A 72,089-nucleotide genomic window follows, 5' to 3' on the forward strand; every position below is an offset into this window, starting at 1 on the left:
TTTTAAAAATGCCTTGTAGTGTCATGCGTTGTAATGTCATGCGTTGTAATGGATTATGCGTTGTAAAAAATACGTTGTAAATGTAGTGCGTTGTAAAAGTTGCGTTGTAAAGGTTGTTCCCCATACGATGTTGATACCATGTTGTCAGACTATGGCTGCGAGGAGGGCCATGTAGATGTTGAAGAGGGTTGGGCTCAGAGATGACCCCTGTGGGACTCTGTAGGTGATTTTCGTTGGGTCAGAGAGGAAGGGTGGCAGTGTGATCCTGTGTCTTCTTCCAGTGAGGAATGATCGGATCCAGTCCAGGGCTGTTCCTTCTATGCCTGCGTCGTGTAGTCTGGTGGCTGGTGTGCAGTGGGAGACGGTTTCAAAGGCCGCTGATAGGTCGAGTAGGATGAAGGCTGCAGAGTGGCCTTAGCCCAGGAGGGTGCGGATGTCATCTGTGGCGGCGAGTAGGGTGGTCTCGGTGCTGTGGTTGCTTTGGAATCCTGATTGGGACGGGTCGAGTAAGGCGTTCTCTTCGATGAATTGGGTTAATTCCCTGTTGACTGTTTTCTCAGCGACTTTGGCAACGAAGTGGAGGAGCGAGATGGGCCGATAGTTCTTGAGGTCGGTGGGGTCAGCCGTGGGCTTCTTGAGCAGGGGTCTGACTTCTGCGCGCTTCCAGTCGTCTGGGAAGGTGCCTGTATTGAAGGAGGTGTTGATGGTGCGTTGCAGTTCGGGTGCGATGACGGCACCCAATAACACAATTACCATATTTACCTATTAGTTATTAATAATTAACAACCAATTAATAACTAATTAATGATAAATTATGTATCACAATTAAAAATATTAAATATTAAATACATAGATAATAATTAATTAAAAATATTAATTAATTAAATTACTTCCCACCCTATTCCCCTATAAACCCACAACCCGCTTCTAAAAAAATAACACAATTAAGATATTTACAAAATAATTTTTAGTAAATAACAACCAATTATTATTAAATTAATTACCACAATTAACACTATACAATATTTAATACATACATATTAATTACTAAAACATATTAATTAATTAATTATAATTAAATTACTTCCCACCCCATTCCCCTATAAACCAACCCACAACCCGCTACAGAACCAAAGCGCAAAATGTATTTTTTTTTTTTATAACTTCTAAAAATTAATATTACATTTATTATAATTAAATTACTTCCTACCCTATTCCCCTATAAACCCACAACCCACTACGGAACTAAAATGCAAAATGTACTTAAAAAAAAGAACACATACATGTAAAATACACACTAAAATGCATAACACTAAATCAAACAACGATATTTTTGACAATATTTTGACTAACAATATTAATTACTTCGAGATTTTGAAAAACTATATAAATTACCTTCAACTAGATATTCTTGACAATGATATTCTGACTGTCGATATTTTTGGAGTCCGAGATTTAGGCTCGATATAAGTGCTACTCGATATTTCCTACTCAATATTATGTCTGTTCACCATTATCAATATTATCTTTACCAGTGCAGCGCTCTTGTGATGTCTCTAGATGTCAGTTCACCATCAAAAGAGTAATCTTACCATTGACCAGTGAAGAGACACACCTTGTGGATTGTAGCATGGCACTCTTGCTTGGATAAAACATTATGGGGCATATTCACAAGGATCTATCGCCGAGTTAATGGCACTTTATCGCAGCCAAAGTTGTGATAAACTTATCGCCCCAATCACAAGCTGGTGTAAACAGCCCACAGCAGCAGTATACCCGCGATAGCAGCCTCAAAAAACATCGCCACAGATGATCCCTGCAACTATCGCTAATGAGATGTAGAGTAGGTGTTCCCGTGCGAAAAGCCGCGACAGCACCACACCTCAACATTCTCAACGACCAGCCAGATCGTCGATAAGAACACAAAACAGGTGATAAGGTGCATTAGCACCAGGAAACTAACACCTGCTCAGACCTGGTGCAAAGTCGGACGACAGCCTGCACCACAAATGGGAGCCCAGCCCACAGCCACATTGGAAGGGCAACAGATGCCATGGAGCCACTGGTCATGCGACCCGGACACACAAAAGGGCCACAACACCCACCGCCACAGCCCCAGGACCCCATCCCCCACCCAGAAACCCCCATAGACCACCACAGAGGCAGCACAGACAAAGACAGTGGACCCCCAGGAAACGCACCAGCCTCACAGACCCAACACCTGACAATGTCATTGCCCACTACAGGCTCAAAAGGACAACCATCATAAGCATCCTGACCAACAACGCCCAACAGACCGACGGCACCAACACAGCGGACAACCAACATCCCACCCCACACAAAGCTGCTGGCTGTGCTGCACCTGTTGGCCCCTGGTACCCCCCAACCAACACCCGCCAGAGTCGGAGGAATCTCAGCCAGCCACATCCAAATCCCTCACACCTATCCTGCACATCACCATCAGCCTGGTACCACAGTCTCTATACGTCCAAAACAATGCGCAGGATCCGCTGGAGACCAAGCAAGGACCATACGCCATAGCTGGATGCACGCACGTGTTGGGGGCAATCCACAGCACACATGTCCTACCTGTGCCACCCTGGTGACACAGCACACAATCACCGCAACAGAAAGCACACGTCTCACATCAATGTGCAGGCAACAACCGAACACCGTGGAACCTCCACCAATGTCGCCTCCAAATACCCAGCCAGTGTGCGTGATACCTCCATCCTCCAACAGTCCATCAGCAACCAGCATTCCCAGGATGGCACCAAGGGAAATGTAAAGCCCCTTGGTAAGTTCCAAATGCACACCCCACTCACCTCAACTCCATAACCATGCAACTCACAACTCCTGTGTTAGACCTGGCACCATTGGCGTGGGTGTCCCTTCCATTTTTCGCTGTTGTCTCCTCTGTTTTTGCTGGTATTAGATGCTCTGGGCACTGTGCCACTGCCATTCAATGCCACAGCGTGAATGCTCCCTGTCTAAATATGACATGTGAATTGGTATATCCATGATTGGCTTATTTGGTTTACCTGTTAGTCCCTAGTAGCGTGGCCTGTGTGCCCAGGGCTGGTAAACCAAATGCTGCTGGTGGGCCTGCAGCGCTGGTTTGCGCCACCCACAGAAGCAGCTTGTAAAGAGTGTCTCAGACCTGCCACTGCAGAGTCTGTTTGCAGTCCAGAACTGCCATCTTGGCTGTGAAGTGCACCCACTTCCCAGCCCCTGAACCTTCCCTTGGCATCATGTAAGCCACCCCTATGGTAGGGTGCATTGTATGTGGAAGGTAGGACATGCCTTGGTGTGTATAGCATGTCCTTGTAGTGAATTACACCCAATTTCGTTTTTCACTACTGTAAGGCTACCTGTTCTCCATAGGCCAGAATGGGCAGTTTGACTATTACATTCTATAGTCCTACCTGACCCAAGGAACATGATAGAAAAACGAATTTAGTATGCCTGAGCTCAGAATATTAAAATACATCTTTTAGTGAAGTTTATTTTTATATTCTGTGTTTGAAAATACCACTTTTAGAAAGTAGGTATTTTCTTGCCTAAGCCTTCCAGTGTGCTCTGCTGTTATGTGTATTGGCTGTCTGGTTTTGGAGGGACAGGGCAGGCTGAGTCAGACCTGGGTTGAATAGAGAGATCTGCATTGGAGTATGGGGAGGGGTAGCTCCTTGACCTGAATAGGGCTGCGCCTGGCAAGGTGAATGCTGGCTCCACCTCCTACTGTGCGTCTGATGGCAGACCCCCTCTTTCTGAAAGGAAGGATGCAGCCTGGTAAACAAAGTGCTCCAGGACTGGGCAGAACTGGTTGTGGCTGGGTTCAGTGACTTGTAGCTTCTGAGAACAAAGACTTTTGGGGTATATATATCTGTGCTGAAACCCCTACAATTGGTAATGCTCCTGGACAACAAGAGGAACCTCCGTCCGTGTAACTGAAGGAATCTGCATCAGGTGACTGTCCTTGTGCTTGTGTGCTGTTTTTTGGATTTGCCTGCAGTGGTTACCATTGGACTTGGAAGAAGAGGGAGAAGGACGTTGAGAGAACTTCTATTTCAACTTGCTAAAGCAATCACCCAAGGGCTAGAAGAGAGCTAGCCTCCTGCTGGAGTCTCAGGCACATCAGACTCCACCACCAGCCTCCTGATTCCTCCCAGCGAGGATTTCTATCTGCAGGCGAGGCTCCTGTGAGTTCCAGGGCCTCTAGTTCTACTACAGAGAAGAGAGTGCTGAAATCGTTGCTAATGCCTGTTTGCGAGCTGCCGCAACTGAATAGCGTACGGAAAATCATCGCGCTGCTGCCGCCGAGCGTTCGCAAACCAAACATCATCGCATCGCATGCTTACGGGCCACAAAGTGCTCTCTAACACACAAAGATCATCGCATCGCACGTTTGCAGGCTGTCGAGAGCTCGCTAACCAAAGGTCATTACATCGAGATCATCGCATCACGACATCGCAGCGCGGACGCCGTGCGTCCACCATTTTCATCCCATCGCACCATGATCGTCGCTTCCTCGATTTTTTCTCATCGCAACAGGGTCGCACACGCAACAGGTTCAGCGCATCATCCTCCCCTGCGGCAACGATTCAACGCATCGCCGGCCTAGCGTGAGGAAGTTTGTCGCTTTGTTCCGCACACATCTGCAGATCGGCGCATCATTCTCCCTTGCGGCAAGGATTCAACGCATCGCCCGCCTCACGTGAGGAAAATCATCGCTACAGCTCGTTTGTGACATTTTGGTTGTTTTGCTATGAAATCCAAGTCATTTGTAAGTAAAAGGGTAGCAGAGACCACTGCTTTGAACTGAACTCCTCTTTGCACATTTTGAACTATTTTTGCAGCATTTAAAGAGTAACCCTATTTTATAGTATTGTGGCTTTTTACCGTTATTGGTCTTGTGTTAAGTTTATATATAAAGATACTTATTCTTTTATAACTACTTGTGTGGTGTCCCTTTGTAGTGTTCTTCACTGTGTTACTGTGTATGGTCATAAATGCTTCACACACTGCCTCCAAGATAAGCCTAGCTGCTCGTGCTACGTTACCACAGGGTTGAGCAGGGGTTATCAAAGGGTGTAGCCCTCTTACTCTGACTTAGGAGGAAGGGTCCCTACTTGGACAGTGGCCAGCCATTGCCAACTAGAGACCCCCATTTCTAACACCCGGCAATGCACACATCACAAAATCACAATCAACATGCAAAACAACATGCCCACACACCAGACACGACACAACAACTCACAATGGTAACGTGGGCAAGCCGTGAACATGAGCCATCAATGGCATGGCACCCCAGCCACACAATAGCTGAATGTAGGGAGAGGTGGCAACCAGGCATGTGTGAAGAATGCAGAAGAACCATGATTGGGAAAGTACCAATGCCAAGAGTGGCAGAGATGTGCTGGACAGACCGCAGTATGCAGAACACACCCATATCCATAGCGACATACACCTCTGGTGTATGGAGTGTAGTGGACAGTGGACGCAACCAAGTCACCCCAGCCAGTGGGGGAGTTTGCGGAAATGTTGCCAGTTACGTCCCCCCTGTAAGCGTGAGCGGAGTGGGATGGCCCGGTGTATGCCAGGCCAGCGTAGAGGTGTGAATAAAAAGCATGTAGCCCTGGGCGTGGTCCTCTTCCGGAAAGCCCAACGTCTCTGCCAGGGCGGCGCCTCTCACCACGCCATGAGGCCGATGCCGCCTTGTGAGCGGAGTTTCCTGTGATCCTGTGCGCCTGCCGTACCCCAGCCTGCTGGACTCCGAACCCGTCAGGCCCACCCCTGCGCAGCCTGGCCACACTGATCACCTTCCGACACCGGCGTGTGTCAAGGAGGGCCCACCACCAGCCTGCGCAAGCTCCAAGCCTGAGGTCCGGGACCTTGGCAGCCTCCTCAGGCCATCACGGCCTCCACGACACAGGCCCGCTTTAGTCCTTTCTCGTTGACGTTCTCTACTGACGCCTCCGGCCTACACCACGGTCAAGAAGGTCACACATTTGGAACTGAGTCTTGATTACACAATGGCAGAGTACATATGTTCATTGCAGATTTTATATCAGTGTACTCCCTTCGATGTGGTGCCACCAGCTCTGTGCATGGCATTCTTATGACACATGTCTGTTGTCCCCTGCTGGCTACTGCCTTCGGCCAACACTACAGACAAGTAGGTCACACATTTGAAACTGAGTCTTGATCATACATTGTCCATGTATGCACAAGAAGGAAGATTCTACTTCACTGTACTCCCTTCGGTCAGGTGGCAGCAACCATGTGCATAGCATCCCAATGACACATGACTGTGGGACCTTGCTGACCGCTGCCACAGGCCTACACTGCGGTAGAATAAGTCACACACACTTTCAAATTCAGCCTTGAATTATTTTTGGCAGACTTGATGTCATTGTACAGGCCTCATCGCAGACTGCATCCCCTTTCAGCCCCAGTGCCACTATGTCTATTCCCCGAGACTTATCGACACTTTCTGGTTGGACTTTGGTGGCGACTGAGTCCATGGACTTGGGGTTGTTGCCGCTATCATGGCGGTGATACTGACTTTGTGGCGAAAACGAGGTTGTGGCATTCCACCCTCCATTTGCTGCTTCTGGACAGCTTCTGTGCTGGTCATGTCTTGGACCCCTTCTTCTGAGATATTGGATGACCTCTAAAGCGATGGCCTTGGGGTCATCAACGCCATGTGTCTGTGGCCCTGCGCTGTCCACAGCCTCCGGCCTCAAATGCAGCCCACCAGTGCTCACACATCAAATCGAGTCCTGACCGGCCTGGACGTCGCATCACTGCAGGAGGCACACACCACCACCGCCAGGACCGACTCCAACCGCAAAATGCCTGTGTCGGAATGGTCGTACTGGCAGACTGACGGAGTTGCCTCCACATGTCGTGGATGCCATCTTCTGCCTGATCCCCTGCTCAGTACTCCAGGTGCCACTGATTCACTGCACCACGAATCATCGTCCATTACTGTCTTGGTTGTGTACTGTGGTGGGTTCACGCAGCAATGTCACCTCAGGCGGTCTGGGAGACCTGGGACGTCGATGAGGAAGATGATGTAGGTGCGACACCCCACCACTACAGCTGCATCATGTAGGTCCCAATGGGACAGAATCCTAGACATTCTCTTCACATGACGGTGCTCAGCGCACTGTAACTCACGGACACTTCTGGTTGCTCATTGTGTGCTCTCTTGACTTGCTCAGGCTACCTCCATGATGCTCCGCAGTTGTCCCTGTAATGCTGGTGTTGTCTGATTCCGTATTCATTGTGTTAACTGTGGTATTTGTTGCCAGCACCAGCAACTCCCGGAGGGCTGGCTTGCACCCACCCCACACACATCCAGCACAGGCGTCACTGTACTTGTGGCCCTGCCAATAAAGGGGCCGGGCGCACGTGCACGTAGCTAGTTCGACATAATATCTGCATGTGTCCCTGTGGTCTTGTTGTATGCATGATGGCCCTACGACATTACATTGTGCTGTGTTCAGCAGACGCAGACATGTCACCGCAGGCAGCGGGTTAGAGCTTAGACATGTAGCTTTGTCGTCACCCACTCAATCGTCACCCACTCAATTTGTAAGGGAAGTTGACTGTGCCGTCAAACGCAGAACCAACGTGGGTGTGTGACTGATATGTAGGTGCCCCTGGGCGTGGTTCTGTACTGGGAATGTGCATCTGCGTGTGTCTCTATGGCAGTGTGGGTCTCCTTTGTGGGGTGTAGGTGGTCCCTGAAGGGTAATGGACACCCAAGTATGTGTTCTGTTACGCCTTCCATGGGTTCGGACCACACCCGCACCTGTTGGGCCACCCCCTTTTGGCATTCTGACACCTGGCATTGGTGTGCCATGTGTGAGTCGGTGAAGTGTTGTGTGCCAGCCGTGCTTGGGGATGCTTCATGCTGTGTGGTCTGTTGCAGGGGCTGGGTTCTCCTCTAAGTGGCTTATCGGACCTGGTCCAGGTGGTGGGTTGTGTGGAATGTCCATGGGCTGTTGTAGGGAGTCGGTGTCGAAGGTGTGGTGATCGTCTATGGCATCACTGATGGGTTGTCTGGTGTGACCTGCTGGAGGTGATGTTTGTCCCTCTGCAATGTGAAGGGTAGATGAATGGTGACAGTGTGTTAACATTTATGTTGGTGCATTGTTCTTGTGGACATGCAGACTGTGTGACAATGTACATCATGACTGTTTGGGCGGTGCTGGCAATTTGAGTTGAGACAGTGGACATTTGGACTGCATTAGGCCTGGGCGAAGCACTACGCTACGCTCGCGTAGTTTGCGAAGTTCGCGCTACTTCGCACTACGCGAACTGCATGTAGCACAGTGTGAACACGCGTAGCGTAGTGTTGCATAGTGCTGCGGTCATTTTTTGCTTGCTCGCGGTCCTCAACGTCAAGTTAACGACCGCGAGCAAGCAAAATGACATCCTGGCGAGACTTTTTCCTTGTTCGCGATCGCGAGCATGGAAAATAAACCTCCCGGCGAGATTCCCAACGCGAGGAGGTCAGGTTTCTCATTGCGAGGGGTCGCGTATGCCGCGACCGCTCGCGATGAGAAACTACCAGTTCGCGTTGAGAAAGCTGCCGCTCGAGTAAAAATCTACTCGAGCAGCAGAAAACTACAGCTCGCACTGTGCAAGATGCCATTTTCAATGATTGCACAGTGCCGGTTGCTTGTCCGCACTGTGCAATCATTGAAAACAACATCTTGCACAGTGCGAACATGTTACTACGCAGTTCGCGAAGTGCTACGCGTAGCTCACGTAGTGCGAACTTCACTTTGCGTAGCTTCGCGAAGTGCTACTTCGCGAACTACGCCCACCCTTAGACTGCATGACTGATGTGAGGTTGTACCCGTACATATGCATCTCACAGTTCCCTGCTCTGTCCAATGTGATTGGCCTGTTTCTGTGCACGGGCCGTCCCAGTTATGTCCCCTGTTCTACAGTGTCGGTGTTGCACTTTGTGCCACATTGTCATGGGATGTGCTGGGATTGCTATGTGTGTGTGTTGCAGTGTGCCACGGGGATGGGGGACAGGTCCCTGGGTATTTGTGGTTGTGCAGTGTGCTACGCATCATTGCGCATGTGTGCCATTGTGCCCATCTCCCCCGTCCCCCCAGTCCCTTTTAGATCCTCACCCTGTTGTTGTTATGTCAGGTCCTATCGAGCTGTGTCCGGACTCCCAACTCCTTGCACTGTCTCCACACTGATGACTGGCCTCCATTTCCTCCAGCTCCTCCTGTGGCTCAGGACTCCCACCTCCTGTCGCCGTTGCTGCCTTCCTGTTGGCAGCGGGTTTGTGCCTGGTTTAGGTTTCCACGTCATGCCAGCGCCTCTTGACCTCCTTCATTGGCCTCCTCAACACTCCGTCTGCATTCAAGATCGTCTGCTTGTGGGTCAGTTGCTGGTAGTGTTCTGTCACCTCTGTGATGCTGGTCTTGTTTTCCTGCGGTCTGCACCCCATCTTCCTCTCCTTCTTCTCCTTGGCCTTCTCCGACCCCGTTGTTCCTTGCTGGTGTTCTATGGGGGTTGTGGGGTTCACGTTGGCCTCTGCGCTGGATCAGGGTGCATCCATGTTGCTATGTGCTTTGGCTTGTTTCTGGTGTGTTGTTTCTGTGGTTTTTATGGTGCATTTTCCTGCTAGACACGTGGGATTTGCAGGCCTGTGGCTGGTTTTCGCTACTTTTTGTACCACGATTGACCGCATCGCATGATTTTTTGCGTTCGTGTTTAGCATTTTTGCGGCATGGCGTTGATTTTTGCGCGGCCATTTGACACGCTATCTAGTGACTATTGCATGCTACTGCCGCGTTGTGAATACTTGGTTGGCACGGCGTAATTTTCCTGCGATAGGCTGCGATGTTGAGAGTTGCGTTAAGCTACTCTTGCGGTAGTTATCACACATTCTTGTGAATATACCCCTATGTCTGCTGTATGGGTGCCTTGTGCTGCTCTTCAGAGCTGGAAAGGAAAACCTGTGGCTCTGTCTGACCATTAAATCCGGGTATGGGCTCTGTGTGCATGATAGACAGCAAGGTTAAATAGGTTGCTGTGCCAGCAGACCTGTTGTACAGAGGTAGGTAGGAGGAATGGCTTGTCATCATAACCTGGTGGCATCACCAGCACCCCTCCAAACGACCCCAACCAGGCAGTCTCTCCCATAGGCAGAAGCACAAATGGAGTCTGACTTCAAGGTTCTGGGATCTCAGAAAGCTGTGAGCACCAGCGACCTGGTGGCTGATCCCAGAGCCAATGCAGGTTGACTCCACAGCACGGGGGCTGCACTATATCTTCCCAAACAGCGATTCAATAAAATCAGTTGCTACTGTTTATGTTTACGTTTATGTTTCTTGCGTTTTTTATAGCGCGCAAATACCCGGAGGTGTCTCGGCGCTCACACTACAGAATAATGCTGTGGCAGAGAATTAACGTGAGAAAAGCCAGGTTTTTAATTTCTTCCTAAAACTAAGAAGTGTGGGAGCCGTTTTGATGTGGAGGGGGAGAGTGTTCCAGAGTTTAGCAGTGGAAATCGTAAAACATCTGTCACCCCAGTTAGCTCTTCTGGTTCGCGGAACCTTGAGCAGATGGGCAGAGGAGGAACGAAGCGTTCTTGAGTTATCAAGTGGGCAAAGGGCGTCTTTAAGGAACTGTGGGCCTAGGTTATTAATAGATTTATAGGCGATGCACAGTGCCTTAAACTTTGTGCGGCTCTTAACAGGGAGCCAATGCAGTTGTTGAATGTAATAAGAGACTGAAGATAATTTAGGGATGCCCAGTAAAATTCTGGCTGATGCGTTCTGGACTAACTGCAGCCTGTTGAGGACTTTTTCCTGGGCGTTCAAAAACAGGGCATTGCAGTAGTCTGTTTTTGAGAAGACCAACATGCTAATTAAGGTTTTACCATCTGAGGTGGGAAGGTAGGGTAGTAGCTTTTTGATCCTTTTCAAGATGAAAAATGATGTGGAGACCACAGAATTAACATGATGCTGGAAGGTCATTTTGTTATCAAACGTGACTCCAAGATTGCGGACCTTGGTGACAGGTACTGGTGGAGCTCCCATTTTCGTTGGCCACCATATAGGGGACCAATTAGGTTCCAGTTTCCCGAATGTCATCACCTCTGTTTTGTCAGAGTTAAGTTTGAGACAGTTTGATGACATCCAGGAACTTATTGCCAGCATTCCTTCTTGAAAGTTGGCAGCTACTGCTGCCCCATCGTTGTGGACAGATAACACCAGTTGAGTGTCGTCGGCATAGGTCGTAAGGGCAATGCCATAGGTTTTTATCACCCACGCCAAGTCCGCCACATAAATGTTAAACAGTGTCGGACTTAGCGAGGATCCCTGCGGTACTCCGCAAGGAAGGGTGAAGGTAAGGGAGGAAAAATGGCCCATTCTTACTGTCTGTGGGCGGTCAGTTAAGAAGGAGGCAAGAAGCTCTCTAGCCTTATCGTGAATACCCAAAGCTGAGACACGGTCGATCAAGGTGACATGATTGACCGTGTCAAAGGCTGCGGAGAGATCCAGCAGTATTAGTACTGCCGCTCCACTCCTATCTAATGTCCTCCTTATTTCGTCTGCCGCTTTTAGTAAGGCAGTTTCGGTTCCATGCCCCTGTCTAAACCCAAATTGGGTTTCGTCCAGTAGGTTGTTGTTTTCTATAAATTTAGAGAGTTGAATGTTCATGGTTTTCTCAAATATCTTTGCAGGGAAAGGGAGACATGCTATGGGCCGATAGCTGGCTGGGAGGAGGGGATCAAGCGTGTTTTTTTTTAGTAGAGGCTTAATAATAGCCTCCTTCCATACTGAGGGGTAGGTACCCGTGCTAAACATGGCATTGCAGATGTTGGTCAGTGCAGGGGAGATGGCATCTGGGATGAGATTAAGAGTGGCCGGGGGGCACGGGTCTAGGGGTGAACCTGATTTTGTGCTGAAGATTAGGCGTCTAATTTGTTCCTCAGTCGTTGCTTCAAAATTAGAAAAAATAGGAGTATTAATAGGGTGACGTTGATTCGTGGTAGTACTGGAAGCCGAGTGGGTAAATGCTGAAAAAATAGAAATAACCTTGTCTTCAAAAAACTCTGCAACAGAGTTACAGAGGGTTTGAGAAACAACAGGGCGCGGAGTGGGGGGATTAGACAGTTGAGTGACTACCTGAAACAGTTGTTTAGCAGAGTTTTTTGCCTGATTGATTTGGGAAGTATAGTAGTCGCTCTTTGCAGAGACAATGGAATGCTTGTACTTGAGAAGGGCGTTTTTATAAAGGACTTTGTCCGTAAGATTATAGTGACGGCGCCAAAGTCTTTCCAAATTTCTGCAATATTGTCTGTGAAGGCGAAGGGGTTCTGTGAACCAAGGAGCTGATGGGAGCTGTCTGCTACGATGGGAGGTTTTTACTGGTGCTAACGCTTGGCATGCCGCGTTTAAACTGTTTAGATAGTTAGTGGAGGCTAAAAGTGGATCCTGTTCAGTAATGCTGAGGCTGTCATTCAGCATGGAAGTAAGGTGAGCTGTGTTGATATTTTTCCAGTCTCTGAAGGTAATGAGAGAAGGTGAACCGGTCAAATGAGAAGTGGATTTAAGTTTGATGGAAAAGCAGACTGCTGAATGGTCTGTCCAGATAAGGGGGATCACGTCTGCAGCCCTAATAAGTGGGTTGGTGGTGAATATACCATCCAAGGTATGTCCAGCTTTATGGGTAGCCTGGTTGACAATTTGCTGGAAGTCGGTTGCTGCTAGATCAATGATTAGCATCGAAGTATCATGGTCAGAGCAGGACTCAAGATGGAAGTTGAAATCTCCCAGTATGGTAAAGTGAGGAGCTCCAGCTGTGGCCTCGATTAGGTTGTTAAGATTGTTGAGGAAATTGGCTCTGACCCCCGGCGGGCGATAAAGTAAAATGCCAACAAATGATTGGTTGTCAGAGAGACAGATGGAAAATGACACAGCCTCACAGTCATTTTGTTTGAGATCAGTAAATTTAGCTTTGAAATGATCCCGGTAAATAACAGCTAGCCCTCCCCCCTTTTTTCTCATTCTATCTAATCTATAAACACAATAATTATCAGGGGTGGCAGTTCTGAAATCTGGGCCTGAAGAGTCATCGCCCCAAGTCTCGGTGATGAACAGGAGGTCTAAGTTGTGTGACTCAATAAAATCTGCGATTTCCATTTTGTGTTTCGGCACAGAACGTGCATTAATAAGTGCCGCTGAGACTTCGATGGGGGGGTTAGCTCGGGGGGTAGAAATAGTGCAATTTGGGCACTTGTGAGGACCTATCATAGGATTTCTATACTGTAGACAAGGTGTAAGATGTGGCCAGGTTGCCGAAGACCTGAGATTTCGAAGTTGGTCGGAAGTGTATTTCCGTACTGTAGGAGTTTGAGCGATGGATGGTTCAGCGGAGCCAGGGGGGGTGGCCCCTGGCCCGAACTCGGCACGGACGAGCACAGACGAGCTTGCCTTAAGCGCGCCTTCGGCGCGCAATCGTCGCGCCCGCTGCGCTCGTCCGCTGCGCTTCCGATAGATGCACATCCTTTATGGAAGTGGAAGGGTGTTGAGGGGGGGTGTGGCCAGCGCGAGTGGGCGTGTCAGCTGGGTCGGGGAATGGCGGCAAAGATACACAACAGACCCTCACACCGCAAGAGCGATGGTTTGGCTGTGCAAGGTGCTCGACTAGCTGTGCTATGTGCCCAAGAACACGTAATTTAAAAATCAATATTACAAGATTTTGTCATTAGTTTTAAAAACGCTATCAACTTCTCCCGGCTTCCGCCTCAGGAGGATTCTGTAGTAGTGCATCAGTGCATCATGCATAATTCTAGGTATGCCTGTCCAGTTGTGATACAGACTGCACAGGATAAGGTTGAAAGCAGAAGGCGGTCGATCGTAGAACCACTCAGAGGTCAACCATCTTCTCCCAAGGATAGGATCCACCCCATACGCGTTTCTAGGCACTCAGGAACCTGGTGACTGCCAGACCAAATTGTTGGGGGCCTGTATTTTGAAAAAAGATAGGGTGTATTAGTGATGAACATCTGTGCTGATTTGGCACCAACCAGAAAAAACGTGATTTACGATAATTGTTCAATTGTTCAATTATTTTTGCTATTCTATATTTTAATTACACATTTCATAGTAATACAGGTTATAATACTTAATAGTACTAAAACATAAGCAAAACAAATATGACTGAACTAATCTCGAGTAACACTTAGCACTCTTAAAGTCCCATAGGAAAATAAGAAAATCTTAACATTGTTGGACACAGTAGCGGTCCGTAGAGGGAGTGACGGTGGGCAGTGAGGCGGGGCGGGGGAGGGGCAGGGTGGTGAAATGTAAACACCGGAATATGGATGAACGGAGGTAAGTACACATTTAAATAAGTAAAACGAATTTCGTTGCGCGCGACATCGCATTTTGCGATGCAGCGCGCGCAAAGGAATTTGTTTTATTTATTTAAATGTGTACTTACCTCCGTTCATCCATATTCCAGTGTTTACATTTCACCACCCTGCCCCTCCCCCGCCCCGCCTCACTGCCCACCGTCACTCCCTCCACGGACCGCTACTGGTTGGACACAAGGCACATAGACACTATATTTGTCTTTGTGACTCAACTCACAGGGCCTGGTTATACTTGCTCCATTGTGGGGGGGGGGGAGGGGGGTTATTGTGCACACAGATAATTATACCAGGAGTTCTGTTAACTCTGGAGATGCAGAATTAATGGTAAGTATGAGTTGAACCCTTAGAAACTCCTGAGAAATTAGAAATTACCAGCCTATATGTAGTTATTCGACCCACAATATCCCACAGTGGTTTCGGCTACTTTCAGGGGAAACTCCAGAGAGGCTTTTGTAATTCCAGATGTAATTGTTGTTGGGGCCACACCAGGAATTTCTGGTGAATTCCATAGATTTGGAGGCAAATACAGTTGAAATAGAATATCTGAGGATTTACCTACAAGGCCGCGCTTTTTAAAAGAAAATGTCATGGCATTAGGTTCCTATTCCATAGGAAAGAAGGATTTTTAATACTAAATACAATCTGTGAAAAGGAGTGTGATGGATAGTAACAAAAAATGCAGATGGAGCATACAATCAAGCACAAGCCTTTATCTACACAGGCAATAACCCACAGCAAAGTAACACAACATATTGTTATGGTATAGGCATTAAACTATCTTCATGTCAAATGTGAGTCATAGCTTTAAGTGCTCTTGGCACATCTGATTCTAAAGGAGTTTTGTAAATCATTAGGTTTTCTTCTGTTTGCATCTCTCATTGTAGCATTGACTTAATGCCACTTGATAAAACAAACAGCCTCCTTTAGAGATGGGCGGACGGGTTACTCAGTCACAAATGTGACAGGAATCACGTCTGCCGTATTACAAGTGAAATATATCCAATGGCATTTGTTATATGGTAAAGGGGATATTCGTCACTTTTCTAACGGAGTAACCCATCCACCGAACACTAAATAAGACCCAAAGTCTGAACCACTCCTCTGTGCTAAAAGTCAAAACATTGTTATGTAATATCACTCAATTTTTGTAGTTTTTTCCTATTCATAAATGCGAAAGATATTATACATTGAAATTAAACTGTCTGATGTTACATTATGCCATAATTAAAGACAAAGTTGGAACTGAGTTATTCAATTTTTAAGGGTAAACTCATTCGGGGTGACACGATATCTGCACAGTGTGGAATAGTCTCAAGGTTTTAGTGAGAAAAGAAGAAACAGCACTAATTAATGTTGAAAAGCTTTGATTAAAGGCGTCCTTGTTAGAAAAAGCATCTATACAAAATAATAATGTCATGTCCTTCAGAGCAATGCTTGAAAAATCTGAATTATTAATTGAGCAACTTACTTTCTAAAAGAACAAGAATGGCTTTTCTGAGAAGTTCAATCACATACCAGGAAAGAGGGGACAAATGTAGTAAACATCTAGAACATAAACTGAAAGAGTTGGAAACTGTTTTATTGGAAATGGCAATGCGCATCTCCCACTGGCTCTTATTCCCTTGTGCCTAAATTGACATAGCTTATATTTCAGCACAGGGAGAATAGAGCCCGTGGTGCAAAGAACGTTTTTTTTTCTTCACGGTGTAAAATATTTTGCTTAGTGAGAAATCTCCATTGACTACACCGCACCAAATGTGAGGATTACACTAGCCATTTCCTGAAGTAACCTTTCGACCATTTCAAGATTGTAAAGGTTTGTAAGTGCCCAAAAAATGTAAATGTGTGGGTGTTCACAAACTTTGAAGGCAAACTACGAGTTGTAATGCCCAATCTTTCTCCCATTGGAATTCTCCGCACTTGGGCAGGAGAAATCCGCAGCATGTAGTCCATTTACGCCTGCCAGGAATCACTAGAGAATGCCTGGCAGTCATAATAGAGGCATTTTTGTCTGTTATTATCTATTCATGACTTAAATACTTCTGGTAACAGGACCATATGTGTTTTTGTACAAAATAAACCTGAAGAAGTGGTGGCAGAGCCCTATGAGAGCTGATTTTTTAAATTTTCTAATTGATCTTGATATTTAACTGGAAAGTGCAATTTAATTATGGGGCTACATAAGTGATGCTAAGATTATTAACGCACTGGTAGGTTAGTTGCATCATTGGTTGGTGGTCTTCTAATAGGACCCAAGAGCACATGTGAGTACTAGAAAGATTCTATAAATTGTAGCAGGATGTATGGAGAGCACAAGGAAGGCCTGTTTTGACATGTAGAAGGCTTGAGCACTCTTAAGGCTCTACATCCTGCTGTCTGGCCAGAACCCAGCAGCTCACCCTATTTAGACTTTTCTCTTGGGATATTTTCCCCCAACAATTTTCACCATCAAAGCAGGAGCACTTTTAGCAAACAGATAGATTGCTGGCCAGCCCATGCAATTATGAAATACTGGCCTGATCTGAAACATTATTGGGTTTTTAAAACACAACACAATAGCAGGAGTTGCCTTTGAAAAAACAAAATGTCTATGTCCCGGATGCACCTTGATCAATCTTCCACAACATGTGGCTATGTGAGGACTTTTTATACCCAAGATTGCCATGGGGCTCATGATGGTCTCAGGCATGATTACAGCTGATATGAATGATGTCTGAGGTGTCACAATGACTAAGACAGCCCCACTGATACAATCCTAGCTCGTGGATTGTATCCAGTGTTGGAGACGAATGAGGGTCTTCAATTGGAAACAAAGTGGTCAGGAAGGGAATACGCAAATCTTTGGCAGATGCCCCCTTTAATGCACAACTCTAAATGAGCCCCCAAGTACGCTTTGGAATGTAACTGATAATAGGGTAAACAGATAATTGCTTTATTTTCCGTCTTTTCAAATGGATCTTAGTTATTCTTAAAATGACACCATCCAAAATAAGGCCATATTAAGGATGTGTGATGTCCGGGGCATGTGGACTCCCTTGGAGGTTTTCATGTCTTTTTTGCCCGTTGGGTACTTAGAGATTGAATTGTGATAGGCAGTGGTAGAGCAGTTGGACACTGGTCCTCACAGCCAATAAGGATGGCAAAAACTAATCCCATCATTGTGGCAAATGCTTGATGGCCTGTGATTGATGAGAAGCCCATTTCCGCACTCTGGGATGGGAGTGCCTGGGACAATCATGGGCTCACATCGAGATGTAGCACAGCTTCCTGTAGGTGAGCCTAGACTGTGGGTGGGTTCAGTAGTGGTCACTTGGCCTTTGTTGGCAGCCTATCTATGCATTTCAGTAGAGGGTGAGACACAGCCCTTGAGAGCCTTGAACAAGCGTACCTGGTATGATGCAGAAGGGAAACAGCCTTTTATTACTGTCTCTGCCCTAGCAATAAGCTCCATCCTAGGACCCTCTTTTCATTCATTTGGCCCACCTGCCCGGAGCTCTTTTTTCTTCCACGGTCCATGGGCAAATCCTCGTGTTATAAACATGAATGCTGTTTTCAGGGACTTCAGTGACCCTAGTCATTCAAAGAGGGCCTATGAGAAGGCACGACTGGGCTTTAAACTGCACACTTCACCATACCTCCGAGTAGTTCTGTAATGCACTGATGCAGCATCAGAGAAGGGAGGGGATTGGGGGGGGGGGGAAGTATGTGCAATAATAGTTTAAAGCTAGGGCAGCTTTATTTTTTTAATTGTGTTGTTTCCGGGCTCTGGCCCTTCAACTCTGTCGTACATCCATGAAAATAAATATATGTTTTGGTTCCTCAAGATGGGTGGGGCACATGTACAAGGGGCTGCATACTGGCTACTGACAAATTCTCACCCTGTGCTCCTATTCGGCAGGAGAGTTGGGACTGAGGTGAGATAACCTCTGTGCCCAGAATGAAGCAATTAAAGCATTAGGTTAACCCAGCTGCAGGGGTGTTTTTAGAGCTGCCAGGGAAAGATTATCCTCGAAGAGCATTATTACCATAGCACGGTCTGTAAATGCTCCTTCTACAGAGATTTCATGCTAGCTCCCCTCTCCCCTCCCCCGCCCGTTCCCTGCTGCAACCTCGCTCACAGCATGGTTGAAGTACCTGCCACACTCCCATCCTTTACGTTGACCGACCAATGCCTAAGAGAAGCACCCTTTCAGCCAAACTGCTTTCTACCCACTGGGCACAGCCCCTACTGGAAGAAGAAACTTGGGCGCATATTAGCAAGGGCTGGCGATATAATATATATTGCAAGATCATCAAGGACACGCTACTGCGTGTTTCCTTGATGTAGAGCCTGTTTTTTCACAGGCTTGCCTCGCATCGCTAATGAGATGCAAAGAAGGCGTGGCTGTGAAAACAACACATTTTAATATTGTGAAGGCAGCTTCGCGATATTAACAAGGAGGTGCAGCGATAAAAAAAATCGCGCTACCTCAGCCTTAACTCAGGAATTTAACATCTGTTAAATTCCTGACTAAGGCATACTTTTAATGGGAGATGGATTATGCTGATAGGACCACAGGGTCGTACCAGCAATGTTATTGCTGTTTTCAATGGAACATTGTTGGAAAACCAGCGATGTTCCATTGAAAACACCGCTATCGGTGAAATATTATCGCCATAGCGCTATGCGTTGTAAATATAGCATTATCATGGTGATAATATTCAGCGATAGCCGGCGATAATATTTCTATCGCTATGTACGGCCAGCGTTAATTATCACTGGCCGTTGATAATATGCCCCTTGGCACGAAAGGCAGTACAATAGCTTGGCGGCTTAATACAACTGCTGCCGTTATAGGTTATTAAATACTTGTCAGAATGAGGAACGGCTCAGACTACCCCAATCACTGGCAGGAATGACCCCTTCACCCACACACCAGCTGAGTGCATCTTCCTCAGCAACATTGGCACACTATACAGATCCCGGATTCTGTGAGAGTGGAAAGTCTTTCCACTCTCTTGATTGTCGAGGATAACTGGCCCCTCCAATCCAATCCAGCCTCTTTCTCTTCCGTCATTACGGACATGGAGGCCGTGTGTCCTGCTTGTAGGCACTGTTTCAGCAGGGTGCAGACACACAGCTCGAACCGCCTTTAGCTTATTTACGGTACTTACATCAGCAGCAACCTCCAAACAACTTCTGTTTTCAGATACACATTTTGTGATGCGACGCTGCATGCATTTCTGATCGCCTTTAGACCCGAAAGGCAATGAAAAATGGGTGCTTCTCTGTGTGTCCCGCGCCCTGAACAATCAGCAGTTGGCGCTACGTGCATTACTTAATTCTCCCTTTCTTAATGGTGGTGTTATCATGAAGCGTGTTTGCTTTCAATGTGTGTCTAATGTGTTGGGGTGAAATAAAATTACGGGGAGGTTCGTGTTAGGTGCTTTGCAGAGAGCCTGGTTAATTTTGTAAGGCACACATGGCTTTTTACATGTTGAGAGTATATATAGGAATGAAAACTGAAAACATGGAACCATGTGTATTCGAAGCCTAGTAAACATCCACCTCCCATAGCTTAAGGGAAGAGGGCAGGGACAGAAGGGGGCACAAATAGTTGTGTGTTTTTATGCAGTTGGAGCTTTATGGTACTGGCGACTTAAATGTCCTCCCCCAGATGTACCCCGGAGCAGGGACTGGCCACAAGCCAGAGTGGTTAAGATCAAAACAGTGTGCCCTGTGCATTTTTGTGTGTTTGGTCATCTCTCGAGTTAATATTGGAATTTACTTCCTGTTAGCTGAAGCATCAACAAGCTTCATGTGGGCTGACAGCATGTGTCACTTCAAGAGGCCTTGAGTGTTTAGAGCTCTGGCATCAGAGAACCAGGGGCTCGGTATATGCAGAGGTCTGTGGTCCCTCTCTCTTGCCCTCCACCTCTAGCTATCCTCCTCAATCGACCCACCTTTCCCTTACTTTTCCTCCAGAGGACCTTTCCCCGTCTCATGAGAGTCACATTGACATTTATAAAATGATTTCATTGCTGTTAAAATCTCTTAGCAGAAACTATTAACAGAAAGTGGCCTGATGCCCTTTTCAATTATTTCCGTTCTACAAAACTGCGTTCTTTTGAATAACAATAAAAAACAAGACACACAGTTGACACATAGATACATATTAGAAACTCATTGAAATCAGTTACAAGCTAATGTAAAATGAAGCAGCCAGCTTTTTCGATTGAGCACTGCAAAGATATTCCCATACGCTTGATTATCATACAGCACAACATGAGGACGTAAACCAAACGTGTATCATATAAATCATACATATTCAGCATTCCGATTAATTGACTAGAACATGTATCTCAATCACGTATATGCCCAGAACAGAAAAACACTAGGGGGCAGATTTATAACGGACTTGCGCCACTTTTACTCCGCCGTTGCGTCACTTTTGTGATGCAGCGGCGGCGTAAACCCTGCGCCATGTTGCGCCCCATTTACAATGCGGCGCATCTAGGGAGATGCGTCACGTTGTAAAGCTTGCGCCACATGTGGGCGTATCTGCACAGGGGGGGGCGTTCCAGCGCAGGAACGCCTCCGAAAAGTGGCTGAGTGAAATCTACAAGATTTCACTCAGTCACTTTTCCAGCCATGCTGCGTCAAAACCCTGCGTCTGCTTGAAGCAGGCGTAAGGATTGACGCAGCATTGTAACGATAGGGCACCCCCGAGCCTTGCTGGAGCTGCGTCGCGCTTGCGACGCAACTCCAGCAATGCGCCAACCTTCCGCCATCAGATGCGTCACGCATCTGTTTATCCTTGCGCCACGATGCGCTGCATTGTAAATGCGGTGCATCTATTGTGGCGCAAGGGTAAACTTTCGTGACGCATCTTCCCTGGCGCATCCCTGCTGATTTGCAGGGATGCGCCAGGGAACATAAATCTGCCCCTATATTCATAACAACATAAGACAATATTATGGGATAAATAAATTCCAGGCAACAAGTCAATGCATAACCTGATTTAAGAGCCATAAAAAGAGAAGTCATGGCAATAACTTTTAAGGAATAAAGGTGCTCAAAGTAACAGCCTTATCAGACAGAATCGCTGATCATTTTGGTGGCTGTTTGTTTAAATGCATGATTCATTGCACCAAATTCATGAGTTAGGTTGCTAACTGCGGTTTGTACTGAGGAAGACCCCATTCAATTCAGTCTTTAGGGTCGAAACTTCAACATTTCTTAGTCTTTGGCACTCATTAATTGTCAGACACTGATCAATCCTGAGCCATTACACTGTGAGATTATAATGTATGTGTCTTGGGACTACACATGTATATATCCCTTGTGCACTTTACTATTTGTCCACTGTTGTCACTTGCGCTGAATAGTCACCAGAAACACTTCTATCTATAAACTAATATTTTGATATATGTCCATAATATAGTTCACATACAAAGACTGTTTTTTGTATAGTATGCACTGCTATCATAAAATATGGTGTGCACTGTTTGAGGCCCCCTATTGACTGCTGAATGACCACTGAATGGTTCAGAGTGGAACATTATATTTACAACTATGGGCCACATGTATCGAATTTAGAAATAGCGATTACCTAATTGCTATTTTCTGAGAATCACAAATAGGTAATCGCAATTTCAAATGTACGAAACTCCATGAGTTTCAAATACTGATTCCTAGTCGGTCGCAAATCGACCTACCTCATTAATATTCCCTAGGAATCGCTAAAATCACAGAGATGGTGGCCTGCTGGGATCAGCAGACCACTATGTCCATGATTGCTTTTAAATAAAGCAATTATTTTTTTAATGCAGCTCCCTTTCCTGTAAGGAAAACGGGTTGGGTTAAAAAAAAAGAAAAGTTTTCTTTACATTTTTTTAAGAGCAGGCAGTGGTTTTTACAACCCTTCCCAGTTGCGAATGGGTTACGACCTACTTGAAGTAGGTGGTAAAATGCAAATGTTTTTCGACCGCATTCACGGTCACAAAACATTCATACAAATCATTAGGATTCGCTATTTGTAAGGGACGCCCTAAACACGCCCCTTCCAAATACCGAATCATAAACCCATTTTGTGATTCGGTAAAAGGTTACTGACTCACAAAATGGGTTTTGATACATGTAAAAAGCTTTTTTTGCATCGGCAAATAGGCCGATTCTGCGAATCAGCCTGTTTGCGAAAGCAAAATTGATTGATACATGAGGCCCTATATGTATTTATCAATGTTCTTTGAATTACAGGGTTGCCCTCTTGTTGTTTTGATATACAAATGCAGCAGTAGCACCAACTATTGGTAAACCAATCACCATTCCCAGATATACCTGCTGGAGTGAGGATTTTTAAATCTCAAACATTGTGTATAATCATCAAATAACCCCCGCCATTTTGTATGGACCTTTGTTATTGGGCAAGGAGAATAGATAAGGAGCTATCATTTACATCAGTTACCATGAATAGGGAAGTCCAAATGGGTCTTCACAGAAATTGACAAAGAAATTTAGAGTAAGTTTAAAAGGATTTATGAGCAAAGTAATTCAAATCAATTTATTAGTTTGATAAGTATTAACATTTTAGTCTGCATCATTACAGGTTTAAATAATCAAAAAGTCAAAATTTCAAACTACAATAAAATAGCACATTAGTAAGAATTACAAATAGAATCCAGAATATGCAGCTAGATTGCTCCATACAGGAAAATCCCCAATCCCAATAAATGAGTGTTGGGCATAAATGGCATTTATTTCAAGCAAAGTAAGGAAAGGTGTCAGCTTCAGAATAGTAAATGAATGTTTCTGATGATAAGATAGGAATGCACAGGCATGAAGCCTTAGCACTCAAGCAGTGGAATTTACCAGAGGCTGAAATGGTATTTTCATCTCAAAGTCAGGAGTTGATCTCTAAAATCTGCCTCCTAAGTTCTGCAGCAAGGTCTCCTCTCTAGACAGAGAAACACATGTTAATATATTTCAATAAAACATTAGTTGCAACATTTCTCCCATTCTCATGCCCACGAACCAATCAGTTTTCAACAAACTCTGGGAGCAGGTAAACTCCCCTATTTCTCAAGTCTTCACAATGGGTCCTACACAACCATGTCCTTGGTTTGTTACTGACAGTTCTTCCCATGAGTTATGTTTCCTGCTGTTGGACTTGGCCCTTTCTGAAGGGTCATCCCTGAACTTTTTGCCTTCCTCCTGTGTTTTTTCTGACCTGTTTTTGTTGGTTTTATGACTCTGGGCACTTTACCACTGCTGATCAGTGCTAAAGTGCATATGCTCTCCCTATTGTAAATTGATGTATGGATTAGTGATTCCATGATTGGCTAGTTTGGTTTACCTGTTGGACCCTAGTACAGTGCACCAGGTGTGCCCAGGGCTTGTAAATCAAATGCTGCTGGTGGGCTTGCAGCTCTGGTTGTGCCACCCACAGAAGCAGGCTGTAAAAGTGTGTCTGGTACTGCCATGCTGACTGGGCAAGTGCACACACTTGCCAGTACCTAAACCTTCCCTTTTCTGCATATTAGTCACCCCTATGGTAGTGCCAAGGGCAGGGTGCATTGTAAGTATAAGGTAGGACATGCCCTGGTGTGTGTAGCATGTCCTAAAAGTGAATTACATCCATTTTCGTTTTTCACTATTGCAAGGCTACCTGTTCCCCATAGGCTAGAATGGGCAGTTTGATCATTACATCTTATAATCCTAACTGACTCAGGTAACTAGGTAGAAATTCGAGTTTAGTATGCCTGAACTCAGAATGATAAAATACATCTTTTAGTTAAGGTCGTTTTAGCATTCTGTGTTTGAAAATACCACTTTTAGAAAGTAGGTATTTTCTTGTCTAACTATCCAAGCCTGCCTCTGCTAGGTTGTGTATTCCTTCTCTGGAGTTTGAGTGACAGGGGCTGGGGGATTCCAGGAGTCAGGGTGAGTCATCACAGGGCTTAATAGAGAGATCTGCATGTAGATGGGTGGGAGGAGTTGCCCCTGGGACCCGAATAGGGCTGTGCCTTCCCTCCACAATGCTGGCTCCACCTCCTGTGGTGTGTCTGATGTCTCTGCCCTGCACTGTGAAAGGAAAGAAGGAGTCAGGTCAACAAAGTGCTCCAGGACTGACCAGAACTGGTTTGGACTAGGCAAAGGCCTCTCTCCCTTCAGAGATCAAAGAGAACTGTGTTTAAAAAGGGGGACCCAGACCCCAGAACTTTAGATCACTTTTGGGAAACAAGAAGAACCTTTGCTGTGGAGAGGAACCAGAGAAACTGAGGAAGAGACTATCTCTAGCTGAGTGCTGTTTGGAGGATTGGCCTGCAGTGGTTGCCTGACTGCCAAAGAAAGGAGAAAGGACTTTGTGCTACTTTCATTCAACTTGTGAAGGATCTCCAAGGGCTTGAGATAGAGCTTGCCTCCTGCTGAAGTCTCAGGGACAACAGACTTCACCAACCAGGTCCCCAAGAGTTCTTTTGAAGTGCCTGCTGTTGTGTTGGGCCTTCTGAGGGACTGCGTGTTGCAAGGAGCTGGAAGCGTGACTCACGAAGAAGAAGCGTGTCGCCGCCGCAGCCGCTGTCGTCGCATCGCTGAAGTAGGGTGTCGCCGCTTGGCAACGCAGAAGTGCCTCGCATCACTGGAGAAGAGGATCGACGTCGCATCAGAAGCTGCTGCATCATCGGAGAAGCATGTCGCCATCGCAGCCACTGTCATCGCATCACTGAAGAAGGTTGTCGCCGCTGCAGCTGTTGCATCGCATCGCCGTAGTGCCTCGCATCACCGGAGAAGAGGATCGACGTCGCATCAGACACCGTCGCATCACCGGAGAAGCGTGTTGCAGGGCCTGTCGTGGCTCAGAAGAATCATTGCGTCACCGCACGGCCGTCAGGCGTGCACGCATCATGTTGCATCAAGAAAAAGACGTAATCTTTGTTTCATTGCACCGGATCTTCAACGCATCACGGTGTTGCTGGTCGCACCGCCACGGAAGCGCAGTAAGAAACCGACGCATAACCTCCCCACGCCGAGAAGAACCGACGCATCCCCTACACATCAGTAGGGACCCGAGGCATCACCGTTCTTGCGTGTAAGGAATCAATGCCTCACCTTCCCTGCAACACTTTCATTGTATAGCGTTACGCATCCAAAGGTACATTGAACCCAAAGTGTCGCATTTTACATCTTAAGAGAACTGAGCTATTTCTACCATTTATAAGTACGGTATTGTGGATTTTTGTCATTTGTGGTCTTGTGTTAAATCTATATAAAGATCACTTATTTTTAATATACAACTGGTGTGGTGTTTATCTGTAGTGTTGTCACTGGGTTACTGTATGTGTTCACAAATGCTTTACATACTGCCTCTGAGATAAGCCTGCCTGCTCGTGCCAAGCTACCTAGGGGGTGAGCAGGTGTTATTTTAGGAGTGTACCCCCTTACCCTGACTAGACGCAAGGGTCCCTATTTGGTCAAAGGTACCTACCTCTGCCAACAAGAGACCCCCAGATCTAAAACCTGCCATCTCCTTTCCTCCTGGTGAGAACCTCACTTTCAGTTGTCTGATACATAACAAATGCCTAATCACCAGCTAATAGCCGACTTCTGGAAAATGACAGCATCTGCAGTGGGAAGACAGAGAAAAACATCTTGTGCAAAACAACAGTTTAAACACGAAAAATATGCCTGTTAGACCTAACATGTGAATTCATTTTTCAAAAAGGCATCAGCAGTTAAGCTAACTAAATTCATTACAAAAAGTTAATTCAAGTGTTTACTTACAATATCTAATTGTGATCACCTACTACAAATTTTGCCTTAAATGTGCGTATGTTATTCAAGATTGAAAATAGCAATTTAAATAAATGAGTTTAATTTACAAAATGAGAAACTTTGTTCTATCATATCTGTTACCAAATCAATCTCTGTGATAGGTTGATTTTGGCAGTCCCATGATTTATTTTAAGCACATAGGTGTAGGAAACTTGGAAACAGAAAATGCCAATAACTATCAAAATAGAGAAGAAATTATAAGTCTACCTAGATTACCAAACAGAATTCTATGAGGATCAAATAGCATTAATCTATTTGCATTGGAAAAAGTAACAGAGTCCGTGACGCAGCAGGCTGACAATAAAATATCTAGCATCTCCTGTAACCAGTGTGCTATCTGAGTGGGTTTTCAAAGTAGCTGGTGTAATTGTCTTGTCAGAAGGACCAGACTCTGTCTACAAAAGATACAGATACTGATGATGATTAAAATGAATAAACTTTTTGATCCCCGATAATGTTCAGCAAGCAAGACCCAACAGTGGATGGGATTTCTCCGACATCCCAAACATGGGAAATGATAGCCCTCTAGATGAAGTCCCTGAATATGAAGACAAACTCTACATCTCTGACTCAAAAGTAAATCTGATATACTAATAACTCAACCCAATTAAATCCAACACTCTAGTAGCAGAACAGTAATTTCTGCTTTAAAATAAAAAAGAGAAAAACGTGTTTTTATTTTTGAATTTGTTATTCCGTAGGGATCGCCCGCCACCATTGACCATGTACCTGATTTCGATGAATGGCACCATGGTTGCCACCAGATCCGGTATAGTGGGCGTCTTTCAGCAGCATGTGCGGCATGTGTTCCCCGCGAACCTTACTGCTATGTCTCCTTCTTGGAGGGATTAGCCCTCCCACAGCTTGAGCCTCTGTCAGTGGAGTCCCTTGAAGCTCCGGTAGGGCTGGAGGAGCTACAATCACCCAGGAGTTGCTTGAGGTCTTCTTGGAGACACTTGCGAGTGCCATCCTACACCCCTCAATATGGGAAGGAGAGATCTGCATGTTCTTAAAGCAAGGTGGTGTTGAGAGTGACCCTTCTGCATATGGACCACTCACCATGATCAATGCAGATGCAAAAATATTGTACAAGTTACTGGCCAACTGCCTGGTGCCATACATGACCCAGCTCGAAGATCAGTGTGGGTTCATCCCTGGATGAAATTCCAGTTTGAACCTTAAATGCCTTGCACATGTCCTCAATGAGGTGGAGCACAGAGACAAGGAGCTGGTGCTAGTGTCCATCAATCTAGAAAAGGCCTTAGAAAGGGTGGACTGAGGCTACTTGCTTGAAGTGCTATGGGTCATGGGCCTAGGCCCTCATTATGGGAGTTGGAGTCAGCTACTCTATACTGCTCCCAGGGCCAGAGTGCATGTGTGACACAGCCACTCAGAGGCATGGACATTAGAGAGGGAGATGAGGCAGGGTCACCCCTCATGCCACTCTTGTTTGTGTTAGCAATAGAACCCTTGGTGATCTGGGCGAGACATGCTTTGTGGGATTGGGGTGTGAGGATGGGAGATGTTCGACACATCATTTCACTATACTCAGATGACGCTCCTTTATGCTTCCGCTCTGCCTCTGGTACTACCCCAGATGCTACAGCTATTGGACGAGTTTGGGAACCAGTCGGGTTTACAACTTAATCGCGCTAAGTCCCTGATCTTCCCCTTAGCGGCGATGGCTTCTATGCCACCGGCTGGCCTCCTGAACCTGGGCCTTCGATTGGAGCCTTTGCACTTCCGTTACATGGGGTTCCAAGTGGCCCAATCGGAGACACAGCAGCTTCAACTGAACGTGAAAAAGGTTGTTAAAGCCTTAGAGAAATCAGTGTCCTTCTGGAATACATTGATGATGTTACTGATGGTCAGATTGGCACTATCCAAATTGGTACTGTTGCCAAGAAGTCTGTATGCACTACAGAACTCACTCTGTCTTATACCCAGAGGGTATTCAAGCAGCTGAACTTCATACTTATATGCCTGCTGTGGGCTGGTAGCCGCAGTAGAGTGGCTTTGGCAACGTTGTTCCGTTGGTAAGACGGCGGGGGTTTGGAGGTACAAAGGCTTGATCTGTACTACTACGTTTCACGCTTACAACATGCCGCAAGGTGGCTGGTCAAGGATGACAATTGGAAGAAGCGTCTCTTGGCTGGCTTGGTGACTGCAAACTGTCTACCAGTGGCATTAATGGAGGCTGGGTGCCCCTGGGGACCTACCCTATGTTGTCCGCCAGACAGCATAAAGCTAGGATGCTTGTTTCTAGTCCAGGGAGGACCTGGCTTGGCAGTTCGGGCTGGACTGTTCCCATGAGGCACAGGGTCAAGACTGATTTGCATATGGCTGGGTTCAAACTGGAATGGCATAGTCAGCAAAAAAACGATGGATTTAGGCCCAGATCTCTGTACTGGGGTGAATGTATGACATTGTTCTGCATTCTGTCCATCAACTGTTGTTTTTGCAGACAGCATAAAGCTGGTAACGATATGTTGAAGTGGTATTGATATGAGCCCCTTTGTATCACAAACTCCCATTATGGACACAGGCGCCAGTCTGGCAGATGATGGGCAATATGTCCTTGCAAGCATGAAGGGATTGGAGGGTGTGTGCTAGTGGGTGAACTATACCTGGGCGAGTCGTTTCTCACATTCGAACAAGCTTGCGAAGCTTTTACATTGGGGCCAGGACAGTTCCTACATTGCACAGGCCTAGCGAAGATGGTTAAACCGGCCTGGCCCCCCTATCCTGCACTGCCTCAGCTTGTGTGTATGCTGGATGTCTTGCTGTTCTGCAGTGCGGGCAGATATCTGATCACACATCTCTATCCGGCAATTCACGAGGATACTGTTGGTCCACCACCTAGAGCACCTAGAGCACGTGCTGTCTTGGAGACTGCTCTGGACTGTCCCCTGGATGACAGTGCCTGGACGAGCATCTGCCAGCTTACAGACTCAGTATCTTGTAATGCTTGCATTAAACTAGTGCATTATCATTTCCTTTATAGGACATAAATGACCCCCAGGGAGCTGCATCTCATATCACCGGCCCGCTTGGATGCTTGTCCGCGCTGCGGCACCAGTGGGCAGAGTTTATGCATTTTGCATGGCACTTTCCTGCAGTGCATGACTGCTGAGAGAGAGCTGTAATGGACATCCAGTCGACCAAATGCTTACGAATGTACACTACAACCTGAGACTGCCTGCTGGGCTATGTTCAGAGGCTGAAGCAATGAAACATGCGATATAAGTTTCTATAATTAGCACTAGTGCCGCCTAGGCATAGAGCGGCTATCACCTGGATGGGTCAACGGGCCCCGGGGGGTAGAGCAGTGGCACAGGGATGTGCAGGAGTGGGCACAGGCAGAAGAGGTGCACATGAAGCTGAATAGAAGATGACATGCTGGAGTGTCGGGCACTGTGTAATGCCTTCTTGGACCCCCACACATGTGAAGAGTTGGCTGATAGTGAAGATGCAAGTGACCCTGTAGGTGATAAGTCTGGCGGAGAGGCATAACTGTAGAATTGCTGGGATGTTGGAGTTGTCTGGATGGGATGTGGTCTGGTGGCGGGTGACAATGGGAAGCAGCCACTCGTATATTTGTAATTTAATCAATGAGCATTTCTTGTGTGACCTACTGTGCATGGTTTTTAAAGTTGCCATTATTGCTGTCCGTTACTTATTAAAACTGATTTTTTTTTTTAAATGTTGTTCCAAGAAATGTAAGTGAATTTAAATGTATCAGTCCAAGGCACAGACAGATAATCAATAGGGACAAAGTCATTTTGCCTTGCAACTGAGTGGTGACAAAGGTAGCTAACTCGACCCAAGGGGCAACCAAGACCTTTGCAAAGAACAACAACTTCTAAGTCTGAAATGGATGCTACCATTTTCTGAAAGAACAAGATGCCTAAACCTTCATTCCCATGCTCAGCTGTTGGTGAAGATTCAAAGGACCGCCTCTCTTATGGGTGTGACTTTCCTTGAAAAAAAACACGCAGATACCTAACTGGTTTGGAACAAGGGACTAGTATAATTCATAAATGCCCAAAATTACTAATTTGACCTATAAAACGGGCGTAGGTAACCTATTTTTAGTGTTTAGATGGAAATCATGGGTGCAGTCCTTAATGTGTCTCTGGGAGTGGTACTTAATTGAATTTTCGTTAACTGCATACCATCTTCTCTTAGGTCTTATGTTTACCTTTCAGTTTACCTTGACCTTAAGCCTTCATTTATTCCTTTTTCTATTTAAAACGTCGGCCTGTTTTTAGAAGCAAAAAGGATCTTTATGCACCATCAACAACATTCAGGAGAAGCTCCTATCTTTATTCATTTATATGGAAAAAGAACTAGAGTCTGTAAAGATGTGATCTATAAAGAATAATGATTATTAGAGGCTTGATTGGCAATTCGTAACTTTTAATATTGTGATCGTAATCGCAGATTGATTTTCAACCAGAGCTGGGGACTGTAACTTAGCTTCGTAATCATTATTTGATAGCCGTAAAATATGTTAAAGTTCGTGGACTACCTTCCACTTGGCTTTAATGGCTTTAACCATGCCCTAAGTTTAGGATAACTTTAAAAAATGCTGACAATTAATGGAGGTTATGGGTGTTAAACGTCCCCTTTTAAACATTATCCAAAACATACATGGAGATTTGTTAATTAGTGTGGAACACGTTCCAGCATGTGAATGCAATGAATGTATTGCTGTTAAGTGAGGTATTTGCCAAGACTGTTTGCTGTCGTTTTTGCTCTGTATAAATCATTTTCAGAAAGTGTTACAGTGGTTGAATCAGGTGACATCAAGGCTTGGAGGAAACATTTTCCTGTTCCTGCAGTGAGCTTCAAAGTGTTTAAAGAGTTTATTTCCAGCTACATGAGTTGTATGAAAGCTCTTGAGTTGGAAACTAATGTTGTCTAACTTCAACCAGGTCCGTTGGCCCTGAAAATATCGAACAGAGGAATATGTTTGCTGATAAAGGTGTGCCTTATACTGTGAAGATAATTCAGTATTTTGTGGGTGCTGTTTGATTCCCATCTGGCATGGCAAGATCGCCTCACTGCCAGGAAGCTTTGCTTCCGAGTAACTGCTTCTAACCAGCTGCACGGTACTTCTAAATGCTTTACATATTTTCCGTAAGTTAAGCCTTTCAGTACTGTGCCATATCTACTACGGGCTGTGCTCAGATATAAATTACTGAAACGTTTGACTGGAGCTATCAAGATAGTGGCTTTATTACTTGGAGTGGAAACCAACCCATCCCAACTAATAAATAGTGTTCTCACAATAGTTTACAGGTGGACTGCTATGATGGGTTAGATAGGTGTGCGTTTGTTTGTAGTATGACCTATGAGAGTAGAGACAAGTAGGGTGAGCTCTATGTCACTGCTACTTTAGCCATCTGCCTTCTACCTGCAACACATTCCTTTTTAAACTAGTTTATGCTAAGCTTTCACTGTCTCTTCCTCAGTTTCACTCAGAGTCCTGACTAATACTGTGCAAGTTTGAAGTGAACCTTTGATAATACCTACCTATGGCAGACTACTTAGGCTCAGGAGGACTTGTCTTTCTTTAATCTTTAATGTACTCACTGTGCTAAATACAGACCCTTTCATTACCTGGTACTAATTTGGAGGCCGTCCGAGGATGTCCTGTTGAACAATTCATCAGACAGTGTAGTAGCATGACAGTGTGAGCATAACTACGTTAGTAAACCATAGTCATAATTCTGGTGCAGACTATCCTAAATTACGTAAAAAGCAATCCTATAAATACTAAGGCCCTTATTTTTTGGGAGAAAGGGTACATCTTCAAATTGTGGTGGATATCCTCTCCCCTGTTACATGCGGTATGTTGACTGTTTTACTGTATTGCAAAGCAAAATATAAAATATATATAGTCTTCTAGATGCCGTGGTGTTCGGGGGGGGGGGCGGACTGTCAAACTCGTAATAATGCCCCAAATATTGCTATATTTTGACTATTTTATCAGTTGCCTTCAGGTTATCCTTTAACCCTGGGGACCATTAGAATCTCAACATGTGGTTATAAAGATACTAATTTCGCCAGGACACCTTTTATGGAAAAAATAGGAAGACATAAAATCAAAGTGCCCCAAACATTGAAAAACGACTCATCACTTGTGGGGGAGCATCAGCAGCTACAGGGTTGTAAGACTGAGATCAGCATGCGTTTTAGCATGGTGCTAAAGTATCATCCTTAGAACACCCCCTTGGCATGAGGTCGCTGAAAGCAGCAAAATGTGTTATTATCAGCTTTTTAAGGGACTCTTTCTAGCACAAAATATTTTTGAACTGGAAAGTAATTACTTTATCAACACTATGTGCTGCTGTGCTTTGCTTTGCATTATTTTGCATGACGGAGCACCCACACAAAGGGAATATTCTCAAGAATGTGTGATAATTATTGCAAAATTAGCTTAACGCAACTTTGCACATCGCATCTATCTCAACAAAATAACACCGTGTTAACGTTGTATTCTCAACCCGGCGGCACCATGCGATAGTCCCACGATAACGCATCAAATGACCGCGTTAAAACTAATGTGATGCCGAAAAAACACTAAACACGAACGCGAAAAAAGTTGCGATGTGGCCAATCGCGATACAAAAATCAGCGATAACCAGTGACAGGCCTGCAATTTCCACTAGTCATGCGGGAAAATGCTCTATAAAAGCAGAACCAAGAAAAACACACCAAAACCAAAATAAACTGCGTTGCACCATGGATGCACCCAGACCGAGTGCAAAGGACAACCCGAACAACACAAGCCCCACGGAGGACCAGCCAGGAACCCCGTGCTCAGGGCAGGGCAAGGAGAAGAGGAAGAGGAAGACGGGGTACAGACCGCAGGCAAACCGGATCATCGTCACGGAGGTGATAGAACACTACCAACAACTCTTTGTCACCTTCACTGTGTCATTGGCAACACAAACGGAAATATGGCAGTCCATTGAGAACAACGTGAATGCAGTCGGAGTGTCGACGAGGTCAATGGAGGAGGTCAAGAGGTACTGGCATGATGTGAAAAGCCAAACCATGCATTTGCGCCGAGTGGCAAATTCCATCGCCAGCACCCCCTGCTCTTCCATGTGGCTGCCGCAGGGCGGCAAAGACAGGGACAGCAACAGGCGGCAAAGTGGCTAGCTACTCCACTGAGCTCTGCATAAGTACTTTTGCACAACAGTGAAAATTTGCCTGCGCAAGGTATAGTAGGTGGTATCTTTTAAATGTACCTTTCCAGTACTAAACATTATGCTTCAAAATGATGTAATCATTTTCACACACTGGAAACGCCTCAGAACTCAATGCCTCAAGGAAGGTTTGTTTTTTGTCACAAAGCACTCCTGGTTTTGCATCAAAATCCGAGGTTATTAGCCTGCAAACATTCAAATACCACCCAAGAGTAATCCCTTCATGTAAAATAGCGCGAAGAAACAGAAAGCAGTATTTATTTTACTTTAAGGGCTGCTTTTCAGTGCAAAATATAATTTGCACTGCAATGAAAATTATTTAATAACACTTTTCAGTGGTTTGAGTCACTTTCTATAACTTTGCAGAGTTGCAATGTGTTGATAAATCTGCTCCATGGTTTAAATTCCCAGTCTTCGCCAATAATAATCTCACCAAAATATATCTTGAGAATTAGTCTAATCTGTTCATACTAGCCTCACTTAATTTTTTACAGCGTAAATTATATGTAGGTAAGTGACAAATAATTATCAATTTTATATAGAAAATCTTTATAATCATTCTTACAAAATGCAATCCCATACATAAAATATTCCCGAAAAGACTGATTCTATCAACGTAATCAATTATAAGTAAGAATTTTGTATGCATGCACCACTTATATCAATTAATCTTGCAATAGTTTTAAAAAGTTTAGCCGTGGTGTTTATATGGCACAACAATGCTATTTACTTTATAAAATAAAACAATTTCTTCACATGAGCACGCTCAGCTCAGGGGCCCCTACCTCAGTGCACTGCAACTCACGGACCCTTCTGATTTCATATTGGGTGACCTCTGTACTTGCTCCAGCTACCACCATGATGCTTCGCAGTTGTTTGTGTTATGTTAGTGTTTTCTGTTTCTGCTTTAATAGTGATCACTGTTCAAGGTGTTGCCAGCACCAGCCACTCTATGAGGGCATACTTACTCACCCCACACCCATCCAGCACAGGCGTCACTGTACATGTGATCCTGGCAATAAAGAGGCCGGACGCATGTGCCCATAGCCTGTTCCACAAACTATCTCAGTGTGTGCATGTGGTCATAATGTTTGCATGAGAGCCCCGGGCCCTACCACATTACTTTGTGCTGAGTACAGCGGACGCAACCATGTCACCTCAGGCAGTGTGGAAGACCTTGGACATGTAGCTTTGTCGTCCCCCACTCAATACGTAAGAGGAGTGGACTGGGCCGGCCTACGCAAGTCCAGTGTAGGGGTGTGAATGATTATCCTGGGGCTCTGGGCGTGGTTCAGCACTGGAAATGTGCAAATGCGTGTGTCTCTGTTGCATTGTGGGTGTCCGTTGGGGACTGTAAGTGGTCCCTGATGGGAATTAGTCACCCATGTATGTGATCTAGTTTGGCTGCCATGAGGTCGAACCCCACTCGCACCTGTCCAGCCACCTCCTTCTGGCAGTCTAACACCTGGCCTTGTAATGCGATGTGTGCTTCGGTGAGGTGCTGGGAGCCAGCCGTGGTGGTGGGTGCTTTCTGCTGTGTGGGCTGTGCAGGGGTGGGGTCTCCTCGATGCAGCTGGGCTGCCCTGCTCCTGGAGGTGGGTTGCCTAAGATGTCCATGAGCTGTTGTAGGGCGTTGGTGTCGAAGGTGTGGAGGTCCTCTTCATCATCACTGATGAGTTGTCGGGTCAGCTCTGCAGGAGGTGTTGATTGTACCTCTACAATATGAATGGGAGATGCATTGTACCATTGTGTTGACATGTATGTAGACGCATTGTTCAAGTTTACATACAGACTGCATGACAATGTACATTGTGACTGTTTGGGAGGAGCTGACTATTTGATGCGGGACAGTGAACATTTGAACTACATCACGGATGTGAGGTTGTACACGTACATTTTCATCTCACTGTTTCCTGCTATGCCAGATGAGATTCACCAGTTTCTACTCACAAGCGGATCCAGTTGTGTCCTCTGTTCTGTGGTGAAAGTGTTGCACTTTGTACCACATTGTCGTCAATATGGATGTACTGTTATTGCTATGTGTGTGTGCTGCATTGTGGGAGAGTCGCCCCTGCAGCTGTGATTTTGCTGCCCCTTATCCCTTTGAGGCGGTGTGCCTTTGACTTCTGTGCTTCTACAGTACTGAGATGTTGCAGACTTGGCTGATTTTGGCTCCTGTTCGTATTTTGGACTCTTGGGCATGGTTTATCCGCAGACGTATTGTTGTCAGGGGTTGTTTGTGCACATGGATGTGTCAGAGTGTGACCTGCTCCATTCTGGATGTGGTCCACACTCAGCCACCTCAGTGTCGTGGTGTGCACAATTTCATGATGATTGGACTGCAGCCATGCTAATCGTCATGTAGTGTCACTTGCATTGTCAGTGTGGCTCACAAATACGCATCTTTGCTGGATTTCGCGCATGTGTTAGTTGTGAGATTGGTGATGTGTGGGGTGGGACCCCTTTGGGCACATGGTGGATGGGGTCCTACTTGGTGCTTGTATGTGCTTGTTGCGCGCGCTACATCGCATTTTGCGATGCAGCGCGCGCAAAGGAATTTGTTTTATTTATTTAAATGTGTACTTACCTCCGTTCATCCATATTCCGGTATTTACATTTCACCACCCTGCCCCTCCCCCGCCCCGCCTCACTGCCCCACCGTCACTCCCTCCACGGACCGCTACTGGCAGGTTCTAGTGACAGAAGCTCCTCAAACACCACAGTCAACACCACAACACAGCAAGCCCAAAGTGCTCACAAAAGATGCAATTCTCTGACAAAAATGAGGCAACAACATCTTCAGTAAAGACAAATCTGCAATAATGAACTTTAGTTGTGGAACATTAATGAGGTGTGTGCTAATTAATTTCAGCTGTTGCACAAAGGCCCCTTTATATCATAGCCCAAATAATTTGATTTATAAAAATGTTTGTAATTCATATTATTTGTTAGATGTTTATTGCATTTAGGGAGTGGGTTGGTTTTAGACCTGGGCGGAACTCCGCGAAGTGACCAAAAAACTCTAGAGCTCTAGGTGGAGTTCCGCTAGGGAGCGAATGTGTTAGGTCATGCTGATTTTTAGTGCCGGGGTTTTGTGCTGCACTGGAAAATCAACGCAAATAGCACCATGGGCAGCGCAAGTGGGATCTGTTTCCTTCTGCCACTTGAGCAGCTTCCTCAACACGAACGGATGGTTTCTCAATGCGAGCGGTTGCAAGCGATCACGACCATCTGCGACTGCCCGTGTTGAGACATCTTGCTGGGCGGTGATCTAGCATTGGATTATCCTTCCTTACGCTCGTAAACTTAATGTTAGAGAGCGCGAGGTAGAAAAAAAACACGAAGCGGAGTTTTTCAGAACTCCTCGTACTCCGCGGAGGGCAGAAAACTTCCTAAACTCCAAGAACTGAGCTGAGTTCCCTGCCCAGGCCTAGTTGATTTTACATTAGGGAATAAATATTGGAACAGTGGTGGTGTAGTTTAACCCCTTCTGTGCCCTGCCCTTTCCCCGCCCTGTGCCGGGCGTTGAATTAGCGGGCGGGGTTCATGACAAGATAGTCTCGTCATGGGCACAGCGCAACCGCGCTCCATGACGAGACTATCTCGTCATGGGCACTGAAGGGGTTAAATTTCTTATATTAGTGTGAGTTTTAGAGTTTTGGGATACATTAATGAATTAGAGAGGGGTTGTTATTTTTTAAAACATTCATTATTTATGAAATAGTATTTGTATTTGTTTAACTTCAAAACAATTGAAGCTGTGCATGCAAATGGAAATGAATAAATAAAAAAACTAAATATTTTCCTTATTTGTAATCTATATAGACATAATTCGAATTTCTAAATAAAATTAAATATATTTATAGATTAAACAAACACAATGACCCTATAACGTTTCTTTGTGCAAACCGACCGACCATAGGTTGGCGGCTCAGCACAGCCTATTATGATGCGATTGCACATGGTGAGGTTACAAATTCCATTTCTCAATGAGAGCTTGTGCAGTGGGCAGAACCCACTTGCAGCACAAGCTCTCATTGAGAAATGGGAGTTTGTGGAAATCCCTGCACTGTATGGCAGGCATCTAATAGGGCCTGCCACACGGTGCAGGGATTTTCAGTGCCCCCCGCTGCGGCAACTGTAGGCCGTGGAGTGATAGGGACCCTCCTAGGGGCTCCCAAGCCCGACATGGAAAAGCTTTAGGAAACCAACATCATAACCTTGACGGTGGAAAACGCCATCCTGAAGGGATTATGGACAGTTTCTGAACAGACAATGGGCTCCTTGAGCCCATCGGAACCCAGTTGGATTAACCAGCTGGTTTACACTCTGACTGCCAACACTCAAATTCGGAGGTCGGACTGTAAACCTGCGATGTCGGTCGGTAAGCCACCAACAAGCGGTCAGAGGCTCTGACTGACATTGAAATGAGGCCCAATATATTTATTACAAATAAATAGATTAATAATAGAAACAACACTTGTATTATCTAAGTATAGTAAAGATTTCTAGTTAGAAAAAATAAATAACAGTACAACCTTTTGAACTGATAACAAGTAAGAAAAAATAATTAAAATTTTTAGTCTTCCTCTTTGTACTGTTTGCCAAATTTGGAAATATTAATGTCTTCTTTACCTTTGTCCAGTACCACATCCAAATGTATTACTGCATGGACAGCTTTGTTGTGTAGTAGTGCTCAAAATACAATCTCTATGCAAACACTTTCAGGTGCCTTGCTGCGCTACCCTACGCCAAACATCTATGAATTAGCCCCAAAATGTTTCCAAGTACTAATGCCATCATATCCCATCGCCATAAAAGTCACTCCTAAAATGATGATTTCTTACAGAGTTCCAAAAATGTAGCAATCAATAGCACTGCCCAATTATTTTGCCTCAATATTACTAAAACACTATGGGCCTAATTATGAGTGTGGTGGTCCACTGACCACCAGACTCGTGGAGGCTCGGCGATGGCATTCTCCCAACCGCTCATTTACAAAATGGCGGTTGGACCGCCATTGCCCCGCCATAGCTGCCAGGGAACCACCGCTCCATGGTGGTGTTGCAGCGGTCAGGAGGCAGTAATATACTTGGCTGGACCACCGTGGTCCTGCCAAGCATATTACATGTTTCCTCTCCGCTATGGTTTTCATAACGGTGGAACCACCATGAAAACTGTGCCAGAGAGGAAATTGGCCCCCTTGAGCCTCTGGGCCATGTGGATGCACACAGGAGGGCACAACATGTGCCCACCTGTGTGCATACACACCTGGTCCTGCACGGCATGGACTTTACAATCCATGCTGTGCGGGAACTGTTTTGGGCTTTTCCATTGTGGTGCCAATTTTCTGATGCACAGCCGTAGGAACATCAAAAACCAGCCCACCAGACAGGAGGATAATACTAATCTTACGGGCGGCCTGACCACAGGTTTGACGGTGCGGTGGCAGGGAAGACTTCAAGCCCCACCGTCAAACTCGTAATCAGGCTCTATGTGGAATCACCAGCTGCAAATTTATATACAAGTCAGCAGTTGCTGCTGGTGGTACTAAAATTACAAGTGTGCAAGCCAATGCACCAAGAACATGTGGGAAATAAACACTTTAATAAAGTATTGCTTCACTTTCAGTTCTTGTCCAGTTTTTGAAATATGTGGATGCTCTCAAGTCATTTTCAGCATGGAAGAAAATAAAAGATGAGCAGGCACCCTGTGAAATCCCAGCCACTTTAGCGCATGTACCCTGAATGGAACCTGAGCCAAGAAGATTGAGTCAGGCTAAGAGCTTCACAAGTGGTGTCTTGTGAGCGAGCCGTATTGAGCTTCGAAGTTGATTTATTTTTAACAAAAGAGCATTGATGATTTTCGTACTTACACTGTAAAATATGACGAAATTGATGATTTACGTACTTAGACTTTAAAATATGACGAAATATTCATCCGTTTGGTGAATGAGTGTAACTCTCGGTAAGAATATGTCGTGTTTTTTGTGTCTGGTTTGAGCTTGAGATAGCCTCAGATTGTGGTGAACATTACAATCTCCCTGGTTGTAAGTTAATGTGTGATGGAATGTCTTGTGCTCCTTTATATACTCGTCGTGATTTAGTACGAATGTTTGCCCCTACTCTGACCTTGGATGTTTCCCTCACAATCTTACTTAAGCGTTCAACTGCACGACTGCATGAAAATAGTAAACCACATTGCATCGGTGTTGCTATGGATTTGCAAGGTTCCACCCACCTTGAAAACACCTTGCACAGTGCAACACTGATTTTACACCACACAAGGGGTGAAACAATCTGATAATTCCTATTTTGTAGTACTGTGTAAATACTTCTTTGACCACTTCACATGGACTATGTAAAAATGGTGCAGCCACTCAGTAGATCTGCCTCTTCTGTGTTTTAAGTGACCACTGGGAGAGCCCCAGCTAGATTATCTGGTAACGCTTTGTGAGATCATTTTGTTCAGAGTCCCTCCTTTCCATTTGCTTATTATAGTATACTCCTCTTATAACGTTGGGTCCTTGAGTAATGCGATTATTACATGCCTTTAAAGCGTGCATGTGCTGGAATTAAACAGATTTGCATTGAGGACATAAGCCATCGAGCATATTCGAGCCGCTGCATATTAAGAATTAAGAATATATAACAATGTCGGAATAACTCTTACAGTTTCAGAAAATGTTCTTCAGTGTTTATGTATTCTGCTTAGTTTACTTATTCTAGAATGGAGACCTGTATGGAATTTATTACAATTGCAAGGTTGAGGCCTACTACTAGTTTAATTTAACATTTAACAGGTATTGTAACAATGTTAATATTATTTTACATATTTCATTTACGTTAGGCATTTCTCTTTTTTAAAAGTAAAAATATCATTATTTTGTTGTCTGTATTCAGACCTCGTGATTGAAATATTGTTAATAAGAACGTGAACCATTAAATAAAAGACATGGTATTAAAAACATGCTTTCCATATTGAGCACTGAAGTTAATTTAGAAGACAAAAGCAGCATTCTGGAATGTGAGCAACATTGGCAAGAATATTAATGAAATAAAATAGCAGCTGGCAGATGGTCCCCCGAGGGTATCAGTGCCATCATACCACTGAACCATAAGAAAATGTCCTTCCACTTAAGGTATTTAAAAGCTCGAAACTGACAACATCTGCAAGGCATAAGTTTGTTTCCCTCGAGAATCTTTACTTCAGCTGCTCTATCAAGTTTCACATTTTCTGCGTTTAAATGGAAAACAGTATCCTTTTAAAAACTCGCTATCAGACTAAACACATCAGTTCCTTGTTCATGATACATGCATGATTTTATAGCAATTCATGCATTAAAAAATGAATGTTACAATACAAACCCTCACTCTTGTCCAGGTTGATTTAGGCAGGGGCATTTTACCAAGCCAGTTGCCTCCTCTTGACATCACACGTCATCTCATGTAGCATGATATTTCTCGGTGACATAAGTTCACCTTCCTGTAGTAGCGGATCTGCTTAACCGCTTGTTGCGTCATTCACACATTACACAGGCTCTTGCTACTTCGGTGCGTTTCAACACACAGCTGATGCCCATATTCCATTCACAGATGCCAATGGACCATTCCCAACAGTCCTAATGCCCATATGCTCCCCACAGACTCCTGAAACTCGCATTTCCCCAGGCACACGTTGAAACCTTGTGCTTGACGCGCGAAGCTCAGAATTGAGTAGGTAACACCCGCGTTTAATACTCTGTGTGCTCTCCGCTCACAATCATGGAACATGTGACATTTATTCATAGCCCTGGTGCCAATGTGCTTGAAACACAGATATTCCTACTGCACTTCTGGCCCTTTATACACAACACAGACACCAGTGTGACATGAAAGCACAAATACGCACACATAGCCCTTATGTGTCATCCACATTACTTCCTATTTCTTAATACACTACTTCCTATCGTGTTCTGTTCACCCCCACACAAACACTCTTCTAACATATGTGCACTGGACAGGGTCCGAGTACATTGAAAATGGGTCCTATGCACATGTGCCCTCTACAATTATTGTTGTCATCAGTGTGTCATCTACTATTATTTGTTTATTCCAATGCTTCTATCTGTGCATGTATGAGGCTGGAGCAGTGTTGGTCGGTAGTGTAAAGAGGTGTGTGAGGGTCAATCTTTATCTCGTGGGGGCCTAATAGAAACTAAACGCATACAGACTCCATGCAACAGTGGTACGGGGAAAGTCCAGAAGACAGTCTTGTCCCATTTATTTATATCATCTGGCCACGCCTGGCCAGACGGTGATACAATGTTGGGATGTCCTTCCGGGGCTAACTCCCTGTCCCCGGTATCGTGATATCATGGTCATTACAGGTAGGAGCGGGTCATTGTGATGGGAAACCAAACGGAATGTGGGATTGGTGGGGGAGTTAGAAGTAGTTGCGATGGTACGTATTCTGTTGATAGGTTCCATTGGCTGGTATTGGCCCATCTGGGCAGATATGTGCATTGTGGCTTGTGGTTTCCTCTGTGCTATGTTATGTGCCTCCATAACTAAGCAATGTGAAAGTAGTCAAAAGAGGTCTGTGTTGACCCAAAATTACTCACACACGTCTGGAAGCACAAGGGAAAGAGACCAGAACCCAGACACTGTTCCATATTTATGGGCTTCCACTAGTGATTTTGATCAGGTGTGTATTGTTTTTCTCAGGTGATGCATTTTTTGGTATGTTCTATTAGTCTATTTAGCGTAGGTATTTTCACCTACGCTTTGTAGAAACAAATTTGGCAGATTTATCATGAACATACACCTCTAAATGTATGAATAATAATTCATGAATGTATAAGTAGTACCTGTATGGTCATATATGAGCTGTGTCTGTCCTCACCCCCTCATATAAGGGGTGAGGGCATTTAAACCCACTACTAGCTGTAAAACTCTCATAGAGTTGCTAAAGTGCATCTAAGTAGAGATTTACAGCTAGTCATACTTGTAAGTCAACATGTACATACATTCGTTCCCCTCGTATTGGGTTCTTACTACAGTAAGCTTAAAAGTGCCAGCCGTGTTCTTTATCTCTCACTTTTATTGACCTAAGTCATCACTGTAATCATCACAAACATTATTCAGCAATAATTACAAGAAAATACACAAAAGAATGTAGACTAAGGCACTATGATCAAAGACATGTAAATAACATATTATCAAATAGAAACTCTTACAAACATAGCATCACTTCATTCATCTCTGCTGTATATAATGGTTACTAAAATAGTAAATAAGTAGTATGAATACAAATATATCAATAAAATAAAATCACATTAAACTTTTGTACCTTTACTAACTGTTAGTGTCCCACGTATCAAATTGATCACAGCAAAGAAGGTTTATGGAGATTCAAGGCGCTGTAGGTAAAGTATATCTAATTTATAATTTATAATAGCAGAAACACACAGAATTAGGATTAAGAATTGATTGAGTTGTGTGCTATGAAAAGCAGAAAACAACGTAAAGAGCATAGTACTTTGTGGAGACACATTATTACAAGAACAAGTTGGCAGGTTTACAAACCAGCAAACCTGTAAAGAGAACGCTAATAAATAACGCAACTTGAATAAAGGAAAATGTGCGCGATAAAATCTGTGTAGTGGGCTGCAAATAGGACCAGAAAAGGTTTCTAAACTTAGAGTAGTAATGAAAGGGAAATATGTTATAAGCAACTGCATAAGCGACTGCATATATTGAGCATAATGAGACATTTCATCACTACAGTAATTAAAAAACGTATTTTTGATTTCCGACTCACAAGTTGCCTCAATTGATTCTGGTTGAGTAGAAAAAAATCGAGTACTCCCAGGTTTGAAAAAGTCTATTTTATGTAATGAAGCCAGGGGATCTTCGTCATGTTATTCAACTGTAGGCAATCTTCCAGAAATGATCTAGAGAAAGAAGCCTCAGGTTTGAGCCAGATCTTGAGCCATAGTAGCACACAGGCTATTCTGATGGAATCCTGCACATCACATCCTAATTCTGTATGGCAAATGTGTGCGGTGATACCTTTTGGAAAAAAAAGGGGTCTACATAGGAAGCTGTTCTCCACTCTTTGCAGTACCTCAGAGCAAGTGTAACCCCAAATACAATTCCCATACAGTCCCACAGGAATACATTTTCTCTTATGTAGCTGCAAAAACTCCTTCACCAGCGTTTGGCCCAGACTAGCTGCAAAATGGAAAATTAAGATAGTTGTGCCTATCTGATATTTAAGAGATTACCCCAAAGTGGCAAGGTATAATTGGTAATGCCTAAATAATTAAAGGATTCAACCTTGCCCGTCCCCAATTTAGGGCCTTATTACAATGAGTGTCGGAAAGCCTCAACGTTGTTTTTTTTTACAGAGTTTTATATAGCGCAACTTGACCCGAATCGGGTATCAGAGCGCTTTACATAGCACCGGTTGCATTACATGAGGACACATTCATTTTTGTTAGGGGAGATTAAGTGATTTGCCCAGAATCACAGGATATTCAGCATCATTGCTGAGACTCGAACCCATTTCCCCAGATTTAAAGTCGACCACCCTAGCCGTTAGGCCAACTCCTCTCAAATCTCAACTCCACGTTGGTTTCAATTCCCGCCGGCTTATTGCAATCTAAGCATTCAAAAGGGAAACCGGTCAGTCATTCTGGCTGTATTTCAATGGGCTCAAGGAGCTTGTCGGCCAGTAGGACACCGGCCCATAATCCCTATGTATTCCCTAGCAGGGCCCCCTTCTCATTACTGCCTCCGGTTGGGGACTGATGAGGCAGCTATGGTACCCCCCTGTTAATCCCTGCACCATGTGGCACGCACCATGAGGTGCCTGCCACACGGTGCAGAGAGTAACACAATCTCTCATTTCTCTCTGGGAGCTTGTGCTACTGTCACCTCAAGGCTGGATTATGGGAATGCCCTTTACATTGGGCTCCCACAAAAACTCATTAAGAGTAGTGAAGAATGATGCGCCCAGGCTCATCTATAGACTTCCTAGAAAAACTCGTGCTACCCCCCCTTCTACACACATTGCACTGGCTCCCAATAAGACAGAGAGCTCAGTTTAAAGGCCTCTGTGTTGCCCATAAAGCAATTTATGGCCAAGCACCAATATACATAAAAGAACGCCTGGAGAACTATGTTCCTGGCCGGATGATGCGATCATCTGAGGCCTGCCGTTTAGTCTCTCCCCGGTATACCACCAACTCCAAAGGGGGTAGAGCGTTCTCCGTTATGCTGCCACAAATTTGTAACAACTTACCTGAGCATCTTTGTAGGGAACCGGTCCTCCTCACATTTAGAAAACAACTCAAAACGCTCCTATTCAGGGAGTCGTTAGTCACAGTATAAGTTTGCTGCCTGCCGATTGCCGTCTGTGCTTCTGGTCACTCTCTCTAAAAAGCACTTAGAGACCTGAAGGTGATTTTGCACTATACAAAACACATTTAACATAACATTTAACATAACATAGGGAAATGGGAGGTTGGTTGGTCCCGAAACAGCAATGGTGCCTCCGACTGACATTGTAATTGAGCCCATAGTGTGATTTAGATTTTACATTTGTGGGGCTGCTAATCATAATAAAAGAAAGGTCCACGTTTGAGTCCAGATTGCTCTTGAAGACAGTGAATGAGTCCAGAAGGGATTGAAGACCCTTTCGCAGTTCTCGCAAGGAGAACTGAGTCATCAGCATAGAGCAAAGTAGCTATTGGACCTTTCCCCACCTTAGGTACATCAGCACCTTGTTGGACTAGGTAGCTTTAATGCCTATTGATGTAAAATAATAAAAAGGCCAAAAATGTATTCCTGCCGTACACCACGGTTAGAGCGTACTTGGCTGGACACTCACCATTTGAACCGTATCATTTCCTGGCAGATGGGTCCTGATGCAAACGCATCAGTATTTTTTTCCCCTTGCACCTGAGCCAAAACCTCTCCAGATTCTGTTGCTCTCTCATCCACAGTGAGCATTAACTTCAACTAAATATTGAAAGCAGTCAAAATCCCTGCATCACAAATGTCCATCCTAATGTTGTCAAAGCATAACTGCTGTTCTTCACGCCACACAAACCTGCCCCCTTTAAGTAACAGATTCCTTACGTTTTCCGTCTTGTCCGCAAATCTCTCAACAAATTTGGCATAGTTATCTCTGAGACTTAAATATTGTCTCACCTGGTCTTTATCAATGGACGAAGGTTAAATTCTTATAGTATCCAATAAATATCGCTTGGGTTTGATCCCCCTTGGGATATGGCATAACCAAGTTATTCAATTTGTTCAGTTAAAAATGTATGTTTTCACATTTCAAAATCAAACCAATCCCTCCCAAATTCCTTAATACCATTTTTAAGATTACATTATGTTGCTCAACCATTTCACCCATGACTAATATGTCATCCTGAAAATAGATTATATTTTTCATCCCTTCAAACATTTATGTCCTCATCCCTTGGGGCACACTTGCAGCTGACGAATAGCCTACCGGCATGCGAGTGAATTGGAATGCGTCTTTCACTGTTTTAAATGCTGGTAAGGCTTTAGAACCTTCGTGCAATCGGATTTTATGGTAAGCACTTCTGAAATCTAATTTTGAGAAGTACAACAGTTCATTGATATTGGGAAGTGGGAATGTATCTGTTACAATACCCTGGTTCATGGATCTCAGAACCACACAGAATTTTAAGCAACCACCCATTTTTTGGGTGATAACCACCGGAGAGATCAATTGAGAAATCTCCACAAGTTCTATAATGCCCTCCTTTAACTTGTCATGTTAAACACCATGCCTCACTCTTCTAAGCTTGTGCACTACGGGCACAGCATCCTCCTTCAACACAATTTAATGCACACATCCTTTTGAACTCCCAAGGGTGTTTTTTAGTGATGTCAAGCATATCTCCCAATTGAACTTCTTCCACAACCATTACCTGATTGGGAGCTCTGGGAATAATTATTATATTGAGATGAATCTGGTGCATCCATCCTAAAATAGTAGGACCATCCACCGATACATACTGTGCACCATATTCCATTTTGTATGCAACCATCCATGTATCCCACAATATCAATAGATTCCCTCTGATACCCCTTGGGATTGATGTCTTTAGGAAACAATTTTACATTTCTCCAATGTGCCCTGAACAACTTCTCTGCGATGATGGATACATTGATTCTGTATCAACCATGAGTTCTACTTCACACCCACACATCCTAAAATTAGCTGTGGGTCATGACATTTTCTTCTTATCACCTAAACATCTACATTTTTGCAATTGTCATCCGTACTTTGATCTATGACCAGTACTCTATACCCATACTTGACATTATCTGCTCCCTCCACTGCACTCACTAGATTTACTATCTTTGCTCCATTTTTGTTTTCCCTGCACATATGCCCTTAATGAAATTTGCTTCCACAGCCGCTGCAATGTTTATTGCTTGCAAAACACCGTTTGGAGTCTGAGGTATGGTATGTACTCCCACAGTAAGTGCATTCCTTGCTGCTCCTTCCCCTTCTTTTTTTAATGCAATGCTACTATCCCTGTCTTTGTTCTGGTTCTGATTATTCACAATAGAGACATCACCCCCTTTCTCCCTTTTGTTTAACTCCTTCATACATCACTGAGATTCTTCAATTACTTTTGCCATTTCTAAAGCCTCCTTGAGAGATGGTTCCTTCGCAAACCAAAGCCTCTCCTGAATCTTTTTCTCTTTACATTGTACTATAAGCTGATCACAAATTCTTCCATGTTACCAAAATGACACTTGACATAAAGCTCCCTAAACCTTGCATCAAATACATCAATTGATTCATGCTCTGCTTGAGGCTCTGTATAAAACGTGTACCTTGCCATAACTAGATTGACTTCTTTAGCAAATCTGGTCTCTTGCCATTTAAGCGCTTCATTAAACACATCATCCTTAGACTGACCATTTGGACCCATCACTACTGCAAACTCTTAAAAATCCTTTGGCCTTCACTACATAATGCACTCAATAACAGTGATATTTCCCTAGAGGGTGAAAATGTCTGTTCATCCAATGAAGTGATGTAATTCTCCTACAATTCCAACCAATCCTCCCAAATTATTCCAGGTGACCCAGCTGCGATAAAAGAAATGTGGAGTAATAATATTGCTTTGCGCAGCCATTGCCACCTTATAAAATAAATGTGAAGACTTTAACCAGAAATAATTATATGTGTCCAGTATTCAACAGCTAAATACCCTGAATTGGTCCCCTCTAAAATGCTGGATAACTGAGTAATAAGCCACCCAGTATAGAGATCCACTCCCTCTACAACTGCGTACAGTCTGCACCTCAGAAATTACTATCACTCAGTTAAAAGGTGAGCAGACTATCACTTGGCTGAAGGTGTGCAGGTCACCAGTACCATGTCTGCTCATATTCCACATAAGAGTTAAAGGTGTGCAAATCACTATGAAGTGTGTTTGCACAAAGCACTCCCCATTATGATTTCACTTCGCCGCATGTGCTGTGTGCTTCCAATAAGATAGGACGATGCACTGAATGTGTCCCTCAGAAAGAAGTGATCACTGGGTACTGTGGCCGAACTGTGCTCCCTACTAGGTGGCGTCACTCAAACGTGAGATACTAGCACGCCTAACACAAGCACTTGGTTTCACTGGTTCCCTGTGGTTGCAAACTGCCCTGCATGAGATGGCATCACGCAAGCCTGGAGCTCATTGCATTTTAGTGACATGCCCACCACTGTCTGGAGCAATACGCATGGATCGTGTTGATTTTCAGTGACTCGCTCACTGCCGCAAGTCATAAAATCTCTCTCAGCAGCGCATGAGACAATGCCCTTGTGTAACGGCTGACAATGTCCAGCACTACTTGCTCATGCGCTCCTTTGTATTGCACAAGTTTTCTGCCTTCCCTGCCCTCCGTCCAGGCTAACTACAATGGGTATGCAGTCGTTTGTGTGAAAACAGGGTAGAGCCTATTTAAGTGCAAATAGAGTTGTGCCCAGTTCCGCCCTCTCAGCCTGCCAGTGATGCCCCATCTAGGCACACCTAAACCCTCTATTGTGTGTGGCTATCTAGGAGGAATACAAAAAGCTCAACTGCCACCTGCACCCAGTCATGTGACCCAGTGAGAGGCTGCAGGCATTAAAAAACGGGAAAATGACACCTTTCTAAAAGTAGCATTTAAAAAAAAAAAAAAATTAAACTCTGACTTTACCATAAGAGAGGATTTTTCATTACAAGTCAAAGACACAAACATGAAGTAGTTACCAGTTTCCATTTTGAATTTACAGCGTATTAAATGTAATAATGTAGCTCCAATGTTATCCAGTGAAAGAGGTAGCCCTTCCAGTAGTGAAAAATATATTTAAGAGTTTTTCTGTACCAGAACATGTAACACTTGAAGGTACATGCCCAACCTGTTTAGATACACTGCAACCTGCTCTCAGGGCTGTCCAGGGCCACCGTAGGGGTGACTTATATGTATTAAAAAGGAAGGTTTGGGCCTGGCTATGTTGAACATAAAGTGCTACAAAATGAAAGTATTATGAAAATTATGGATGAAATTTGGAGAAAACGTTGAAAAAAGGAAGAATAAAGAATGGTAAACAGGTTAAAGACTGGATTCGTTTACTTATGTGGTTGTGCATCTTGTTTCAGGCCTGACGAGGTTCCTTGTTTTTCATATTTACAATAGCGCACGGATGGAGTGCGCATCAAGATGGCACACTGTAAAGCCTTTTAGCATCAATACAAAGTTAGCAGAACTATATTGAGTTCAGCCTACTATCCTTGGTTTGCAAAAGGTTTCTTTCGCCAGGTTGAAATGGAAGTTCAAAACTGCACACACAGGCTGCAATGGTAGATCTGAGACATGTTTTAAGGGCTACTTAAGTGGGTGGCAAAATAGGTAAATTCAAAATGCAAATTGGGTATGGGCCAATTCCACCAGGTTTTAAGGAGAGAGCACAGGCACTTTAGCATCGGTAAGCCGTGGTAAAGTGTGCAGAGTCCTAAGGCCAGCAAAAATGAAGTCAACAAAACAGAAGGTTTGAAGGCAAAGAATTCGGAGAAACCCCCACCAAGTATGCCAGACCTAACAAGCAGCAATTTGTAAGAAGACAGCCTGAATTCTGACCCCTGTCTTTGAACAGCACAGCAAATGTGACAAGATAAAAACAAACTTTAAAGGTATCTTTATTGCACATTCTGAACTCCAGCATGACCATTTTGAGGGTGCTACAGCACCCACCACACCCCTGCTTCCACAACCCTGTTTACAATGCCTATGTCACAAAGAAGAACAGAGAGGAGCCAGCCATTCGCCAAGGGTCGAGCAGCATGCTACATGCACTTCCCACGTCTACTTCAGCGAAGTTCAAATTGCTTCTAGTTGATTTTATTAAAATTAGTTACAACTGTGTCAACGAACATGACCATGGGTCTCATTGTCTGTCATTCTGACACTTATGCCTATTTAGCAAAATCTTCAAAATATTAAATGCATCATTGTTCCTAAATGCTACTATCAGGTATCCTCTAGAATATTCCATTCTGAAAGCCTCTCTGAGATAAAGCTGTGGGGAGTAAATCTAAGTTCAAATATCATAAGGTTTCGAACGAGCAGACATATTGTTTTGCAGCACTGTCTTGTGACCTTTAACTAAGAACTGAGAGTGTGGGCGGATGCCTGGACAGCTGGACGAATCCTATGATTACATTTAATCATCCTTTCAAAAGATGATAATCTGCCAGGTGATTGATGTGACGTTAATATTTCTCAGAGGCAAACCATGCTGTTTCTGAGGTGCACACACCTCTTCCAGGTCGTGCATTTACGCTAACATGTCTTAAAGTTCCTCTTACTACTCTGCATTAACGTTGACATGTTTTTCTTGAAAAAGATGAATGAAAAATAAGCAAGAACACAAGCGCGCAATGAACTGCTTGCACTGATCATTTTTCATTATTCTGTCTGAATAGAATGAACAGATGGTTATCCCTGTATGCAAGTAGTATGCACTAGAGGTCTTTTTACTATAATGGTTTTAACTGATGACTTGGAAAAGGGGGATTTATTTTCTTTACATGAATATTTTTCTGGAAGTGTTACCGAGAACAGTTGATGTGAGAAACGTATTTCTGAAAGTTTCCTTCCTTTTTCAATTAGTGCTACCAAGCCTCATTCAACCACACTCATAACAATGAGGATACACCAGAATAAAAAAACAAAAACAAATCATAATGCCTGTGAGAAAGTAGATTACTGGTCACAACAAGCAATCTTATCATTATTCTTGTTAGATCCAGTAAAGATTTTAGCAAATTAAACCTATGCTCATCCCCAGCTAGCTATGCCACAGAGCAGACAGGCTTAATTTAAGAAAAATTGTAAAGCATTTAGAGGTACCAAAACCATGAAAAAGCTAAAAAACAAACACAATATAATCCCAATCCAATTGATAAAAACAGTGATTTTATTTGACAAAATAACACCAAAATGACAAACAACCAATAAGGGGATTAGAAGACATGACTTTTTTAAGCTTTAATAAAATAGCTAGAAAAGCACAAAGCACGAGCCACAAGCAACTGGTCAGACTAGAAAGGGAAAAGGTAAGTTTTAACGTGGACTAGGATGGAACGTGTGTCAGATACAAGGACCCGATTGGTCCCCGCCTGAGAGTTACCTTTGGACTTTGAAAATTTCAGAGAAGGTAGAGTCCTCTCAGAGGAAGTCTGCATGCTGGATCCAAAGATTACAGATTGGCGAAGGATGAAGTCTCAGTGAAGCTGTCAAAGATAGTGGGAAAGGTTTGGAGTTGCCAAGTCAAGCCCACTGGCGATATCTTTCATTCGCAGGTTGGTCCTGGTCTTCTGTCAGTTCCCCTGGCAAAAAGTCTTGAAACTTTTCTAAATCCCAGCTTTTTAGGTTAGGCAGGAGGTGTACACTCTGACAACAGTCAAGGCTTCCAAAACCTCAGAAGCAGCACTTGGGGAGTCATGAATCACTCCAACCGAGGCATCCAGCAGGGCCTAGGGCAGGTCCACTAGAAACTGGTCACTGAGCATCCTCAAGTAAGTGGGCTTTTCACAGCTTTTGTGCCCCTGTAGATTAAATGGAGGTCAGCAAACTGACCCTTGAAGTCCACTTCTTTGTTCTGGATACAATTGGGAGCAGGTTTAGCCTTTAGGGTCCTCCTCTCAAGTCTCAACAGCAGGTGCAGTCCATCTTCTTTTTTATCACTATAAGCAACTGTTGCCAAACCGGTAACCCCACAAAGAGCTACAGTTTTTTTCGAGAGATTCCTACGAAGTTATCTGTGTCAGGTGGAATATCAAAGATATTGAAGAAGACGCCTCACTCACATAATAGTGACATGCTTCATCATAGGCGTTTTCTACACACCCAGATAAGATGATACTAACTGGGCGGACTCAACCAAAGATGTAATGGGAGTGCTTATATAAGTAGGTAACTGATTAAGCAGGGAACCAGATTTTTTATAAACTAAAAATACCTACAAGTGTACCCCTACTCGATCCTTTATTCTGGGGCACTTGTGGTACCATTAAAAACCATATGTTGGTTTTTTTTTTAACATTATTCTATTCAAATGTACCCTCATATAAATGCCAACATGTTTCGGCCCTCATTTAAATAGCCCAATCGGGTCTGGGGCCTTCGTCAGGGCGTTGTGTTTCTGTTCCTTAATTTAAGGTCCCTGCCTGGGCTTTACGCATATACTTAATGCATACCAAAAGTGAGGCCTAATGCACTCACCTGTACTTCTTGTATTCGAGCTCCAGTAGATTTTCTATAAGAGGTAAAGAAGAGAGTATACACACGAGTGTATAGTTATATGCAACATTTTTCTCCTGTGCCTATAACGTGCTCTTATTCACTATAATAATGTTGAGTGTATGTGTACCACCCGACTAAGTGCTCACTATTATGATGCTGGTCAACATTTATGCCAAATCAACTGTGCATACCACTCTGCATATTTCTTTCACCACATACTGTGATTCATATCCACAAAATTCTGTGATTTCTGTAAAAATTAGTTTCGTTGTGAACCACATTTACTGCACACCAACAGATTCCAATATAATGATTCAAGATTGTGAAACACACGTGTGCTATTGTAATATCTTATCTACATATTTGCACTTGTTTTGTGAGCTCTGTGAGTAGTTTCCGTACTATTCTGAATCTATTTATATTTATTTTTCCGCTTCGAAAACACACTGGTTGCTGATGTATTGCAGTGTTTCTCACCTACTGGTGGATACTTCCTAGCATCACGCAGGAATCGTGTGTCAAATTGGCGTCCTGTAGTCACACACTATATGGGACAGATAATGTTTATTACAAAAAATCGTATCTGTTGAGTTGTAAAGGTACGTGTCACAGTAAAACCGTGTTCACAATTATTTAGGGTTTAGGACCTTTTTCGGGTTTGTCTTATTTTATCGTTTCTCTTGTTCTTATATTTACTGACCCTCATCCTTCTGATTGAATGTTTTCACTATGGTCTATATGTAACACACGTCCCCCGATCTCATAAATCTTATGGGTATAAACCATCATCTTCTTTTGGCCGCGTCTCCCATATTAGTGCTATTTTCTATGCCAATTGTCAATGTAGTTCCATGTTTGTTGGCCATCTCATACATGGTGCACGGTGGTTTTTTTTCCTGAATGCGCCAACCCGTCACTCTATAAAATCATTAGTGCAAAACCTTTCCCCGTTACTACCTCTTTTCTTTAAGGTGTTAGATAGTATGTGTTTATTTTTAAATCTCAGTGAAAACAATTGAAGGGATTTTGTTACCCTAAGATGTCTGTGGTGTATGTTAAGCTAAGCTTACATCAGGTTTTCTAAATAAATCCCGCAGTCTCTCGACTCGTGTAACTTACTTCGTCAAGGATCCGCCACCGCTTATTCGCCTAATCGACACATCGCCTGCCGTCGAATGTGGTGTGAATCTGATGGGCGTCTTAAATAGCGATTTACTGAGTAACGGCCTGGTTCTTCTAGCCAAACGTGCAATACCTCTATCGTTTTTTTGTGGAATTCTGGTCTGCGAGGTTGCGTGTACGTTACGTTCACTACGGGTTTCTGGGTATTGTAGTTGTCTTCTTTGGTCTAAGTTTTTTTTATATATTAGTCGTATGTTTTGAAATTCTTTGTGTCAATACCTAACTTTATAGTTCCGTACCACATCTCCACACACACATGTTCTAAAATAGATTTTCTTAGTGCAGATTACCCGCCAACGTTACGGATTCAATTTAATTCTAAATTTGTTTCTATTTTATGATCCTACTACATTAGCCCACATTAATGTTGGACCTGGATTTTATGTTTTAATCTTGGCGACAAGATTGAATCATTTTAGGTCTACATGTGTCCCGGGCTACACTCGTCCGTGATGTAACATGTGTGTTATGTTACTTCTTGACGCTTCTGGATGTTACATTTCTCTATTGATTCTGGGTATCTCATTTATGTAATGAAATTCGATCTTTTCGGGTACCTAGGCCTGGGATTTTATCATATTTCTATGTTTACAAATTATATAAGGGCAGTTACAGACTTGGTTGTTTCTTGGGATTTTTTCGTTTGACAATCAGATGTGTTGTTTGTTGTTATACCAAAACATTGTTTTCTTCGTTCCGCTCACACCAATGGTATAGATGGTGGTTCTCAATGTATTGGGTTATGTCAATGAAGTCCACGGGATTTCCTCGTTTAGACCTTGTGTTGTACTGGAGAGGCGATAAATCCATCTTTCTTCCAGTTTTAATAGTTGCCTTTCAGTGCAACTATTTGGTAGCTTTTCGATCACTGTCCATGTGAAATCATTCTCACTGTGATTATTTGTTTGAAAATGACGCATCATTTTGGTGATTGTCTTGCCGCATCTAAATGTGCTTCGATGTTCATTGATTCGGATTTTTACTTTGCGGGTGGTCATTCCTATGTACATCTTCTTACAGGTGCACGTCATCAAATAAACCACATTCTGGCTGTTGCAATTACTGAAGCTTCGTTGTTCCCAAGGAGTTTTAAGGCCCACGTCGATCTCTTTGCTAGTTGTCGTTAAACAGCATACATTGCATGAGCCACATGGGAAGTGTCCAACGACCTCTGGTAGATTCCATAGAGTATTTAGTTGTCCTATCTTGATTTTTTTCTTTATAGGGCGGGTATGGACTACAGAGTCCTTGATCGATTTTCCTCTTTTAAAGGCGAACATTGGTTTTTCCAAACTTAAGCCACCTGAGTTCAAGGTTTTCCAATGTCGTAAGACAATTCTTTTTATTTTGTTGGATTCTGTTCCAAAAGTGGTGACACACACAATTCTTTTGTGCTCGGGTTTTTTTGAGGATTCCAAAAGTCCTTCTCGGTTGTTGTTTTTTGCCCTTTTGTACGCTTGTTTTATTAATCTCTTTCGTTACGCTTTGATCTTTAATTTTTCTGATAACTACTTGCCATGAATTTCATACTTGGCTTTGTCTGAACAGTTTCTTCTTAATCTTAAAAATTGTCCCTCCGGCAAATTGTCTTTTAAAGCCTTGGGATGGAAACTGTTGTACCTTAGTAGATTATTTACATCAGTAGGTTTGTAGAATACTTCGGTTTTTAGTATCGCCTCAGCTGCCCAGATTTTTAGGTCCAAGAAAGTTATTGAATCCTTTTCAAGGGTCATGGTGAACTTGAGGTATTCATCCCTGGAGTTCAACCATGCTAGAAAATCATATGCTTTACTTGCATCTCCTTTCCAAATTATTAAAATGTCATCTATAAAGCGTTTCCAAACGCTCAAACTGGTTTGGTATGGATTCGTCTCATTATAGATAAACGTTGTCTCGAAGTCATGGACATAAAGGCAGGCTACGCTCGGTGCGCAGGTCATGCCTATTGAAGTTCCATGGGTTTGTAGGAAATATTCTCCCTCAAATTCAAAATAATTTTTGGTTAAGGCCAATCTTGCGCAGTCTACAACGAACTTTATTGGTGTTATCGATGTCCATGTTTCAGATTTAAGCAGTTTCTAAATCACTGTGAGGGAAGCTTCTTGTGGGATGCTGGTGTACAGCGCTTCCACATCTAAGGTAATTAAAAGATCTGTTGTTTCGTCAAAGCTCAAGGGTTGGAGTTTCAGGAGGATATCTTGTGTATCTTTCAAGTAAGAAGGCATTTTTTGTACCATAGGTCTCAAAAAATGGTCCGTGAACTTAGAAAGTGGTTCTAATACTGAACCAATGCCCTATACGATTGGTCTTCCTGGTGGTGGATTTTTGTTTTTATGCACTTTTGGGAGGATGTAGAAGTATGGTATCTATGGATCCATTTCTTTCAAGAAGTTCTCTTCTGCAGCAATAATCCATCCATCTTCCCCTGCCTTTGTTACCATCTCGTGTATTTCTCTCTTCAAATCCTCAGTAGGATCTCTTTGTAGACGTGAGTAGTTGCGGGGGTCATTCAGGAGTTTAAGACACTCATCTTTATACACTTCAATGGGCAAGATCACCGTTGCTCCCCCTTTGTCCGCTGGTTTTATAATCACATCGTGCATCTTGTTAAACTCAGCCAGGGTTCTCCATTCAATGGATGGGAAATTGTTGAATGCTCTCATGTCATTGTTTTTTAATTGGTCGATTTCCCACGTCACTGCTTTTTCAAAGGCTAGCAAGGCTGCTGGCATGGTATGATTCGGTGGGGTGAATTTTGATTTTTTCCTTAGGCCTGTGTTTTTATCATCGGTGGTTTCTTGTAGTCCCTCCGTTTCTGCAAAGAAGACCGATAGTCGTAATCTACGAAAGAATTCGGCCAATTCTATTAAAACCGAGTCCTTTCTTTAACACGTCCTCCTGGGTTTTTGAAAGGACTCTGGTGCTTAGATTTAATATTTTCGAGTGTTCTTGCTCGTGCTGGGTCTGGGTTCTTTCATCATCGAGGCTTCCCTGTTTGTTTCCCACTGTACTCTGGGCCCTCTCCGGTTGCCTCCACCTCGTGCGTGACCTCTCCCTAAAAAAGGTTGTTGGTAGGGTTGCCAATTGAATCCGAATTGTGTGGGTTGGAACGGTGGTTGCATGAATGGGTTCCATCCAAAGGGGGGTTGTTGGTACGGACCTATTTGTTGGTATGGTCCCCTATTTCTTCTAGATCGATTTTCCCTCCTCATGTTGTTCCCTTTTCGGCCTTCAAATGATGAATCACTCGAGTTCTTTCCGGACCCTGTGCTGTCCATATCTGAGAAATCCGATTTATCTTTGTCTGTTGGATTATAATCCTCCTTGGAGTACGGAAATGTATTTTCAAACTTGAATCTCTTTAGATCTTTTTGAAATTTTGTGATTTTTGCCTGGGTAAGATATTCTTTGTATTCATTTAATATTTAGTTATTTTCTTCTAGTTTCTTTTGAATTGTCCAATTTTAATTTGAGTTTTTAATCCATTTTCCAATGTTTTTATTTCAATGAGGAGAGTGTCAGAGAGTCTCTTAGCTGTTTTAATAATTAAAATGAGCCAGTCTCTGGTGCATTTCCATGCAATCAAAGACCAGCTACGTCTAAATTCAGGGTCATTTAGAAAGATGCGTGGAGAATTGGCTACGATTAGACCATTTGGAGCTATGTTGCCCCTAAAATATTCGGTCATAATCGCTCCACGTAATAAAGTTTTTATTTGGGTCCTCTTTAATTCAGTTAAAGAATCCCAGTTGCCATTATTCTGGATCACGTTTGTAAGTGTGGTGTCGGAAAGTAATGATGGTAAGGCTAAAATGGATGATATTTCATCCTCATCATAAGCTAATCCTTCCGCCATTTTCAGAATTTTTGAAAGGGGGGATGCTTAGGACAAAATAGTTAGTGAATAGAGAGACTCACAAGACAAAGTTTTTTTGTATGAGTACCCTTCCCCTTTCTTGGGGATCGTGTTCTAAAGCTCTCAGGGCTATATAGGCCCCTCTATACTCTTTTTCACACAAGGAGAGTGAGAGAATGAATAGGACAATTGCGTTCTCCCAATCAAAACTTTTTTATCACTATAAACAACTGTTGCCAAACCGGTAACCCCACAAAGGGCTACAGTTTTGTTTTGAGAGATTCCTACGAAGTTATCTGTGTCAGGTGGAAAATATCAAAGATATTGAAGAAGACGCCTCACTCACATATTAGTGACATGCTTCATCATAGGCGTTTTTTCCACACCCAGATAAAATGATACTATCTGGGCGGACTCAACCAAAGATGTAATGGGAGTGCTTATATAAGTAGGTAACTGGTTAAGCAGGGAACCAGATTTTTTATAAACTAAAAATACCTACAAGTGTACCCCTACTCGATCCTTTATTCTGGGGCACTTGTGGTACCATTAAAAACCATATGTTGTTTTTTTTTTAACATTATTCTATTCAAATATGCCCTCATATAAATGCCAACATGTTTTGGCCCTCATTTAAATAGCCCAATCGGGTGTGGGGCCTTCGTCAGGGCGTTGTGTTTCTGTTCCTTAATTTAAGGTCCCTGCCTGGGCTTTACGCATATACTTCATGCATACCAAAAGTGAGGCCTAATGCACTCACCTGTACTTCTTGTATTCGAGCTCCAGTAGATTTTCTATAAGAGGTAAAGAAGAGAGTATACACACGAGTGTATAGTTATATGCAAAAAATTTCTCCTGTGCCTATAACGTGCTCTTATTCACTATAATAGTGTTGAGTGTATGTGTACCACCCGACTAAGTGCTCACTATTATGATGCTGGTCAACATTTATGCCAAATCAACTGTGCATACCACTCTGCATATTTCTTTCACCACACTCTGTGATTCATATCCACAAAATTCTGTGATTGTTGTAAAAATTTGTTTCGTTGTGAACCACATTTACTGCACACCAACAGATTCCAATATAATGATTCAAGATTGTGAAACACACGTGTGCTATTTTAATATCTTATCTACATATTTGCACTTGTTTTGTGAGCTCTGTGAGTAGTTTCCCTACTATTCTGAATCTATTTATATTTATTTTTCCGCTTCGAAAACACACTGGTTGCTGATGTATTGCAGTGTTTCTCACCTACTGGTGGATACTTCCTATCATCACGCAGGAATCGTGTGTCAAAGTGGCGTCCTGTAGTCACACACTGTATGGGACAGATAATGTTTATTACAAAAAATTGTATCTGTTGAGTTGTAAAGGTACGTGTCACAGTAAAACCGTGTTCTCAATTATTTAGGGGTTAGGACCTTTTTCGGATTTGTCTTATTTTATCGTTTCTCTTGTTCTTATATTTACTAACCCTCATCCTTCTGATTGAATGTTTTCGCTATGGTCTATATGTAACTCACGTCCCCCGATCTCATAAATCTAATGGGGATAAACCATCATCTTCTTTTGGCCGCGTCTCCCATATTAGTGCTATTTTCTATGCCAATTGTCAATGTAGTTCCATGTTTGTTGGCCATCTCATACATGTTGCACGGTGGTTTTTTTTCCTGAATGCGCCAACCCGTCACTCTATAAAATCATTAGTGCAAAACCTTTCCCCGTGACTACCTCTTTTCTTTAAGGTGTTAGATAGTATGTGTTTATTTTTAAATCTCAGTGAAAACAATTGAAGGGATTTTGTTACCCTAAGATGTCTGTGGTGTATGTTAAGCTAAGCTTACATCAGGTTTTCTAAATAAATCCCGCAGTCTCTCGACCCGTGTAACTTACTTCGTCAAGGATCCGCCACCGCTTATTCGCCTAATCGACACATCGCCTGCCGTCGAATGCGGTGTGAATCTGATGGGCGTCTTAAATAGCGATTTACTGAGTAACGGCCCGGTTCTTCTAGCCAAACGCGCAATACCTCTATTGTTTTTTTGTGGATGCGGCAAGACAATCACCAAAATGATGCGTCATTTTCAAACAAATAATCACTCTGTAGTCCATACCCGCCCTATAAAGAAAAAAATCGAGATAGGACAACTAAATACTCTATGGAATCTACCAGAGGTCGTTGGACACTTCCCATGTGGCTCATGCAATGTATGCTGTTTAACGACAACTAGCAAAGAGATCGACGTGGGCCTTAAAACTCCTTGGGAACAACGAAGCTTCAGTAATTGCAACAGCCAGAATGTGGTTTATTTGATGATGTGCACCTGTAAGAAGATGTACATAGGAATGACCACCCGCAAAGTAAAAATCCGAATCAATGAACATCGAAGCACATTTAGATGCGGCAAGACAATCACCAAAATGATGCGTCATTTTCAAACAAATAATCACAGTGAGAATGATTTCACATGGACAGTGATCGAAAAGCTACCAAATAGTTGCACTGAAAGGCAACTATTAAAACTGGAACAAAGATGGATTTATCGCCTCTCCAGTACAACACAAGGGGCCCGATTCACAGAACAAACTTAAGACAAAATCCTAAACTTAGTACCATTTTGGGATTCACAGAATGCACTTACTACTTCTGGTATTCACAGAATGAACATACTACTTTTGCGATTCACAGAATAAACTTACTACTTTTGCTATTCACAGAATGGATTTAAGACTACTAACTTTACGTCCGCACTCGGGCCGGAAATTCCGTCCCGGAGGCGGAGCTTCCGGCCCTGGGGCGGAGGTTCCGACCCGGAGGCGGGGCTTCCGGGCCGGAGGCGGAGCTTCCGGCCCGGAGGTGGGGATTCCGGCCAGTGGCGGAGATTTAAACTCTCCACCTCTGGGCCAGAAGCTCCGCCTCCGGGCCGGAAGCCCCGCCTCCGGCCCAGAAGCTCCGCCTCCGGGTTGGAAGCTCCGCCTCCGGGACGGAATTTCCGGCCCGAGTGCGGACGTAAAGTTAGTAGTTTTAAATCCACAGAAACACAACGCCCTGACGAAGGCCCCAGACCCGATTGGGCTATTTAAATGAGGGCCGAAACATGTTGGCATTTATATGAGGGTACATTTGAATAGAATAATGTTCCAAAAAAACCCAACATATGGTTTTTAATGGTACCACAAGTGCCCCAGAATAAAGGATCGAGTAGGGGTACACTTGTAGGTATTTTTAGTTTATAAAAAATCTGGTTCTCTGCTTAACCAGTTACCTACTTATATAAGCACTCCCATTACATCTTTGGTTGAGTCCGCCCAGATAGTATCATCTTATCTGGGTGTGGAGAAAACGCCTATGATGAAGCATGTCACTATTATGTGAGTGAGGCGTCTTCTTCAATATCTTTGATATTCCACCTGACACAGATAACTTCGTAGGAATCTCTCGAAAAAATCTGTAGCCCTTTGTGGGATTACCGGTTTGGCAACAGTTGCTTATAGTGATAAAAAAGTTTTGATTGGGAGAACGCAATTGTCCTATTCATTCTCTCACTCTCCTTGTGTGAAAAAGCAGTCCATCTTCTGCCTTTTAAAAGCCCAGTAGTGTTCTCAAGATTGTGTCCAGGGTGTAACATAAATACCAGGCACTAGCATGCAGCCGGGGGTGACTCCTGGCCACTTTCTGACCGATAAGGAAAAGGTTTACATGGGAACCCTACCCACTTTTGCAGCAGTTCCAGTATGCGCTATTACAAACAATCCCACAGTGCCCAGCTTTACTTAAATTCAACATTTCAGAACATTTCCTCCTTTGTGTTCAGATCATGCTGCAGTGCTAGGGAAATGAGCATATCCTCTCCAGTGGTCACTTAAAACTGGCTCCAGGCACAGCACCTCTCCCACTGGGAGTAGTATCTGAATGGCTAGAAGTATAATAGAGGGGGAAGGCCCAGGTGTGAGCTACATCTACCTGTGACAGGACAGGCCTCTTTGAAGATAATTAAGTTCCTGGGCAGTGCTCAGATAGTCAACCTGTAAGAGGAACCAGTAGAGTAATGAAAGTTTAAGGGGATCCTCTTCAATGTACACAGAGGGGCCCCCTCTCCAGATTTTATCCGGAGCGCTCAGGCCTGAGTACAGTGCTGAGGGGGCCCCCTGCAGCTGGGCCCCCCGCACCACAGGGGATGTGGGGGCCTGTGTTACACCCCTGCAAGGAAAAGGACACCTGCCCACACCCAAGCCCTTTGTCTCAGCTCTGTGAGCCAACTCACACCTAATCAAGGAGATACTCAGCTCCTAGGTGAGAGATGGAAGACCAGGCACAGGAGCTTTTATAGGCCTAAACAAGCTAATATTAATATTTTTAATGAACCTTTTATTTAAAATATTTGTTACAAATCTGACTTTACCAGTACATTAGATGTGTAATAAATATTTTGAAAAGCCCATTAATTAAATCGTTATCTTATTCCTAGGCCGAGATAACTTTATTAACTTTAATAAAAACATGCTTTCCCTTGGAACAGCTAACTCTAACTTTCTATGCCTCTTCACTCTAAGGGCATGTTTACCATTAAACCTTTATATATACTTCTTTTTAATACAATGCACTCCACCTTATGGGCATTTAAGGCCTAGTTAGGGGTGATTTATTATTATTTAAAATGGAAGGTCTAGGCCTATTAAAAGAGGCTATTTTAACAAGTCTAATTTGCAGTTTAAACCTGCATGGCTGAGTTGCTGTAAGCAGGCCTGCAGTAACGTTTTGGATTGACTCTGCTGCAGTCCACCAGTGACATTTAACTTACAGAACCTGGACACACTTTGTACAATATTCCAGGAGCTTATAGGAAAGGTAAATGTGTCAATCAGGAGTATAGACAAAAATGATCACAAATATGGGGCAAGTGGAATGAATATCGAGGAAATATCTGTGTTCCACCAGTTATCCCTTCTCCCTCTGTATCAGGTACACCATAGATAATGTAACACAGGATTATTATGTAATGATATGTGAACTTGATATGTGAACTTGATCTATGTAAATGTATGTATACTAGACTCAAACCAATCTCACCTAAATGAAAGTTATGACGGTCGCATAACAGTTATCAATGCAAAGATTTTTTTTTTTTAATCAGGAGTACAGACAATTTTGTCATGTCTTTAGGGGTCAGAGGAATGCATCCAAATCCTAGTTACAGGGTACCCCCTTTCGGGTTGATCTTGAACAACAGGATTACTGGGCTGGACAAGAGACTACTAGAGGGAAAATACACCTCCAGGTATAATGCTTTGCAAACTTCCTCCTTGATGCTGGCACTTACTTTGTCTGACAACCTGTAGATTTTGCTCTTGACAGGTGAGCTGTGACCAGTGTCAATGGCATAAACACACCACTGAGTCAGTCCAAGTGTCAGGGAATACCATCTAGCAAATTGCCTCAACAATTGGTGTCAGTCTCTCTGCTGCTGTTATGTTAACATAGTGGAGAACACTATCCCCTTTACTTAACCATCCTTGGATTGGTATTCAACCAAAGTTGCCTTCTGGTTACACAGAGTGCTTGATAAGCTCCTGGCAGATTCCAAGTTCTTGTTAGCTATCTGCATGTACTCAGGCATGAAGGAATACAGACCCAGCACATAGTCAGCAATGTGCTGTTTGGGTTCCTTGAGAGGTTTCCCCCAACCTTTTTGGATAAGACTTAAGCGACCTCTAACAGGGTGCTTATACTAATGATCAAAAGGGCTGAATCCCAATTCCTTCTGTGGTACCTCTCTGTAGGCAAATAAAAGACATGGAAAGAGGCCATCCCACTTCTTACAGAGTTTCTCAGAATACCTGATAATCATACATTTTGAGGTGTTCTTGAATCTTTATAAAAGATCATTGGTTTTGGGTTGCTAAGAGGTGGTGAACTTGTAAGTCACCCCACACTCATCTCAAATAGTAATCAGGTACACAGGCTTGAAGTTTGACGCCTTTGGGAACTCCTACTCTGGTAAAGATATCAAGCACGGTCCTGACCACCACGGGAGCAGTTTGTGTCATCATAGGTATGGCTTCATGGTATCTAGTGGAATGGTCTACCACCAAGTTGAACCTATTTCCTGAAGCAGTTTTAAGGGTCCTTTGGCCCAACAGTGACAATCCCCATACTATCAAAAGGCATCCCAACTACAGGTAGTAGAATAAAGTGACCCTTAGGTTGCCCGCTTGTCTTGCCAGTGGATAGACGGATGGGACAGGAGCAACACAACTACCTCACCTTTTCAGAAATCTGGGAGCAGTAAAAGTAGTTGACCAACTTGCCCAAGTTTTTGGTTTGTCCCAAATGCCTAGTTAAGGTGATAACATAGACTACATTTAAGAGAAGGCCCTGTACTGTTTGAGGATCACCAATCTCCTTAATGCCACAGGCATTGGGTCACTAGCCTCACTGTATAAGACACCTTCCTCTTAGTAGATCTTATGGGTTCCTCTAGTATCCCCCGATCCTGGCTTCAGTCTCGTGCTGAAGGCCTTCAAGGATTGGGAATGGTCTCTGTTCTTGACAGAAGTCCTCCCTGGAAGGTGTTGCTACCTCATACTACTCAGGCTCTTTTTCTCTTTAGGCTCCAGACCTTCACCCTGTGTATCAGTGTCCGTATAGGCTGTGGAAAGTTTTGAGTCTGTATTTCCATTAGTCTTGCCCTGCCTCTTGGGTGAGGAAACTTGGGCTGTTGTTCCATACTCTAGGTTCCCTTGGCTTCCCTGACAGGCTGTTTGGGCCCTTTTGGCCACACCTACCTCCTTAGGCAGACCCAACATTTCTGCATGATTCTTCCTCTCCATCTCAACCTAAAAAACAGATTTCTAGGTTGTTTCCTAACAGACACTACACTGGAATGGCAGGACTCACAGCTACCTTCTACATGCCAGTAACTCCTCACCACTCAAAGGTGTCCATTGCTATCAGATGAAACCTCACCACACTGGTTCGTTGACTATAGTATTAAGAGTATCTTAGTTAATCTGTTCTGTGGAAACCAGCCAGTCCATCACTGTGGTCATGTTGTTGCACCTGTATCCCTCAGAGTCTCCACCTTTGTCCAAATGATGATTGGTCATTGCCTGTACTTCACTATACTGGTAAGTAAGGTGGCCAGGGATTCCGTATGCACCCCATCCACTGAGACTAAGTCTTCACAGTGTCAAAAGGTTTCTTTCTCTTGAACCTTCCCCACTTGGGTTTGGAAAAACTACAGGAAGCCCCCTCTTAAGTATACTTTTGAGGACCTTGTGAGAACTGCCTATTTTATCCTTGATTCTCCCCTCTTTCCCCTAAGGGAGGATGAACACCCTTTTTTGTATCACTCATTGGGACTACTTAGAAACACTAGTGCACACCCAAAATTCAGCTTCTTTACCAAGATGCATGAGGGCAGACAACTTGCAATCTAATAGGCACTGGTGTAACTCTGAATGGCAAGTTATCAAAATGAGTTCATTCATGATTAGATTATATAGTGTATCATAAGTAGTGACTGTATTGCCTTTTACCCAGCCCATAGTGTGTTTATGGAGGCATCTTCAAAGTCAACCAGGGCTTGTTGAATGCCTTTCTGTGTATCCCAGAAATTCACCCAGTCCTCTCCAGGTGTGAGACCTAACTTCTGCACAAAGGCCTCCTTCATGTGAGTGTAGGAGTCAGCTACCATGTTCTAGAGTCAGGAGTGTATCGCTTCCCTGTGTTGGTAGGAACCCACATAGTAAGGCTCTCCAATGCTGTTGACCCACCCTGCACATTTTTTAATGCTCGTTCATAAGAAGCAAACCATGTATCAATGTTGTTCCCCACCATAAAGCTAGGTACATTACCCTTGGGCAAGCAGGGGTTTTGGCCCCCGGTAGACACATATGTTCTACCACCATCTTCACTGGGCATCAAACCTAACCTTGCCTCATTCCTCTAAGGTCCCACTAACCCAACAGATCTGAAGAACGTTAGACCCATCTTTCTCCTCCCCTTCCCAGCCAACATCATCGGGACGTCCCTCAATGCCCAAATCTATGAGTTCATCCTGGACACCTCCCAATCCGGCTTCCGAAGCAACCTCAGCACTGAGACCGCACTCCTTGCTGCCACCGATGACATCTGCTTCCTCCTCGACTGTAGTGAAATTGTAGCCCTCATCCTACTGGAGCTCTCAGCTGTCTTCGGCTCCATCTCCTAACACTCACTAATCACGAGACTCCATGATGCTGTGATAGGTGACAAGGCACTGGACTGTATCCACTCCATCCTTCCTGGCCAAACACAGCGAGTCAGGCTACCTCCGTTCCTCTCAAAAGCTACAGAGATCAGCTGCGGAGTGCCCCAGGGCTCCTCCCTGAGCCCCACCCTCTTCAACATCTACATGACCCCCTCGCAGCCATCATCAGAAACCACAGACTCAACATCGTCTCCTATGCTGATGACACCCAGCTGATCCTCTCCACCACCAATGAACACACAGCTGCCTGAATCAACTTTCACAGCGGAATGAAGACTGTTGCTACCTGGATCAAAGACAGCTGCCTCAATCTCAACTCGGACAAGACCAAAGTACTCATTCTGGGACCCAACCCCTCAACCTGGGATGACTCCTGGTGGCCCGCTGCACTAGGAACCCCTTCCAACCCCACAGACCATGCATACAACCTCTGCATCATACTGGACTCCTTGCTCACAATGAACCGTCAAATCAATGCAGTATCCTCATCCTTCTTCCACACGCTGATTTGAAAGACATTCAGATGGATCCCCACAAAATCCAGAAAGACGGTCACCCACGCACTCATAACCTGCAAACTTGACTACGGCGATGCGCTCTACTCCGGAGTCACCCAGAAACAGCTAGGTAAACTACAGAAAGTCCAAAACACCGCATCCAGACTGTTCTTTAACATCCCCCGCTGCAGTCACATAACACAACACCTCTGAACAACTCCACTGGCTCCCAATTAACAAGAGAATCACCTTCAAGCTCCTTGCACATTCCTACAAAGCTCTCCATGATGCAGGACCAGATTACCTGAACTACCAACTCACATTCCACATACCCACCAGACAACTCTGCTCTGCTCAACTAGCCATGGCCTCTGTCCCACGGATCCAAAAGACCAGAACCGGAGGAAGATCCTTCTCCTCTCTCTCTGCCAAGACCTGGACATCCTGCCCCTCCACCTCAGGCGTTGACCCAATTCAGGATGGACCTCAAGACCTGGCTCTTAACTGAATCTCCATGCCCAGATGGATCAGCAGCCCTCCTTAATCGCTTTGAGAGCCTCACAGGTGAGTAGTCATGCTATATAAACTCCTAATTGACGGTCAATTTCTTTTCTTCTAGTGCCAGTTTCTCTTTCTCCATATCTATGGCTACCAGTCATCACTTCAGTTCCATTTCTGATTACCTCCCACTGAACGCCAACTGAATGGCGAGTTCACGGAGGCTTGTCGTGGCAGAACCCCCTTCAACTTCGACCTCTGGATGGTGCACCAAACAAATCATGTTGCGACTGTTTGTCCCCTTCTCTTTCATCCTTTGCTGTTGTTTCTTCCTCAAGGATCTGTGTTTGGTCTGCTTACTCGCATGCCCTGCGGGCCTTCTCAGAATCTGCCTTTCTGGCATTGTGGCCCAGTTTTACCTTCCTTTCTTTGCTTGAGGGCTTCTTCTTCACCACTGTGGGATTTTCAAGTTAGCCAGGTCCAACTTCATGTTCCCCTAGACTTTGAAAAGGTATATCAATTGAAATACAAAATAATTTGAAAGAATCAAAAATTATCAAAAGACATGATGCCAATTAAAATTTGAAAAATCAATTTTGGCTTTTAATTCAATTTCCCACTTAATAGCTGAGTGGTACTGTTAAATGCAAGTTCTAGATGCAGCTCTGCTACCAATATGCAAAAGTAGATTATTAGTTAGGGCAGATGGTAGTGCACCACAAGCAATAATTGTCACTATTCTTGTTAGGTCCAGTAAAGGTTTCAGTAATTTAAACCTGAACTCAGCCCTGGGTGTTTGGACAAAATATCATATAAAAAGTATCGTGATATAAAAATATGGTTTCAAGAATAACGGGATTTCCAAAATATCATTGACAGGGATATCAAGGGTAAAAATATTGTTGTAAGTGTTGTTTTTAATATTGATGTTCAAAATATCGGTTTTGAAAATATAATTCTATGTGGTATCATTTTGTAAGTGTTATTTTGGATGTAATTTATTGTAGTGTATTAGATTCTTTAAGTTTAATAATATTTTGTATTTTTGATTTAACAATATAATTTATTAATAATTAAATTGGTGAAATGTGTGTATTTAATTGTATTAATGTATAAAAATAATGGATCTATAAATGTTTTTAGGAGCAGGATATAGGGCTTTTAGGGCATAAGGTGTGGGAGATTTTTAAAAAGTGTATATTAAAAGTACATTTCATGATATTAATTTAAATGATATGCTGATATGCAAAGTAATAGTAAACATTTGTATTAATTTATTTTGTTACAATAGTATTTTTTATTATAAATAATTAAAAATTATATATATATATATGTGAACAAGGCATAATGATGCTGAAACGCGTAAGGACTGGCAGACGTTATTAAAGCTGCATTTTTAACTCAGAAACCTGGCTCAGCAAATCTCTTTTGGATATATATATGCTTTGTATGTACTCCTTTTCCCCTGGATTAGCACTAGGGGCTAATTATGGTGATATTTAACCCACCCCCCTTTTCCTTTTGATCTATAACAGGTAGTGGCACTTGTCATCTACGCTGTTCCCCTCATGTGGATGTAAGGAAAATCTCTAAGTGGCAATCTCCACTTTCTTTACTTTGAATTACGATATTTATCTGTAGTACCGCATTCTGAGACTGTACATACTAGCGTAGATTGTGCAGGCCGGTCTAGTTCGCCTTTTTGGTTGTATGATAATCATATGTCACATTCCCTCCTCTGCACGCCGACACAGGCACATTGATTTAGAGCACATTATATGGGACACAATGAGACTGGATGTTCCGCCTCTATTCGAGCGGTACTCCTAATCAATTTTGGTTTTTCTATTTTTAGAGTGACTTTCGAACTCGATCTTTATTTAGGAAATATTTTGCCTAAAGATGTGAATATATATTATTTAAATTACCATTGTATGTCATTATATATGTCTACGCACCAATGTATTTTGCAAAGTCACGATGAAAAAACTTCTATGTCTATGACATGTACTGGTTGTCTAGGCAACCACAGGTAAATGGTGGAGGTATTTGTTTGGCTGACACTGACAGAACATTTCATGCAGTGAGCAAGGCGGTTTACCGCCGAAACGCGTCTGACCTGAATTTGAAATAAATCGCCGTCTGTGCCATAATTCTTCACGGTGTTGGTGCCTGTTTGTGGAAAGACGATCAGGGTGTTAATATATATATATATATATATATATTACTGGCGGTCTCCAGTTGGTAGTTATAGTTAGGACTTCGTTACTATTCAAATAGCATTTTTTCTTTTGCCAATATCTTTGGTGCCATTTGACGAATCTTTGCGAAACTTTCAAAACTAGTGGGGCACTCCGGTCAGCTCCTGTCTTGAAAGTTTCGGGGTGATTCGTCAAGCAGGAGCCGACAAAAAAGGGGGTTCCCAAAACACGTTTTCCCCATGTTAATTTCCATAGGAATTTTGAAACAGGTTACAGCCCGAACTGCTTAACGGAATTACACCAAATTTGGCAAAAAGGTAGCCATTGGTTCAGAAAGAGACCTTTTTTTAAAATGGTGTAAATCCGATCAGTAGTTCCGGAGAAATTAGAAAAAGAAAAATATTGATATCTGAGCACCGAGAAGGAGTCATGAACCCTCCTGAGCACGAGCTTCACTCTGATTGGCTTCCAACACTTCAAACCAGGAAGTGTTGGCAGCCATATTGTGACTCGCTAACCCAGTCACAAGAAAAGAGTGGCAAAAATGTTGAAAAACAAGACAAGGGAGCAGGGTAGAAACACCCTGACCGCCTAGGCCTGCTCAGGGGGTCCCAAAAGGACCCCCAGGGCCCAAAAAAGCATTTTATTTTTAAAACGGCAGAATTCGCGTAGGGGTCGCAAATCCTGCCTTGAAAATAAAAAAAAGAAAGCACGGCTCCCGCGCTTCATTTTCAAAAAGCCCCCTGGTGGGCCAAGTCCCAGGGGCACTCGCCAATTAATTTGTGGGGGCCCTTGGGGGCCCCGCAACCCCAGGGACCCCCACCTTCCCGAGGCTTTTTTCATTGTATACGGGGGGCACTTTAGCCCCCTGCAGCCCTGGGGACCGCCATCTCCCGGGCTGTAAAAAAAAAATGCGTTGTGGGTCCCAATCCCCCCGACACTTCCCTGGGGACAGCCACCTCCCCAGGGCTCTGTAGCAAAATTAAAATGATGTGTGGGGGATTGTAGCGGACCCCCTGGCCCTGTTGACCACAAACTCCTTGGGGCTTTAAACACATAGCAGTGCACCAGCAGTGCACCAGAAGCCGTGTTTGCAGAGTGATGTCAAAAGGGACGTGGCCTCGGGACATCTCTCTGCAACACAGCTCTGTGGTGCTTACTGGAGGTACCGGGTGGGCTACTTGGCCCCCAGGGACCCTCAAGATTCAAGGGGACTTAATCCCCCATCTTACAACGCGCCAGGGGGTGCCTTTGTACAGTGGTGCAGTGAGGGGGCGGGCTTGATATAACAAGTTAGCAATCCTGCTCTGTGTGACTTACTGGAGGTTATAGAAGGGGTAGTTGGCCCCCAAGGTTGACGTTGGGGGCTAACTATCCCTCCTATTACCTTTGCTAAATCCCACACAGTTGGATTGCCAAAAGGTGTTTGGAGGCCACACACACCTTTCTCCATCACTCTGCAAACGCGATTGCTATGCTATAGTTAGAAATTAGCATTTAAAAAACCTTTGAAATTAACTGAAAAAAAACATAGGTTTCAGGGACGTTATAATTAGTTGGACATTTAACTTGTACAAAACCAGTGAAATTCCGCCTTTATAGTTAGCTCAGCTAACTATAACTCGCGCCCCTGCAATGCACTGCTGATGACTTCACATATTACATCATTCATGACATGGTCAGTAACATCACTGATGACCTCACTGATGACATCTCAAATGACATCACTGATGGCTTCATCCACATGAAAATCTGATGTACCTCCTCACACTCTAATATAACCTTTGATACCCCCACTCTAAAATACAGACTACCATTTTCGAAACCATAGACATACCAATACCAGTTACTACATACGCACTCATGGATTCCTAGGTCTACACACACATCCACTCATTCACCCACACAGTCACTGATACATACAGTCACTCATCAATAAAACACTATCATATGCACTCAGACACCTATACAGACACTCACACACCACCACTCATCCAGAGTTACTCACACACCTAGTCAGTCATGCAAAGGATCAATAACACTTCCATTTACTCACCCATACAGGTATACACACACCACCGCACTTATTCATAACACATACTTACTCTCTTATACAATCACTGATACAAGTACACACTCATCCATACAGCCACTCTCACAATCACTGACTCTCATGTATAGTCATTTATATACTCCAACTCCCACATACACTGCATTTTAGATATGTAGTTACTTGGACATATACCACTGAGACATCCATTCACTCACCAACACACTCATACACACACTCACCAACCCACCAATACAGCTGTTTCCACATGCACTCTTGAACCCATACACGCAGTGAATCAACCACTCACACATCTATGCTCAGAGTCACACACTTCCCACCCACGCACACATACACTCAGGCACCCATACAAATACTCAGACAACCAATCAATAACCCATATAGACACTCATGTAGCTATTCACCAACCCACGCAGCAGCTTACACGACAACAGTCAGACTAATACAGACATTCACACAGTTTAGTCACTAACCCATGCATTCAGTAAGACACATTTAATCACTCACTTATACAGTCAATTATGCACCTACTAAATCTTCCATCCAGACACTTTTACACCCACTCATTCTTTAATACCCCTTGGCATATATATAAAACATATTTAAACTTTATAGAAACACACAGTCACTGGATGATGTCATCAGTGATTTCATCAGTGAAAAATTATCGTCCAATCTCCCAAACCCCCTTTCTCGCACAAATCTTAGAGCAGCACGTCCTGCAAAACCTCTCCAGGTGCCTAGAGGATCATCACCTCCTGGGGGACAGGCAAGCCGGTTCCCGAGCTCACCATAGCACTGAACTGGTGATGCTATCAGTGCTGGACGATATCAGACTGACTGCTGATAAAAAAAAACCCTGTGTGCTGGTCCTCCTCGACCTGTTGGCAGCGTTCGACACGGTCAACCACGCCTTAATCCTGGAAAGATTACGAACAATTGGAATTGGGGGATCTGTCTTACAATGGATCACCTCATTCCTGACCAACCGCGCCCAAAGAATTCAGATAAGCGACTGGGTCTCAGAGAAGGGATCTATTCCTTGCGGAGTCTCACAAGGGTCTGCGCTCTCACCCCTCCTATTTAACATTTACCTCAGTCCTTTAATCAACGCCTCACGGCTATGGAGTGCCAAATCTTCAATTATGCAGATGACACACAGATCATCCTTTATATTGATAACTCCCCTCAAGCACACTCCCGGGCAAAAGAGATCCTACGCTTCACGGTCAACTGGATGACGGCCA

This window comes from Triturus cristatus, chromosome 6 (genome assembly GCF_964204655.1).
Source record: "Triturus cristatus chromosome 6, aTriCri1.1, whole genome shotgun sequence".
Taxonomy (NCBI): domain Eukaryota; kingdom Metazoa; phylum Chordata; class Amphibia; order Caudata; family Salamandridae; genus Triturus; species Triturus cristatus.